At 49.5% G+C, this 71570-nt stretch overlaps 2 protein-coding genes across 2 annotated transcripts; one reads left to right on the plus strand and one right to left on the minus strand.

The window, feature by feature from the left end:
- Positions 1-19234: 19234 nt before the first annotated feature.
- On the plus strand, positions 19235-31065 carry MVP (major vault protein; the record flags this gene model as incomplete). Its single annotated transcript, XM_082012016.1, has 16 exons — positions 19235-19353; positions 19882-20077; positions 20630-20753; positions 20826-20957; positions 21888-21982; positions 22735-22971; positions 23612-23737; positions 24217-24375; positions 25388-25638; positions 27891-28088; positions 28537-28675; positions 29048-29259; positions 29753-29869; positions 30095-30221; positions 30381-30569; positions 30912-31065. 16 exons carry the CDS (start codon positions 19235-19237, stop codon positions 31053-31055), a joined length of 2565 nt encoding a protein of 854 aa, XP_081868142.1. The 3' UTR covers positions 31056-31065.
- An 18078-nt stretch (positions 31066-49143) lies between these two features.
- LOC309414652 (medium-chain specific acyl-CoA dehydrogenase, mitochondrial-like) lies at positions 49144-55490 on the minus strand (the record flags this gene model as incomplete). Its single annotated transcript, XM_082012010.1, is given in 8 exon segments — positions 49144-49215; positions 52062-52310; positions 52995-53090; positions 53198-53338; positions 54213-54321; positions 54521-54651; positions 55435-55464; positions 55467-55490. Coding segments are annotated over 8 exon segments (852 nt in total).
- Positions 55491-71570: the final 16080 nt, after the last annotated feature.

A 71570-nucleotide genomic window follows, 5' to 3' on the forward strand; every position in this document is an offset into this window, starting at 1 on the left:
CAAAGAGGAAACAGTCTAGGAGGTTCCTGGAGTGTGTGGAAGATAACTTCCTGACGCAGCTCGTGAGTGAGCCCACCAGGGGAGGTGCCTTGCTGGACCTGCTGTTTACAAACAGAGAAGGACTGGTGAGAGATGTGGTGGTCGGAGGCCGTCTTGGGCTTAGCGACCACGACATGATAGAATTCTCAGTTGTGAGTGAAGTAAGGAGAGGGGTCAGCAAAACTGCTATCATGGACTTCCGGAGGGCAGACTTTTGCCTGTTCAAGTCACTGGTTGAGAGAGTCCCTTGGGAGACAGTCCTGAAGGACAAAAGGGTCCAGGAAGGCTGGACAGTCTTCAAGAAGGAAATCTTAAAGGCGCAGGAGCAGGCGGTCCCCATGTGCCATAAGAAGAGCTGGCGGGGAAGGCGACCGGCCTGGCTGAACAGGGAGATTTTGCTGGGACTCAGGGAAAAGAGGAGAGTTTATCATCTCTGGAAGAAGGGGCAGGCAACTCACGAAGAGTACAAGGATCTCATTAGGTCAAGCAGGGACAAAATTAGAAAGGCAAAAGCCCAGCTAGAGCTCAGTCTGGCCAGTCGTAAAGGATAATAAAAAATGTTTTTACAAATATATTAACAACAAAGAGAGAGGCAAGGAGAATCTCCATCCCCTACTGGATATGGCGGGGAACATTGTCTCCAAGGATGAGGACAAGGCTGAGGTACTTAATGCCTTCTTTGCCTCAGTCTTTAATAGCCAGTCCAGGTATCCACAGGGTATTCAGCCCCCTGAGCTGGAAGACGGGGATGGAGAGCACAATGTACTCCTCATAATCCAGGAGGAAGCAGTCAAGGACATGCTAAACCACCTGGACACCCACAAGTCTATGGGGCCTGATGGGATCCACCCGAGAGTACTGAGAGAGCTGGCGGAGGAGCTTGCCAAGCCACTCTCCATCATTTATCAGCAATCCTGGTTAAAAGGGGAGGTCCCAGAAGACTGGAGACTTGCCAATGTGACGCCCATCTACAAGAAAGGCTGGAAGGAGGATCCTGGGAACTACAGGCCTGTCAGCCTGACCTCTGTACCGGGGAAGATTATGGAGCGGTTGGTCTTGAGAGTGCTCACCGGGCACCTGCAGGACAACCAAGGGATCAGGCCCAGCCAGCATGGGTTCATGAAAGGCAGGTCCTGCTTGACCAACCTGATCTCCTTCTATGACCAGGTGACCCGCCTGGTGGATGAGGGAAAGACTGTGGACGTTGTCTACCTGGACTTTAGTAAAGCCTTTGACAGCGTCTCCCACAGCATTCTCCTGGAGAAACTGGCGGCTCGTGGCTTAGACGGGTTTACTCTTCGCTGAGTGAGGAACTGGCTGGATGGCCGAGCCCAGAGAGTTGTGGTGAATGGCATTAAATCCAGCTGGCGGCCGGTCACAAGCGGTGTTCCCCAGGGCTCGGTTCTGGGGCCAGTCTTGTTCAATATCTTTATTGACGATCTGGATGGGGGGATCGAGTGCTCCCTCAGTAAGTTTGCAGATGACACCAAGTTGGGTGGGAGTGTTGATCTGCTGGAGGGTAAGAGGGCTCTGCAGAGGGATCTGGACAGGCTGGATCAATGGGCAGAGGCCAACTATATGAGGTTTAATAAGGCCAAGTGCAGGGCCCTGCACTTTGGCCACAACAACCCCATGCAACGCTACAGGCTTGGGGAGGAGTGGCTGGAGAGTTGCCTGGCGGCAAGGGACCTGGGGGTGCTGGTTGACAGCCAGCTGAACATGAGCCGGCAGTGTGCCCAGGTGGCCAAGAAGGCCAACAGCGTCCTGGCCTGTATCAGGAATAGTGTGGCCAGCAGGAGTAGGGAAGTGATTCTGCCCCTGTACTCAACACTGGTGAGGCTGCACCTTGAATACTGTGCTCACTGTTGGGCCCCTCACTACAAGAAGGATGTTGAGGTGCTGGAGCGTGTCCAGAGAAGGGCAACGAAGCTGGTGAGGGGTCTGGAGCACAAGTCTGACGAGGAGCGGCTGAGGGAACTGGGGTTGTTTAGTCTGGAGAAGAGGAGGCTGAGAGGAGACCTTATTGCTCTCTACAACTACCTGAAAGGGGGTTGTGGCGATGAGGGTGTTGGTCTCTTCTCCCAAGTAACCAGTGATAGGACGAGAGGAAATGGCCTCAAGTTGCGCCAGGGGAGGTTTAGATTGGATATTAGGAAAAATTTCTTCACTGAGAGAGTGGTCAGGCATTGGAACAGGCTGCCCAGGGAGGTGGTGGAGTCGCCATCTCTGGAAGTGTTCAAAAAACGTGTGGATGTGGCGCTTCAAGACATGGTTTAGGCAACATGGTGGCGCTGGACTAATAGTTGGACTTGATGATCTTGAAGGTCCTTTCCAACCTAGTGATTCTGTGATTCTGTGAACCAGTGTGTGTAAATCAATGGCTGCTGACCGCAGAAAAGGTCGTCCACCTGGAAGATTTGGTAAAAGAACAACTAGAAAAAGGCCATATTGTGCCAACCACTAGTCCTTGGAACACACCTGTTTTTGTGATTCCAAAGAAAAGTGGAAAATGGAGATTATTACATGACTTGTGAGAAGTCAATAAGGTTATAGTGGACATGGGAGCCTTGCAACCAGGGCTACCATCTCCCTGTATGATACCAAAGTGTTGGAAGCTTTTGATTATAGGTCTCAAAGATTGCTTTTTTACAATCCCTCTGCATGAAGACGATGCCAAACATTTTGCATTCTCAGTCCCAACTACAAACAAGGCGCAACCCATGCGAAGGTATCATTGGACATGTGAAATATGTTTATCTGATTCGTGTGATGAAGTGTAATCTTCTGTACTTTCATGGATTTCTCCTGCACCATAAAAAGGGGTATTTTACAGGAGAAAGTTAAACTACTTTGCTGGTATATCAGCTCAAACCAGTTTGACCACTGACCGCATAGTATTGTGTAAAGAAAGTGCATGCATAAGGTTTGGGGTCATCCTGGGGGCACACCGAGGAAGATTCGAGAAGACTCTAGCAGGAGAAGAGGGCATGCGCTGAAGAAGACACACCTGTTCATTAATATGTATTAGAAGACACGCCTATTCATGAATATGTATTAGCGAACAGGATCACGCTGAGGAAGAGTCGAGAAGATTCTAGAAGGAGAAGAGGGCATGTGCCGAAGAAGACACGCCTATTCATGAATATGTATTAACGGACAGGATATAAACCAGGAACAGGAACTGAACCACGTGCGTCTTGGTGGAGCAGAGACTCCCGGCGCACCCAGCGCTGTTTGCTTGCCTCTATTCGCTTAATAAATTGTAAATTTGAACTGGAATCCTGTTTGGGACTAAATAATTTATAACAGACAGTATTGCCACAAGGTATGAAAAATTCGCCCACGATGTGTCAAATTTATATAAATTGGGCTTTACAGCCAATAAGAAAGAGGTGGCCCCAATATCTCATCTATCATTATATGGATGACATACTGTTGGCTGGTGATCAATTAAATCCGTAAGAAATGATTGGGGAGCTCATTGAGCTTTTAAGACAAAGTGGGCTGGAAGTAGCGCCGGAAAAGATACAAGCTGAAGCGCCTTGGAGGTACTTGGGCCACTGCACAAACAGGAGAAACTAGTAGGCATGTACAAAAGCATTTGCGAGCTGCATTCACAGCCCATGGTATACCCCTACAAATTAAAACCAATAATGGTCCTTGTTATGTAGCCCAGTCAACCCAACCATTTTTTGCTCAATGAGGAGTGACGCATGTTATTGGAATACCGCATTCCTCAGCTGGACAAGCTATTGTTGAACGAATGAATCATTCCCTGAAGCGTTTATTGCAAAAACAAAAAGGGGGAGAAGCTACCACACCACCCCAAGAACGTTTGAATAAAGCCTTGTATGTGTTAAATTATTTCCGTGTAGCAGAAGGAGAAACAGTGCCTCCCATAATAAAACATGTAAAAGTAATGACAGGAAGTCTGTTTGAGTTAACACAAAATGTGCAAGTAAAAGTTAAAAATTTGGAAAAGAATATGTGGGAAGGACCTTTTCAACTGCTAACCTGGGGATGAGGTTATGCTTGTGTCATTACAGATTCTGGAACTTGTTGGGTGCCCGCAAAATGGGTAAAACCATGGGTGGAATAGTCACCATCGTCATCGTCAGACACATCTTGACAGTGTTAGGTGTCATCGCAATCTGGATGCCACCTCAGCCAAAAGAAAATGTATGGGTAACATTAGCAAATCAAACAGGACAAGACACCTTCTGTCTGTTTCTTTCCTCCCCGGGCAATCCCTTTTCAATCTGCCAGAAGGGTCATGATGGCTGTGTGGAGATCAATGGGCTGGGAAACAGCTGCCTGGGAACTGGTCAGGGGACTGTACCATGGGCGTCCTAGTTCCTAATTTGCAAATAATTAATCACACTGAAATTAGCGGTATCATTAGAGGAACATGGGAAGCTTTTAGGGCAAACCGCTCTATAACTACAAATCCTTTGGTAAGATATAATACTGGCATTCATAGCTTTGTGCAGGCCCTTTTTCCATTGCTAGGAGTAGTACAGCTAGAATTGTTTGCCTTGTAACATTCTGGTATCGGTTTGAGCATGGTTGATATGTGACTGCTGGATTATGGTAAGATGCCGTGTGAACAAAGCCTACGAACCAATAGACGGGGTGGCTGTGGCGCGTGCAGCACGTCTGGCCAGCGGGCGCATACACCATAGGCTGCCTGTGTTAAAAGGTGACAACCGAGGTGTGTTCTGACACTCGCTGGCCACGTGTGTCGAAACTCGTTCCTCTGCAAATGTATAAATACCGGGATTTCCCGAAGGGCAGTGGGCCAGTGTATGGCAAGGCCACCGATGCCTCCGTGGGGACGCCCACGTAAAGCTGGCACCTACCGACTGCTGGGCTGAGTTCGCGGCACAGGACGATACAAGAATGTACAGATGGTCCATCTTCCTCACAGTCGTTGGGTTGCAAATGATCCATCAGGTTTTGTTTTTAGATAAACAAAAAGGGGGAGATGTTGGGATCAGGAGAAGGAGCTGTGGCATTGGGAAGCTGGTAAACAGCTGGATATCTGCACGGCTCGGCCTTGAGGAGAAGGAGCTGTGGTAAACAACTAAGAGGAAGCAAAGGAGTGCAGGAACACCTGCAGGCAGCGAATCCTGACTGTGTGAGAGGCGCGTGGGCAGCGCGTGGTATTTTGTATATAGCCATTGCAATAATGTGTGTAACAAGCTGTAACCAATCATGAGTGTGTGCGCAGTGGCTAAGCGAAAATTATGATATATATTGGAGTCAGGAAAGACAATAAACAGCTTCAGAGTATAACTCTCATAGAGTTGTGAAGTCCATCTTTCTCCCCCAGGGGTGGGGTGGGTGGGTGTTTGTTGTTTGGGGTTTTTTTAACTCTATTGTTAACATAATAAATCCTACTGGATCAAAAATAATTTGAATAACAATGTAGAAAAGGCACAGCTATTCACTTACAAGAAATCTTGTTTTGTATTTGGAAAGCTGTGAAATTATGCAGGTAAGTCTGATAATGTGATTGACAAATGAAGCACGTTCTAGTCCACTAGTAATGACAGATAGTAGACAGCATCTGCTAGGGATTCAACTTTTTAAACCAGTAGGTCTAGATAACTGCAGCATCTTGGGAACTGTGCTTTCAGGGACAATATTTCTTAAACAGGAATGGAACTCCTGTTTTCCTTCTCGGTTTGGAGAAGGACAGAAATCAAATGAGAACTCTCAAGATTACCTCGAATACTGAGTGCAGCCTGATCACCACACACTTTCCCAAAAAGAATTGGTTGAAAATGCATTTCTGTTTTTAAAATTGTGATATATCTCCTGAAATAGAAATGCTGGGGTAGTTCCAGAAAGCTGTTGAGCCTTTTTTCAGGAAAGGAAAGCAAGATGACCTCCTCCTGTAAACTTGTTAATCTGGCAGGCTTCTAGTAAAACACCAGAAATTAACAACATGATGGTGGGGGGAAATCCCAGCCCACGCTGATAAAGAAGCAAAGAATGTAAAATACACAATTTGTAAAATCTGTCTCGTGGTGTAAACTTACTTTCAGTATTTGACAGTGCAAGTTTGATGGATAAAGGTAGCTGAGTATATATAGTACAATTCCTTTCAACATTGTGATGGGAAAATAGCATTACTCATATCGCTTAAGCACAGGTGAAAATAATTAAGAGCTAGCTAGTTGAAAGATCTAAAAATTAGTTGTCACTGGAGGTGTTTTCCAGCAGAATCTTCAAGTGGTAAATAATAGATCTAACATTATTTAGCACTCCTTCAGCAGTTGAAAGTAAATACCTAATGATGTGATTATGATATCATTATCTTATGGAAGTAAATAAATAACAAAAACACTTCAAAATCACTTGTAAAACTTGGTGTAGAGCTAAATTATCAAGGTCATGGAAGCATTTAGACTGCTGGGTAAAGTGCCCCTAGAGAATAAAACAGTGTATTTTAATACAAAATTATACACATACATAGTAACAAATAATACAGGTAGTGCCTACATGAAGGGACAGGAGCAGAAAGAAGAGGCTACGTCCAGGAGACGTTTAATTAGGGACAAAGGGACACAGATGGGGATCAAAGAGATGGGCCAGCTTCCAGGCAGGAGACACTAACCACACTTGAGACCTCTGTCTTCAACAGAGATGCCTGAAGCCAACACAGAGATGACAGAAGTGTCTGAAGTGGTGAGCAGTGTCTGAAGGCATGGTGAGCAATCACCAGCTCTTATGCCAACAGGACTCAGAGGCGACAAAGACATTGCTGAATGCCCTGCCCTAGCATCCCAGGCAGGCCCAAGAAGCAATGAGGGCACTGAGGTCACCCTGTGCCTTCAACACAGAAAGACACTAAAGCACAGTGATGAAAGGCTAAACTGATCCTTTGTGTGACCCAGGACAGCTCTTCTTCACTTCTCCTGTGTGACCACAGCTGCTGAAGGTGAGGCAAGGTCTCTAACGACTGTTGACATTGCTGTAGATCATGTCCAGCCCCACATAACTTGCTTGGTCATGGCAGACCAGAAAAATTAGTTCTATCATCCTTTCATTTTCCCTTTGGAAACATGTCCTCTAATAATTGCCTTTGAAAACACAGACCCCTGTGGAAAGGAAAAGCTTACCCTCAACAGAGCTTTTCTAAGGTTCCCAGTCCTAACTACAGGTAGGAAAAAAATCTTGCAAAAGCTCTTCACTTCTTTCCTTGACACAGCAAGACTTTCCTGGGACTTGAAAACGAAGCCTGCAGCCTGTGCTGTGCTAGGAGGAAGAGAAAGAGCCCAGGGTGTCTGGGCAGAACCCTTCAGCAGTCTCCAGTGAATGCAGGTGGCCCAGGATGACTGGTTGCAGCTCAGCAACTCAACTTGCCTGTGGCCTAGAAAAGAGCAAATGTCCCCAAGCATTCAATCAGTGTAAAATCAAGTCTCTGCAGCTTCCAGGCCATCAGGCAGGACAGTGCTAACAGAGCTGTCTTGCTCAAGCCTCTGCAGCTCCTCTCGGTGCTGGTGTAGTTCCTCTGTGGAAGACGTTGAGAGCACCCTGCAAAGGGAGAAACCTTCTAGGAGTTTGGTCACAAATGTATCATCATGGGCACATCAGTGCCCCATCATGTAATGATTATATACAAGTAGTCAAGTAATCTCGGGAATTCTTATGGCTGGACCAGATCCTGCCAACTATGAAACTGTTAGGGGATGTCAGCAGTGGCTGCCTCCTCCAGCAGCCCCAGGGCAGGACCCTCCTGCCCAGCCAGCCCAACACCCAGGGACCCGGGGTCTCTGCCCAGGATGAAGGACGGGGCTGCCGCTTTCCCCTTTGCAGGTGCCACCAGCAGCAAAGCTGCGCTCGTGTCCCAGAGACACACACAGACGCAGCTGGTCACACAGACCTGCCACAGCCAAGACACTGCTACCGGCAGCACGCACGCACGGGAGCCCCTCACACACCAGCACCCACAGCCACGTCCCCTCCTCCTCTGGGGCTGGCACAGACAGTCACTTGTGCAGGCGCACACACACGCTCATGGGTCCCCTGAGCACCAGCATGGCCCCTCTGTCACCCGGGACCCCTGCGTGGCCCTCGGCCCTCTGACCCACCCCACGGGTCCCTGACTCACCAGCTCGGTGCTTGCAGCAATCACGCAGCACTCGCACACCCGTCCCACGGGCACCTCATGTGTGCCCCCCAGGTACCAGCACAGACCCCTGCCCACCTGATACCCCAGCCTGGACCCGAGCCCCCCCCTGCTGCCGGCTGGTCCACCCCCAGCAGCCGGCAGCAGGCACACGGGCTGTGACCCACTTCAGCCGCCAGCATGGAGCCCCTCACTCACCCTGCGAAGGGGAAACCCGAATCGCAACTGCCCAGCAATGGCACCTGGCGACCACAGGGCAATCTGGCTGGGAGGGCAGGAAGGGGTTAAGCTGGCAGGGAGCAGGAGCTGGGGACAGGGTGCTGCCAGGCCCGGAGCTGGCGCAGGTTCCCTGGCTGGTGAGATGGGGCCCTGCAATGGGGGTGCTCGGGGGCCTCCCCCAGCAGCAGAGCTGGGCTCTGGACCCACGGCCGGGCTGAGGCACCCTGGGCCGGCGCTCGCAGGGCGGGTGCTGGGCCCAGCGTGGGGCAGGAGCCAATTCCTGCCCCATCGGCGTGAACCATTACAGAAGCCCTTGCAGCGGTAGGACGCTGCCCACGTGTCACCCATCACATCTTTCTGTTCAACCACAAACGTGTGTTCAGTTCACCTGAAGGGTACAAGAAAAACTGCCCAACCCCAGTGCCCCCCGGTAGCTGGTTTTGGGGACACACATGGTTCCCTCCCCGCTGGCTGGAGGCCCAGACCCCCGCTGGTGCTGGTCTGACTGCTGCCGCTGGCCCCACACCCATTCATGCCAGTCTCAGCAACAGCTGGCATTTAATCCTTGCAACCCACATTTAATCCTTGCCCACCCACACCCCCAGCCTCCGGAACACCTCCTACGCCTGGGACCCGCTGCTTTCGCATCCTGATCAGTCGCCAAGCCCAGCTTTGCCTGTGGTCCCTTGACGGCCAGTCAGTGCCACTGCAAAGGTGTGGCCTCGAGGTGCGGTCTCCTTACTGCCTGCCTTATCGCTCGTCGGTCAGCTCAGTGTCTCTGCACCATAAACAAGAGTTTATGACTTCCTCCTTTTCTTACCGACATCTGCATCGAAAAAGGCCCCTGGTCAGACACCCTTAAAGGAACAGGTCCTCACTCCTTCCACATGCCCCTACATGCACCAGCAAGGAGGACAAACAGGAGAGCGACAGGAGGGTCTCTGCAGAGACCCTGAGCAGGGGTGACACCTACCCCTGAGGTGCAGGACAGGGGTAAAGCTAGAGACCACCCCAGGGGAGCGCTGGACCCAAGGCAAGCCACCCCACAGCAGGAGAGAATGGAAACCAGCGGTTTCTGGCACAGAAGGAAGTCTCCTTCTGCTCCTGAAGGTACCTGAGGAGGAGCCAGGCTCGTCAGGGAGACGTCGGAGGGCGAGCTGAGCCTGAACAGCCCAGGGCACAGGACAGGCTGTGGGCGACCGTGCTGCAGAAGCAGCTTTGCCGAAAACGACCTGGGGGACCTTGTGAACAACAGGCTGAACTGGGTCCATCAGTATGCCCTTGCAGCCCAGAACGGCACGAGCATCCTGGGCTGCATGAGCAGGAGTGTGGGCAGCAGGGCTGGGGAAAGGACGCTTCAGCTTTTCTGAGGCCACATCTGGACACTCTCTCTGCTGATGCTCTCTGGAGTGAGGGCAGCAGGGAGTCAGGAAAAGGACTAGGGAGCTGCAGTACAGGACACAGAAGAGGCTGTGCCCGTAGCCCTGGGAAGGCAGGAGGAGGAAGGCTGGGCCAGGTCAGAAGGAGACAGACTGCTCCACAGAGAGAGCGTGCAAGACTACTGCAGAAGCCGTGGGTTAAGCCAGGGATCTTCAGACCTTCAGCCTAATGCCCTCCCAGCAGCTCAGCTTTGACCTCACTCTGCAAGTTGTCCTTCAGGGGCAGTCACAGCAGGTCACACACAGGAGGTGTGCTCCTCGGGGAGCTTCCTGGGGGAAAAGCTGTCCCCAGCCCAGGCAGAGGCGAGGTGGCCTCTCCCTGCATGCGCCTGCCATGCTGGCCTTGCCATGAGCGCACCTCACCACCCCACCTCAGCTCACTCCTGGGAGGCTTCATGAAGCCCTCCAAGGGTGCTGCTGGAGCTGCCTCCCACTGAGGGGCTGCCTGGCAGCAGGAGGATTCAGCATCCCCAGAGCCTCAGCAGTGCTGGGAGCAGGGGAGGGAGCTGGGACATTGGGGTGAGCAGTACTGAGCTTCCAGCTTCTGCCCAGCCCACTGGCTCACAGACACGCTGGATGGAGCAGAAGGTCGGATCCGAAGCTGCAAGGGTTAAACAGCAAGGTTTGGCCGGCTGTGCCTACGAGTGAGTCATGCAGGAGCAATTGGCAGTAAAGAAGAATAAAGTGGCTTGCTCACCTCAGGGTAGAGAGATAGAGCAGGCAGGCACTCAGGAGCGCACACACCCACAGAGGCAAGCACAGCAAAGCAAGCAAGCCAGCCCAGCAGGCAAACAAGCAAACAGGCAAGAGCGCAAGCAAGCAGGCAGGCAGGCAGGCAAGAAAAGCAAAGTAAGCCAGTGAACTGGCATCAGGGACCCAGACCCCACTCGCCCCCAGACCGAAGGCATAACTGTCCTTTTGTGCAGACCAAGAAGCTGCTCTCTGTCCTCAGCCAGCCATCCGCACTGGGAATCCCCGCAGGCTGTAACTGGGAAATCCTCAAGACCCAGAGGGTTCCCTTACTGGGGGAGTCCTGGGGAGATAGACCTGTTGGGTGAAATCAAGCTGCCAAATTTGCAGAAGACTTACTGAAGGCAGGATTCTGTGCTGTAGTAGGAATTCTGTTTCAGCAGCAAGTATTTCTGAGGGACCCTAAAACAAAATGCGTGTGCTTCATGCTCCTACATTTTATTTTCTGTCAAATAAGGCTCCGAATTTATGAATATCACAACCTCTGTGTGTCTTGTTGGAACTTGGACCTTAGCTGCGTGCTCACTGCCTTTGGCCTTAGGGATCCCAAGCATGTGGGTGCCACTTGAACCGACTTCCCCAAACCACTTTCCTTTTTGCACTTTTTACTGCTTGCTTGATAGAGCAGGGTGTTTTTCTTTTTTTCTTTTTTTTTTCTTTTCCGTTGGTCTGAGCTTGTCCAGGGTTGGCCAGATTGCTGGGCACGTGTCTCAAGAAATATTTATGCAGGAAAAGTGACAATTACCTGGCTAGGTCTGTGGGTTTTGAGTATTTGCCTTAACCCTCCACCCTCTGGTGTCTTTGAGACCCACCCCACACTGCACTGGGTGGCATGTGGCAATGGGCTATCCCAGATCTGGGTCACTGGTTGTTTTTAGCGCCTGGACTGATTGCAGTAAATCTGTAGTGCGGACTCCCCTGCCCCCACACTGTACAGGAACCACGCTATGTGCAGTGTGTTGGCAGCCCTTGCTCCTCCATACAGACACTGTTTGACAAATTAACCAATCTTATTCTGCTGCCCCAAACCTGGGAGACAAGTCCTGCAGCAAAAGTGGAAGACTTGTGAGGGAGGGTGGTCACTGCAAGAACCAGAAGTGCATCTGAGTGTCAGGCTCTCTGTGGGCTCAGAAGCAATTGAATGCAGACAGAAAGGAAATCTGGAATTAGTTCTTACAAAAAAACACATTTAAAACTTTGAAGTTGGCCTGTTGGAGCAACAAAACTCTTGGTAGCGTGTCTTTGTGTAAAGTCAGTATGGGAAGTGCACAAGACAACAGAGAGTAGCAGCTCTCACTAACAAGATGCTAATAAACTCCCTGAGTGGGTGATTAAACAAGGGAAAAGACCTTGGAGGACTGGCTGTGGTAAAGGAGCAGATCCCATCTCTGCAGGCGGTGAGGCTTATGTCAGTCACTGCAAATGGGCAAAAGGGAATGGCGGTAAAAAGGCAGCTTGTGCCGTTTGGACCCTGTGTTATGTCTCACGGGAGTCACAGGGTCTGCTAACAGCAAAAGATGGGGAGGTTAAGAAATGGCAAAAAGAAATCCAGAGGCTAAAGGAGGAGGAAATTCCCAAATTAGCAGAACAAAACACCATATTAATCAGAAGGGAGGATGATCTTTGAGGCGCACAGACAGAGCCTCAATTTTATAAATTTAAAAATTACACAACTAGTGTAGTGGAAAAGTACAAGATTTAGAATGAAAATATTTTAGAAAGAGCTAGAGACAGCTAGCACAGCAGCTCAGCTTCTGGCAGAGCAACATAAAGCCACTAAAGCAAGTCAGGATCAAGGGAATGCAATCGTTGCAGATACAAGAGAAAAACTTCACCTGCGTGAAGGGTTAGGGACTGCTGTGAAAGCAGAAGAAATTCCCAGTGTTTTCGTAAACCCTGAACCTTCTCACACAAGAATTTGTTCTGAAACTTGCAAAGATTTACTCCCAGAAGAGTTCCTTTCCAACTTTAATTGGAGGGACACCCCATTACCCCAACAGTAACCTGAAAGGTTGAAAGGACAGGGAATAGAGGAGCAAGTGTTCAGGAACAGTGAGGGCAACGTTTGGTGGGAGCCCCGTGAGGCTGTGGCCATCGCAGACCAGTTACGTCCCTTAAATCGAAGTGTGGAAGTGGACTGGTGCTCTTGAGTGTGAAGCACACATCCACACTTCAGAGGAGTACACTTAACCCAGCTGGCTCACGCAAGTCCCTCTGATACAGATATGCATATATTTGGGGAAGATTTAAGAATTTTAGCCAATCCAGACATGAACTTTAACAGGTTGTGGCAAGATGTTTAAGCCTGTTTTTCCTGGGGAAGAATCTTAATGCTCTGTTTGCCAAATTAAAATCCTGAACCTTACATATCCAGAAAGAAGCTTTCAGGCATCCTCTCTGGTAAAGTTCCTCCCTGTGCTGGGACCCCTAATCATGATAGAAAAGAATTTATCGCTTCTGTCCACAGAGGACTGAGTTCCTTGATGAAACTAGGACTTTTCAACCCCACACAGAGCACACGGGAGGAATTTTCCATTGGTTTGCACAGAGTCGCTGTGCTGCTGTGGGACACTGGGACCAGGAGACCCAATCAGTTGCAAGGGGGAAATTCCTCTGAACCCATTCAAACTATAATTTATTCTGATCATGGCCCTCACTCCACTTCAGTACCAGGCCAGCTAACCTCACAAAACCCAAATTTCAATATTCCTTCAAGGAGTAAATCTGAGGTCTAGTCAGAGGACACCACTCCTTCATCAAAACCACTTTGTCAAAGAAAACCAAGACTATGCAAAGGTGCAACTTAACTCATGCTCTGCTCAGCATCCCTGTCCAAACTCTCCTCCATTTACACAAGGTCCATCCAGAAACCAACTCTAGAAGGAACTGGGTGATATTGCAGAAGATATGATAATCTGTCATAAGCAGTCTGACATCCAGGGTCTCTACTCTGCTGCTTTCCTTCCATGCTCCCCTGAACTCCACTACTTCATGTTGCCTGTGGTTAAGGCAGCCACTGAATGTCCTTGCCCCAAGTCTCCTGGTTATGAGAAGTCCCGTCCTTGCCATTGGCATCCACCTTTTTGTCTTGCCATTGGCATCCACCTTTTTGTCTTCACAATTCCAAAACCCCAGCACCAAAACCACCCCTGAGTGTAGAGGGTCACCTCCCATTATGCAGCTAGGACCAGACCCAAGAAGTAAGGCCCAGGCTCAACATCTTCTCTGCCTGGGAGGTCTAAACCAGCTCTTCCCTCCTCTCCCAAGAGGCCCCTAACGACAAGGGCACCTGTCGTGGCAAAGGCCTTGCATTGGAAGAGAGATGCCCTGGATGCAGGGACCAGCACCAAACCCTTGGCTGTAATCTTCAGGCCCCTCTAACATTCCCAGGCCACAAACGGCAGAGCACACATCATAAAGTGTGCTTTAAATCATAAAGCAGAGCACACATCATAAAGTGAAAGAGGCACATCAGCCCAGGAACTTGGTGTAACTCAACAGAAGACAGCTCTGTGTATGCCATTCCGGCTGGCAGTCACCTGTACCTCTCCTTCCAGCCTGTCAGATGTCTCTTCTCCCCATGGATAAGGAGTGAGAAGGAAGATGCAAAGTGTGAGGCACAGGGAGAAAGGCAGAGAAATACTGCAGACTATTTCAGGCCACATATGTTTGGATGTGCCTCCAACGGCCCTTCCATGCATGCCATGATGTGACATAGGCCCCTGTGTCCAGACAGGGTTCCATGGCAGCCTAAGACTGAGTCTGGTGGGACCAAGACTGGGGGCAGAGCCAGAACATACTGAGATGTTTGAAAACAACAACAAAGTCTTCTCTTTCTCAGCTGGGGGTAGGAATGAGAGTAACCAACCCAAGAGGTTGGGTTTCAGTACTTCACTGAACCTGCGTGGCAATTTGACATATTTTAGCCCTGCTTCCGAGCTCACTCAGGTGCTCTGAACATGCGGCATGTGGGCAGCCAGCACCTAAAGATGCTGCGCTGCCACCAGCCCCTTTGCTCTGGTGTGGCCTCAGGTACCACTGGCCAGCACGCTACAGCCCTAGCTGGAGAACCAGGAGAGCCACTTCAGCATAGCCCTCAGGGCACATCCCAGCCTTGCTGAGGTTCACAAAGGAGACATCACAAATGAGGGGAGAGACTATCCTCAAGCTTGACCCCCTTCTGAGCAACTCCTCCAACAGAAGAGCAAGTTGCAGTATGTGCCGGGGCACAGAGCATTTAGAAACACCAACTGCAGGTGGGAGCAGAAGTTTCAGTGTCTTCCTACCAGTAACCTGGTAAGAAGACATTCTTAGCCTACAATTGGTGAAGCCATGAACCTCTACAATATACTAGGAAAGATGAAATGTGGGTCTGCAGACAGTCAGAAAACCCTTCTTTCTATCACTCACTTGTTCTCTTACAACACTGAAGGTCCCAAGTGGAATTCTGACATCCTGACAATAGGAAAGCATGACTAGTCTGTTTGATGGACAAAAACTGATGACTTGTCAGAGCATGGGGATGTTGTTCTGGGTCCTGTCCACACCTGACCTATGAAGGGGAAACACAGAGCACTCTGGAGAAGCCACGGAGAAGCCTTGGAGAAGTCCTCTAGAAAAGCATTCCAGATATCTTTCTCCCCCTCTTCTTCACCCTCTCAAAAATGCATTTAAAACCAAAAGAATCGTCCCTCAAATACATAAGAACATAGGAAGGTTTCTCCAAGAACAAAGGTAACCTCAGAAAAACGCACCTGCTCTGTTTTTGATCTTTCCACTCTGACAGGTGGGACTAGAGAAGGCCCAGAAAGCATCTATCCGTGGTCCATAACCTCTCCAGACCCATTCAAATGCTGTGTTATCCTGCCCGACTTCTCTTCTTCACATCCAGTCTGAGGTGCACTGCTTTGATGACCATCATCTCTTATTCTCCACAAATCTTGTAAAGACTTCTATCCTTTTGCCTTTTGGAAAGTGAATGTGTAGCATCAACACTGGGTCAGGATCCCGTGTGTATGTGAAGTGTGTGTCTGTATTCGTGCTAAAGGAAGGATGCATAGTCTGGGGAGAGGTGTCTGTGTGCTGTGGTCACACGTGTGGGTGTGCTATGTGTGCCTGTGTTAGTATGTGCCCTGGCCATCCTGGTGGACACCCAGCTGACCATGAGGCAGCAGCGTGCCCTTGTGCAAAGGCGGCTGAGAATATCCTGGGCCACATTAGGAGTGTTGGCAGGGGAGGTGATCCTTCCCATCAGCACTGGTGATGCTCCACTTGGAGTGCTGTGTCCCGTGCTGGGCTCCCCAGTGCAAGAGAGACACGGACACACTAGAGTCCAACAAACACCTGCAAAGATGATGAAGGGACTGGAGCATCTCTCCTATGAGGAAAGGCTGAGAGAGCTGGGACTGTTTAGTCTGGAGCAGAGAAAGCTCAGAGGGATCTCATCAATGTATTTAAGTACCTAAAGGGAGGGTGCAGAGAGGACGGAGCCAGGCTCTTCTCAGTGGTCCAGAGGCCATGGGCACAAACTGGAACTCAGGAGGTTCCTTCTGAACATCAGGAAACAGTTTCTCACTGTGAGTGTGACCACAGGTTGCCCAGAAAGTTGAGGAGTCTCGAGCTATGGAGATAGTCAAACCCAACTAGACATGGTCATGGGCAACGAGGTCCAATTTATCCAGGTGACTGAGAGACCCAGCCACCTGGGCTCTACCTCCTGCATGACTCCCTCAGTCTCTGAGGGACCCAGGTGTCCACGTGCCCCCTGCCCTCCAAACCCCCTCAGCTTGTGTCTGGGGGACTTAGAAGTCCAGCGAATCCATCCTCCCAAGAGCCCTCTGCCCATGTCTGGAGGACCCAGGTCTCCAAGGGTCCTAGTTGCATGGGTGCCCTCAGGACGCAGATGCTCAGGAGGAACAGGAGAAGGTTGGTGCCACCAGTGACAGGTGGTCTTGGGCTGGGGGGGCCTTGAGGTGACAGCAGGGTCCCTAGGGTGCTGGGCAGGTTGGCCTGCAGAGAGGAGGGTGGCATTAGGTGGCATCTGTCATCTGGGAACACTCCAAACCTGGGGACATCCCCCACCTTGAGGGTGGTGGGGTGGGGATCTGTCACCTGGAGACCCCACACCCTGAAGACACAGGGACATCTGCTACCCCCCACACGTATTGGACCCCACCCAGGCTCCAGGGTGGCACTGGTGGCAGTGGTACCTGGGGGGGTGGGTGCCAGGGAGGGGCTCCCAAATACCCCCCTGATCCCAATCTCATCCCCCACTGTGTCCCCACATTATCCCCTGCTCCTGCCTCCCACTGTCCTCATACCATGTCCCCATGTTACCCTGCCTCTGTCCTCCACTGGTTCGATGTCCCCTCATGTCACCTCCCTTGTCCCCAGTGTCCCCACATCCTCTCCCCACTCCCCACTCTCCCCCACCTGTCTTCCCTAAACCACCCCCACATTCCCAGTGCCCCCACCTCTCCCTCAGTACCCAAATCACCCCCCCTTCTCCACATCTCCTGCTGTGCCCCACATCACCCCAGTGCCACTCACATCCCCATCCCCACCTGAACATCACCACCCCTCCCTCATCCCCTACTGGTCCCCACATCCCCGCTGCTGGTCTCCGTGTCCCCTCCCTTGTCCCAAGGGCTTCCCCCACCCACCCTCACGCATTGACAGATGTCCCCCACCGGCTACCCCTGGTCCCCAGTGCCCCTCCATCCCCAAGTGTGTCCCCCTCCCCATGCCCACCCGGAGATGTGGCAGCAGGGGCCGCATGAAAGATGAGCGGCAGTGTGGCTGGTCCCGGGTGCTGCTGAGGAGCTCCAGGCTTTGCCATCGAGGAGCTGGGCAGCACCTGCAGGCAAGAGGGGCGCAGGGATTACGGATCACCTGTGGGTGCCAGGCACACCCCCCCTGGGTGTCTTGTACCACCCCCCTGGGCTTATTCACCCCCTTGGATCCATCCCCAGGGGGCCTGTCCCCTCAGATCTCCCCCCCTTCCTTGTCCTGTCCCCTCAGACCTCCTACCCCCTCTCCTGGGCCTGTCCACCCTCCTGTCCTGTCCCAGCCCTCCCTGGGGCCTGCCCCCTCAGAGCTCACCACACAGCCTGGCCTTATCCCCTCAGGCCTCACAACTCTTCCCACAGACGTGTATCCTCCCCCAGGCCTGTCCCCTCAGACCTCACCCCCCAAGTCTGTCTCCCATCCCTTTTCCTGCCCTGCAAGCCTCACACCCCCACCCCAGGCTGGTCCCTTCAGACTTCGCACCCCCCCCGGGGCCTGTCCCCCGCCCCCCGCCGTTCCCTCACACCTCACCCCCTCCCTTGCTTGTTCTGGCGGCACCCCACAGCAATCTATAGCACCCCACGGCACCCAGCAATGCCTGGGGCAGCCCACAATGCCCCATAGCATCGCATGGCACCCTATGGCACCCTGCAATGCCTGGGGAAGCCCGCAGCACCCCATGGCACTCTGCTACACTCCACGGCACCCCGTGACACCCTGCAGTGCCCCACGGCACCCCACGCGCGGCAGGCAAGGTGGCGGCGCCGGTTGCTGAGCAACGGGGTCGGGACGGTGGGTCCTGACCTGTGCTCAGCGGGTCTGCCGCTCCCCGCGGGACCCAGGGCCGACCCAGACCCAGACCCCGACCCCGACCCCTCTGTCCCTTTCCGTCCCCGCTGGGGCGAGCCCGGCCGCGCCCTGGGGCCGCGCCCTGCTGGGAAAATCCCGGCCCTGGGCGGGGGTAAATTGTGCCCTGAGGGTCGGTAAATCCAGCCCGCAGGGGGTAAATGCAGTCCTGGGAGGGGCAGATTGTGCCCTTGGGGGGCAGATCCTGCCCTTGGGGGGGTAGATCCTGCCTGGGGAGGCCACGGGGTGTGAATCCAGGTCCGTGGGGCGGCCCCCGATGGGCTGGGCTCCGCCTGCCCGCGGCACTGGGCCTGGGCAAAGGCATTTCCGGGCTCTCCTGCCCCACAGCGAGGATTCCTGCCCGGCGGCAAGGTGCTCTGCCCCACGGTGAGATCTCCCCCCAGCCCCACGGCAAGCTTGCCTGCCTCATAGCGAACTTTCCTCCCCCAGCTTGCGGTGAGCTCTTCTGCCCCATGGTGAGCTCTTCTGCCCCTCCAGTGATCCCATCTGCCCCACGGCAAGCTTTTCCCACCCCACTCCAAAGCCTCCCACCCCACCATGAGCCCTATGGTGAGGTCTTCTGCCCCACTCCAGCAGCTTCATCTGCCCCACAGTGACCAAATCTGCAGCTTTTCCACCTTGTGGTAAAGTCTCCCACCCCATCATGAGCCCCGTGGTGAAGTTTTCTGCCTGTCCCCTGCCACTGTGATGACGTTCTCAGCAATCTCTTCTGAGCTACAGTGAATTCCACTGCCCCATGGCAAGTTTTTCCACCCTATGGCAAGGTTTCCCACCCCACCATGAGCCCCATGGCAATGTCTTCTGCCTGCTGCCTTCCCCCCCCCGCCGCGATGAGGTCATCCACCTTACAGCAGTTTCTTCTGCCCCACAGCAACCTTGTCAGCCCCACAGCAAGCTTTTCCACCCTGTGGCCAGGTCTCCCACCCCGCAGTGAGCCACAACAAGCTGTTCTGTCCCACAGCAAGCTCACCTACACCCCGGGAAGGTCTGCTGCCCCATGGAGGACCCTGTGATCCGCATACCCCCCTACCACTATGTCCATGTGTTGGACCTCAACAGCAACGTCACCCGTGTGGAGGTTGGGCCTCACACCTACATCCGGCAGGATCACGAGAGGTGGGTGCTATGGGGCAGGGGGGCACCGATGGGTTGAGGGGGTCCTGTTCCTACATCCGCCAGGACCAAAAAAGGTGGGTGCTATGGGACAGGAGGAGATCTGTAGGATGATGGGTCTCACCCCTATGTCTGGCAGGACTATAAAATGTGGGTGCTATGGGGCAGGGTTGTAGGGTCATCTAGATTTATATGTGTGTAGGGTCTCTGTAGGGCTGTTTGGGGTGTTTGAGGGACTCTGTAGGGCCATAAGGGGCTTGAGAGGATCTGTAGGACTGTTGGTGCTCTTTAGGGATGTGGGGGATGCTGGGGGGCTTTTTAGGTCTGTGGGCACTCTGGGCCCTGGGGAGCACTGGGGTTATGTAGTGCCATGGGGGTGTTTGGGAGCTCTGTAGGGCCATGGGGATTCCATAAGGCTGTAGAGGGCCATAGGAGGGCTGTGGGGCTCTATAGGACTGGGGGACTTGATGGGCTCTACAGGGCTCTAGGTGTTCTATAGGGCTGAGGGGAGCAATGTGGGGCCGCCCGCAGGGTGGTGTTTGCCCCCAGGCGCATGGTGATGGTGCCCCCCCGGCACTACTGCGTGGTGCTCAACCCTGTGGCCCGGGGCCCTACAGGGGCCGTGCTGGTCGATGGAGTGGGGCAGGCCCGACTGCGGCATGCTGACCTCGATATCCGCCTGGCCCAGGAGCCCTTCCCCCTATATCCTGGCGAGGAGATCCAGCAGGTACTTGTAGCCCCCTATAGCAGCCCCAGGGCTTCCTATAGCTCCTCTAGCCCCACCATGGTCCCCTATAGGCTCCATAACCCCTCTCTGTAACTCACCACAGTAGCCTTCCATGGCCACCCATAGCCCCTATACCTTCTCTAATCCCTCTGTCGTCTCTCACAGTTCCTATAGGCTGTATAGTTCCCTATGCCCCCCCATTGCTCCTATAGCCCCTGGCATGTCATCCCTGTCCCTGCTCTGAACCTGTGTACCTGTCCCCTGCAGTGTCCTCTGCTCCCCCATAGCGTCCTCCCATCCCCAGCCTGTTCCCCATATCCCCCACAGTGAAAACCTGTGACCCAGTTCCCCTGGTTTCACCCCCCATGAACCCTGCCATCACCCCCGATGGCCCCCATGTCTCCTGCCATGCCACCTGTGTCCCCAGAGTGTCCCCAGGGCATCACCTGAAGTCCCACACTGTGCCCCTTGTCCCCATGTCCTCCACACTTCTGCTGTGACACCCGTGTCCCCAGGGGATTCTCCCTCAGCCCTGTGTCCATGTGTCCCCAGGGCGTCACTCCACTGCAGGTGGTGCTGGCTGACACTGCCCTGCGCCTGCGGGCCCTGCTTGACTTCAAGGATGAGGATGGGAACAAGTTTGTGGCAGGAGACGAGTGGCTCTTTGAGGGTCCTGGTGAGCAGGGGGGCATCTCCTTCTGGGGACACTGTGGAGGACCCGTGGGCTGACAGTGCCACCTGCCCACAGGCACCTACATCCCCCGCAAGGAGGTGGAGGTGGCCGAGACACTGCAGGCCACTGTCATTGGGCACAACCAGGCCATCCACCTGCGAGCACGCAAGGAGTGCCTCGACCGCTATGGCACCCGCCGCGTCACAGGTAGCACCTGGTGACACCCTGGTGGCCTCCCAGGTTCAGCCCTCTCTCAGTGGCCTTGGTGTCAGCTGGCATGACATCACCCTGTACCATTGGTGCTACCCCTCAGCACCCAAGGGACACCTTTGATGTCAAAACACTCGAGGGACACCCTGTGCCACCCCACCCCATACCCCTGGGACCCTCTAGCACCCATGGGAGCTCAATCTCATCTGACAGCACCCCTGGGGCCTCCACCATGCCCACCCCATTCCCTGGGACTCCTGGCACCCTATTCTACCCTACAGCATTCCCAGGACCCCTGTCCCATCCCTCAGTGCCCCTGGGATCCATCTCACCCCCCATGAAGCCCCTCCTACCCCACAGCATCCCTGGGATCCCTCAGGTTCCCATCCCACACCCCTCCATATCCTCCCTCCCACCTCTCAGCACCCCCAGGATCCCTGTCTGATCATCCTCCCCGCTCCCCTGGGATCCCCAGCTACGCCATCCCAGCCTCCATAAACTCCCTCCCACTCCCTAGCACCCCTGGGATCCCCAACTTACCCATCCTACCCCCCATAAACCCCATCCCACCCTGCAGCACCCCTGGGACCCTTATCCCCCAGCACCCATAGGACTGTCAGAACCACCAGTACCTCCAGGACTCCCGTCCCAGCACCCTTAGGATCTTCCCATCCCACTCTTAGGACCTCCAACACCCTCAGGGCTGCCACCCACCCATAGGACCCCTTGTCCCCAGCACCCCTAGGATGCTTGAGATCCATAGGACCCTCAGCACCCCTAGGACCTCCGTGGCACCCCATACTGCATATTCCCCAGCACTCTTATGACCCATGTCCCACCCCAGCACCCCTGGGACTCCCGGTCCCTTCACCCCCACAAGCACCCCAGTGTCCTCAGCTCCTCCAGCACCCATCACCCTGCTCCCAGGTGAGGAGTGGCTGGTGAAGCAGGTGGGTGCCTACCTGCCCGGTGTCTACGAGGAGGTGGTGGATGTTGTGGATGCCTACATCCTCACAGACAAGGTACTGTGCATCCTAACCCTCACCTCCTTGGTGCCCATGGGTGATGAGGCTCTTCTTGAGTTGGGTTTGGGGGTCCTGTGTCCCTATTCCCCTGCACCCATGGGTGACTAGAACCCTCCAGGATGGGTGAAGGCCCCCATCTCCCCCTGATCCACCGCAACCCTGACCCCTTGCACACATAGGAGACAAGGACCTTCCAGAGGGGCCTGGGGATCCCTCCAAGCCACCATGTTCCCTTGCACTCATGAGTGACCAGGACTCTCCAGGAGGTCCCATTCCTTTCACCTGTGGTGTCCCTGTTCCCCCTGCCTCAGTGGATGATAAAACCCTTCCTGTTTCCCTGCAGCCCACCATGACCCCTTTCCTCCTGCACCCATGGGTGATGAGGACCCCCTGGGATAGGTTTGGGTGTCCTGTGCCTGCTGCACTCGTGGGGGATAAGGACACTCAGGATGAGTGTGTTAGTTCTCTTGCACTCATGGGTCACAAAGAGCCTTCGAGACTGGTTTGGGAGTCCCTTGTCCCCATTCCCCTGCACCCATGGGTGACGAGGACCCTCCAGGATGGATGTGGGGTACCATCACCCTCCAACACATCACATCCCTGTCCCACCTGTACCCACAGGTGATGAGGTCCCTCAGGGGTAGGTTCGGGGTTCCATCACTCTATCTCCTGTGATGTGACAAGGCCTGTTGGGGCCAGCTTGGCATGTCCCATCACCCACCATGTCCTCATGTGTACCCCCACTGCAGAAAGCCCTACACCTGCGGGCAACACGGACCTTTGAGGATGAGGAGGGCCAGGTGCGGCGCACGGGTGAGGAGTGGCTGGTGACCCAGGCACAGAGCGAGGCCTACATCCCGGAGGTGTTCGAGGAGGTGGTGGCCGAAGTGGCGGTGACGACGCTGGGCCCCCGGCAGTACTGTGTGGTGCTCGACCCTGTGGGGCCCAATGGGCAGCCCCAGCTGGGCCAACAGCGTGTTGTCAAGGTGGGCACCCAAGGGTGGCTCCAAGGGACCTAATGTAGCCTTAGCTTTCCCGTAGATATCAAAGGTGGTCCTGAGGGACCCTAAGATATGAGATGTACCGCAATTGTGTCATCGGCAGACCCTAAGGTGGCACCAAGGGAGCCTCATGTATGCATAGGTGTCCTCAAAAGTCTCAAAGGTGGCCCCAAGGGATGCCAATGTACCCTTGAGGTGTCCCCAAGGGTCCCTAAGGTGACCTGAGTGCCCCAGGAACCACAGGTGGCCCTGACATACCCAAATGCATCCCCAGAGGTTGCAAAGGTGGGTCAAGGGAACTCAAGACACCTACATTAGCCCTGATGTCTTGCTTCCATAGGGACCCATGGGTGGGCCACCAGGAACCAGAAGTTGACCCTGACATACCTGTAAATATCCCTGAAGGTCTTGAAGGTGGCTCACAGGGACCGTAAAACATCTTTGAGGGACCCTCATGCACCAGTGTCCCTGCCCTGTGTTCCACCATGTCCTGATGTCCTTCCCCCCAGTCCCACCATGTGCTCATGTCCCTACTTCATGTCCCACCATATCCCCATGCCCCTGCCCCATGTCCCTACTGCTTTGCCATATCCCTGTCCTGCTGATGACGTACCCATGTCCCCAGGGGGAGAAATCCTTCTTTCTGCAGCCGGGTGAGCGGCTCCAGGCTGGCATCCAAGATGTCTATGTGCTCTCTGAGGATGAGGGGCTGCTGCTCCAGGCGCTCCAGACCATCAAGGACACCAATGAGGTGGCCCTGGGCAGGTTCAGGATCCCCTGGGGGCATCTGGGAGAAACTGGAGCGGGTCCAGGGAGCCTGGGATGACTGAGGCAACCAAGAGTAGTTGGGGGACAAAGGGGATAACCGGAGGGGACGCAGGAGTGGTTGGGGGTCATGGGGGACAATCAGGGTACCTGGGGACAGTTGGGGTACATGAGGGACTCCTGGGGGATAATGGAGGCCTCAGGGGACACGTAGGGGGACTCCTGTCCTCATCCCTGTGTCCCCAAGCCAGGTGGGTAGCAGAGGGCCATGGAAGGAGTCCCTCCCGCACTGTCCCCCCTGAGTTCTGTGGGGAGGGTGTCCCTGTCTCCATGTCTTCAGGCCAACGGGTGGCAGAGGGCCGTGACGGAATGTCTGTGTCCCTGTATCCCCATGTTGCCATCCAGGGGGTCGTAGGTGTCCCTGTGTCCCCAGGCTGGTCGCTGATACCATCCCTGCATTCCCAGGAGGGGACGGAGGTGATGCGGCGCGCGGGTGACCGCTGGCTGGCCCGGGGCCCTCTTGAGTATGTGCCACCAGCTGAGGTGGCCGTGTTGGAGCGACGCCGGGCTGTGGCCCTTGCTGACAATGAGGGCATCTACGTGCGTGACATCCGCACTGGCAAGGTACCTGCCACAGCTGCCTATAGCTCCCCTGGAGCTCCTTGTAGCCCCCTGTAACTCCCTGTTGGCCCTTATAACTTCCCATAGCTCCTTTATAGCTTCCTCGGTGGCTCCCCATAGCCCCATTACTGCTCCCTGTAGCTCCCCCACAGTTCCCCATAGCTTCCTATAGACTTCTAGAGCTCCCCTACAGCCTTCTGTAGCTCTCTATAGACCACCGATAGCTCCTCATAGACCCCCTAAACCCCTACAGCTCACCCATAGAACTTTATAGCATCCTGCAAACCCCCTAAACCCCTGTAGCTCTCCCATAACCCCTATAGCTCCCCAAATCCCACTGTGGCCCCCTATAGCTTCCCATAATGTGAAACCTCCCCATGGTTCCCCATAATCCCTGTAGCCCAACTTAATTGTACAAGCCCCTATAGCCTCCCATACCCCTTCCCAGTGCCCCCAGTTCCCCTGCCAGTATTCCACAGTCCCCTAGTGCCCCCCATAACCCCTCCCAGTGCACCCAGTAACTGTATACTCCATCTCAGTATCCGCCCCACTGCCTCCCAGTGCTCCCAGTATTCCATGTATCTCATCCCAGTGCCCCCAAACACAGTCCCAGTCTCCCAGCCCCCCCCCTCAGTGCCCCCAGATACACCCCCACCTCATCCCAGTGCTCCCAGTGCACCATACACCTGCTCCCAGTGCCACCAAACCCCATCCCAGTTCCCCCAAACCCTCCCAGTATCCCCAGTACTCCTCCACCACATCCCAGCGCTCCTGGTATCCCTTATACCTCTCCCAGTGCCTCCACACACCCTCCATAACCCATCCTAGTGCTCCCAGTACCCCCCACCCTCCCAGTATCCCCCACACCCTTTCCCAGTGCTCCTGTACCCCATTCAAATGCTCCTATTGCCCCTCAAGCCCCCTCCCACTGTCCCCAGACACCCCCTTCCAGCACTCCCAAACCCCCCAGCAGACATCCCAGCCCAGCAGCACCCTGAGATGGCTCTGGGTGCAGGTGCGGGTGGTGACAGGTCAGACCTACATGCTGACGGAGGCCGAGGAGCTGTGGGAAAAGGAGCTGCCCCCAGGGGTGGAGGCGCTGCTGGCTGAAGCCCGTGGAGACACCTGCAGTGGGCACGCTGGGGTCTATTCCTCTTCCAGCCCAGATGTTGGGGTCCCTCAGCGTGATCGCACCTGCACTGTCACCTACCAGGTGCCCCACAATGCCGCCGTGCAGGTCTACGACTACCGGGAGCGGCGGGCACGGTGAGCACCTGTGGTTCTGGGCATGGGTGGAATGGAGGACAGAGTGGATGTGGGGGGTGCATAGAGAGAAAATATGGAGGGGATGGGGAGGGGCTGCTGGGCATTAGCATGCAGGTGATGTTGCTGTGACCCCTGTGCCATGGTGTGTTCCTTGGTGTGTCCTTGGTGTGTGACCAGTGTCCTTCGCATGTCTGTGGCCGGCTGATGCTGGGCCCAGTGCTGGTGGTGCTGGGCTCTGGGGAGCAGGTGATGGTGTGGGGACTGGTGGGTCCTTGGCATGTGACCCATGTCCTTAACATGCTTTTGGCACATCACAGAGTGGTGCTGGGTATAGAGTTGGTCATGTAGGGCCCTGGGGAGCAAGTGGCAGTGCAGGGACTTGTGTCACAGCATATCCTTGGCTTCAGTCTGTTCGAGTCACACTCAGGGACCCTGGGCTCCAGAGACCAGAGTGAAAGTCTGGAGCAAGGAATACACCCCCTTGGTAGAAGGTGTTCAGGTTAAAGAATACTTAAGCAAATTTATATGTCCATGAGCCCTAATGGGATGTAACTAAAAGTGCTGAAGGAGCTGGCTGATGTCATTGGGAGGCCACTCTTGATAATCTTTGATCAATCATGGTGACCGGGAGAAGTGTCCAAAGACTGGAAAGGTCAGCCTCATCTTGAGAAGGGCAAAGAGGAGGACCCAGGGAACTACAGGCCCCTCAGCTTCACCTTGATCCCTGTGAAGGTGGTGGAGCAGCTCATCCTGGAAACCATTTCCAGGAAGGTGAATGACAAGAAGATCATCAGGAGTAGTCAGCATGAATTCTCCTTGGTGAATTCACCAAGGGGAATTCATGCTTGACCAACCTGATAAATGTCTTTGATTAAATGACTGGGTTTGTAGATGAGAGGAGAGCAGTGGCTATTGTCTACCTGGACTTCAGGAAGGCCTTCAACACTACCCCACAGGATCCTTATAGAGAAGCTGATGAAGTCTGGGCTGGATGAGCAGTGAGGTGGACTGAAAACTGTCTGAATGGCCAGGCCCCAGAGAGTGGTGATTAGTAGTAAAAAGTATAGTTGGAGGACAATAACTAGTGATGTACCCCAGGGATCAGTACTGAGTCCAGTGCTGTTTAACATCTTCATTAGTGATCTGGACGATGTGGCAGAGTGCACCCTCAGCAAGTTTGCAGAGGACATCAGACTGGGAGGAGTGGCCCACGTGTCACTGCGCGTCTTTGGTCTGGCAGGGTGGCTCTGTGCCCTGCCAGAGCCACTCCCAGGTAACTGTGCTGGGACCAGCATGTGGTGGCTTGTCCTTGGTGTGCTCTGGGCCCCTCTGGTGCAGGGCGGTGCCAGAGGGTCATGCTGCCATCCCAGGGGACCTCAACAGGCTGGAGAAATGGTCTGACAGGAACCTCTTGAACATCAACAAGGGGAAGTGCAAATCCTGCACCTGTGGAGGAGCAACCTGTGTCCAGTGCTGGGCTTCCTAGTACAAAAGAGACATGGACATACTGGATTGAGTCCAACAAACACCTGCAAAGATGATGAAGGGACTGGAGCATCTCTCCTATGAGGAAAGACTGAGAGAGCTGGGACTGTTTAGTCTGGAGCAGAGAAGGCTCAGAGGGATCTCATCAATGTATATAAGTACCTAAAGGGAGGGTGCAGAGAGGATGGAGCCAGGCTCTTCTCAGTGGTGCCCAGTCCCAGGACCAGAGGCCATGGGCACAAACTGGAACGCAGGAGGTTCCCTCTGAACATCAGGAAACAGTTTCTCACTGTGAGTGTGACCGAGCACTGGCACAGGTTGCCCAGAAAGTTGAGGAGTCTCGAGCTATGGAGATAGTCAAGCCCAACTAGACATGGTCATGGGCAACCAGCTGTAGGTGAACCTGCTTGAACAGTGGGGGGTTGGACAAGATGGTCTTCAAGGGTCCCTCCACATCGCAGCCATGCTGTGATCCTGTCATCCTGTGTTCTCTGTTCTCTCCTTGGTGTGTCCTTGTCTTGTGACCTTTGTCATTGGCACATGACCGGTGTCCTTTGTACATCACAAGGTGGTGTTGGGCACTCACGTGTCACTGCGTGTCCTTGGTCTGGCAGGGTGGCTCTGTGCCCTGCCAGAGCCACTCCCAGGTGACGGTGCTGGGACCAGCATATGGTGGCTTGTCCTTGATGTGCTGTGGGTCCCTCCTGTGCAGGGCGGTGCCTCCGGCGTGTCTCCCGTGCCCTTGACGTGCTCTCGCGCTGTTGCAGGGTGGTGCTGGGCCCCGAGCTGGTGGTGCTGGGCCCTGGGGAGCAGCTGACAGTCCTGTCCCTCTCGGCGGGGCGCCCCAAGCGTCCCCACGCCCGCCGCAGCCTCTGCCTCCGCCTCGGCCCTGACTTCTGTGCCGACATCGTCACCATCGAGACGGCCGACCACGCCCGCCTCCAGCTCCAGCTGGCCTACAACTGGTGGGTGGGGCTTCGGGGGTGGGATGTGAGCCTTGCGGGCGGGGCTAGGGCTGGGGAAAAGGACAGCTTTGGGACTGGGGCCCAGGGGCAGGGCTTGGGCCATGGGGTCATGGTCAAGCTGGGGGTGGGGCCTGAGGCTTGGGGGTGGAATCTGGTGGTATGGTGGGGCTAGTTAAGGGTGTGAGGCATTGGTCTTGGGGGTGGGGTCAGGCAGTATGGGCAGGGCTAGGCAAGGGGGTGGGGCCTGGGTCTTCAGGGTGGGGAACTGTGGGCCAGGCTTCTAGTGAGAGGGTGTGGTCTACAGGAGGTGGGGTTTGGCAGCCAGGCGGAGCCTGATGGCCTCGGGGTGGGTGTGGCTCTGGGACACGGTGGGGTTATGGCTGTGGGAAGGACCAGGGTGGGGTCGGTCTGGGGTGGGCGAGGCCTGAGGGCAGAACCCCCTCGCCAGGCACTTTGAGGTGTCCGAGGACCCCAAGGGCCTGGGGCGCCTCTTCAGCGTCCCCGACTTCGTGGGCGATGCCTGCAAAGCCCTGGCCTCCCGTGTGCGCGGCGCAGTGGCAGCTGTCACCTTTGACGACTTCCACAAGGTCTCCTTGGTTGCCCAGTTGCTCCCTTGTCACCCCACCATGTCCCATCAGTCACACACGATTGTCCCCACTTTCACCCATCTCACCCACAATCCCCCACTAGTGCCGTGGGTCACCTTGCTCCCCCCTCCATGTCACCCTGTGTCTCCCTGGGTCCCTGATGTCTCTTTGAGTCCATGATGTCCCCAAGTGTCTTGCATATCCCTGCTGTCCCAATAACTCAGAGAGGCTGATCTGCTCAGGCATGTTTGGCTTTGATGAAGCCCCATGTGTTCCCCAATATCCCCCTGTGTCCCCAGTGCCCCAACGTCCTCAATGTCACCAGGTGACCCTAATGTCCCCAAGTGTCTCACATGTCTCTGCTGTGCCCAGAATTCCAATCGTCTCATCTGCTCGGCTGTGTTTGGCTTTGATGAGGGCGGGCGTCTGCGGGAGCAGCTCCGCTTTGCCCCCAATGGACTGGTAGTGACAAGTGTCGACATCCAAAGCGTGGAGCCTGTGGACCAGCGCACCCGTGATGCTCTGCAGCGCAGTGTCCAGTTGGCCATTGAGATCGCCACCAACTCCCAGGAGGCTGCCGCTAGGTCCTCATGTCCCCCTGTGTCACCTCGTGTCCCACCAGGTTCCTCCTGTGTCCCCCCGCGTCCCTCCAGTGCACCTTCCAGCTGAGATCAGTATCAGCCCCAAATCCCAAGAGGCCACTGCTGGGTCTCTGTGTCTGTTGCATCCCCAAAGGTCCCTCCATGTCCTCCGTGCCCTACCATGTTCCCCATATCCCTTAAGTCACCTCCATATTTTCCAATGTTTCCTTATGTGTCCTCATGTTGCCGTATTTCCCTATGTCCCTCCATGTCCCCTCCATATACCTCATGTCCCCAAATGTTCCCTACATCCCCTATGTCCCCCATACCAATCATGTGCCCCCACGCCCCCTACATCCCCTGTATCCTCAAAATTCCCAGTTTCACCCCCATGTCCCCAACATGCCCCACATCCCTCGTGTCTCCCCGCACCCCCAACATCCCTTGTGTCCCCCATGTCCCCTACACCTCCCCACCCATCAATCCCTGTCCCCAGGCACGAGGCAGAGCGGCTGGCGCAGGAGGCCCGGGGACGCCTGGAGCGGCAGCGCCTCCTGGACCAGGCGGAGGCCGAGCGGGCGCGCAGAGAGCTGCTGGAGCTCGAGGCCCTCAGGTTGGCCATCTTCCCAGCATGCACTGGGGTCCTCCACCTTCCCTGGGGGCACTGGGGGCTGGAGGGGGAAGCCCCTGCTTTTCCAGCATGCACTGGGGTCCTCCACTTTCCCAACATGCACCAGGGTCCTCCACCTTCCCAGGGGGCGTGGGCAGGGTGGGTGGGGTTCACAGTGGGTGGGGCCCGTGGTGGGCGGGGCATGTGACTGCTTCCTCCTCCTTGCAGCGCGGCTGTGGAGAGCGCGGGGGCAGCCCGGGCAGAGGCGCAGGCCCGGGCAGAGGCTGCCCGCATCGAGGGCGAAGCTGCCATCCTCCAGGCCAAGCTGAAGGCTGAGGCCATCGCCATAGAGATGGTGTGGGGGGCGGGGCCTGGCGGGAGGGGGCGGGGTTGGTGGAGAGGGAGTCATGCAGGGGGGCAGGGCCTGCCCTGAGGAGGTGGCCTGTGCTAGCCCTGCCTCTGGGAGGCGGAGCTGTGGGTGGGGGGCATGTCACAACATTGTCCCCGCCCCCAGGAGGCGGAGCTGTCACGGCTGGAGCGGGTGCAGGCCCAGGAGGTGCGGGCCCAGCGGGCACGGGGGGAGGCGGAGGCAGCGCGGGCCCAGGCACTGGCGGACGTGGAGGCCTCGAGGGTGCGGGAGGTGGCGGCTGCCCTGGGGCCCGACACTATTCGAGACATTGCCCGGGCTGGGCCTGAACTCCAGGTGAGAGGGGCGGGGCCTATGGGGGTGGGGCTGGGGGAGGGCTCTGTGTGGTGGGCAGGGGGTGGAACTAAACAGAGGGTGTGGTGCCTGAAGGAGGTGTGGTCACCTGGCAGGGGTGGAGCCTGTGGGTGCAGAGGCAGTGCCTTGGCTGGGGGTGGAGTCTCTGTGGAGTGGGTGGGGCTTTGCTGGGTGTGGTACCTCTGGGCTGCCAGCAAGAGGTGGAGTCTTCAGGGGTGGGGCATCCATGGGGTGTGGCTCAAGGGGGCAGGGGTGTTGGGGGTGGGGGTTACTGAGGGGGCGCGGCCTGCCCGGAGGAGTGGCTAGCACCATGCCTGCCCCCAGGTGAAGCTGCTGCAGGGCCTGGGGCTGCAGTCCACCCTCATCACCGACGGCACCGCCCCCCTCAACCTCTTCACCACTGCCCGGGGGCTGCTGGGGCTGGCCCCACCCCCAGAAAGTGCCACTCACCAGGACTCCGCCCTCTGAGGACCCAGGCATTCGGGCTCCCCTCCCTCCCCAGGACCCTGGCGTCCAGAGCAGCTAGAACCAGCCCAATAAAGGGAGCAGGTGGCAGGTGATGGTGTGATGTCATAGTGATGCAGGGCCTGGGACAGTGATGTCAGAGGTGGCGGCACTTGGAATTGTGGCTGCATAACTAGGAACTCTCCAGTGCTCATGTGGCAGGGTAGTGGGGTACTTGTCAGGTCACACAAATCAAAATACATATGGACTGTGCAAACCCAATTGCTAAATTTTAATGAGCACAGCTCCGGTGACTGCAGTGTCTGTCATTCCTCTCAGTTCCCTGCTCTGATCCATATTTCCTGATTCTGGTAAAGTTTTGCACTTCAAATTCAAACCCCACACCTCCCAATGCACTACCCAGTCTTGTACCTCCTCGCACTTCTTGACCCATAGCATACAGATGCAGCTATGGAAAGAAATGCAGATATGGCTATACATACACATATATCTATACCTCACATACCATTTTCATTGCAGAGTGCAGATGCTAATTTTACCATTTCTCTTGCCAAAAGTTGCCTGCAGCACATTAGTAGCTTTCACAGCAGATCATGAGCTGCCTGCAGTCTTGTGGCTGCTTGGGGACAGTGAATGCAGGCAGCGCTGCCTGCTGTTTCCTAACGTACCTCCTCCAGCGACTAACCGTGCTGCCTGCGTGCTGCAAGGAGCAGACAACGGGGCACCTGGCAGCTTGCCCCCAATCTCGGGGCAATTGGCCATAAGCAGAGTTGGGTCAAGCTTTGGCTGCCTGGGCAGTTTTGGCACAATTAAAGCAGGAGCATCAGGTGAGCTACAGCCCAGGTCTGAATGGGGCACAGCAATGGAAAGGGGTGTTTCAGGTGACGTGAGAGGTCCCTGTGCCTGCAGGGGTTGGGTGAGGGTGCCTGGGTGGGGTGTACCAGCCCTGTTGGTCAAGCTGGCCCCCACGCCCAGCCCCCAACTGGTAACGACCCTGTGCTTAATAGCAGATCCAGGGTCAGCCCCAGCCTGGCCTTAGCGCTGGGGACTGGCCTTGTGAAGAGACTGTAGATGTTGGAAAGGGCATGGGGGAGGCAGTTCAGCTGAGAGGACACGTTTCAGGCACTGACGTGAATTCTCTTTGCTGCACAAGAAGGGGAACAGTATGAGCTCCAGATGGGCAAAGATGCCTGTGGGAGACACCCAAGCAACAGCAGTTGCTGGAAGAAAGACCGGAGAAGCACAAGGGACTGAAAATAGGCAGGACATCCTCCCAAACACATGACCAGGAGACTGGCAAAACCTAAACAAAGGTTAGGTGTCAGGGGAGAGGAGCCTGCCAGCTGTTTTATGAAGGCAGGGGGACGACAATGTCAAAACATCAAGGATGGAAAAGATGGAGAAGAAAACCAGCCCACTTCAGTGTGGCCTTCTCTGGCCGAAGAGTTCTCTGGCCTTGTCACCTTGACCACTGCAGCTACGAGCCACCAAGGACCACAGCCATCGGTGTGAACCAAGGGGCACCAGCTCCATGGGAGTGTGTGCTTGCAGGAAAGTTAGACATGTTAATGGCTTGCACGTTGGCAAGCCCTTGGCAAGATGGGACACAGAGCAGCCTAAACCATGACACTGGGGGAATGGACTTTGCAGGCTGTGAGGTGACTCCACCCTAAGAAGCTGGAGCAATCGCAGTCCTGCCTGCAGCACCAGCAGAATGACTGCTGATACCTGGAGGAGGTGCTGGAGATGGAGAAGCATAGAATGGGATGGATCAGTAGGGACCTTCAGAGATCATCTAGTCCAACCACCTGGCAAAGGGCAGGGACATCTTCCATTAGATGAGTTTGCTCAAATCCTTGTCCAGCCTGACTTTGAACACTTCCAAGAATGGGGCATCCACAGCTGAGAAGCAGGTTGTGAGGCGCCTGTGCCAGTATCCCACCACCCTCATTGTAAAAAACTTCTTCCTTATATCTAATCTAAATCTATCCTCTTTCTGTTTAAAACTGTGCCCCCCTGTCCTGTCACTACAGGCCTTGGTAGAAAGTCTCTCTCTGTCCTTCTTATAAGCATCCTTTAAATATGGAGGTGTCACAATAAGGTCTCCCCGGAGCCTTCTCTTCTCCAGGCTGAAAAACCCCAACTTTCTCAGCCTGTCCTCATAGGAGAGGTGTTCCATCCCTCTGATCATTTTTGTGGCCTCCTCTGGACCCGCTCCAACAGGTCCATGTCCTTCCTGTGCTGAGGGCTCCAGAGCTGGATGCAGCACTGCAGGTGGGGTCTTGCCAGAGCAGAGTAGCTTCCCCCATGTCAGACAAAGCCAATGCCAGCCATCTCCAAGACAGACAGGCTTCTGGCCAAAGCTGAACCCATCAGCAACACTGGTAGTGCGTCTGTGATAACATTTAAGGAAGACTAAAACAACTGCTAAGCAATGACAGCTGGGAGAGAGGAGTGAGAATGTGTGAGAGAAACCACCCTGCAGACCCCAAGGTCAGGGCAGGAGGGGCAGGAGGGCTCCAGGCACCAGAGCAGAGGGACCCCGGCAGCCCCGGGGGAAGCCCACGGGGAGGCCGGCTGTGCCCCTGCGGCCATGGAGCTCCACGGGGGAGCAGATCCCCACCCACACCCGGGGAGGGTCCCATGCCGGAGCAGGGGGATGCCCGAAGGAGGCTGTGACCCCGTGGGCAGCTCACGCCAGGGCCAGCTCCTGGCAGGGCCTGTGGCCCCGTGGGGAGAGAGAGGAGCCCTGGCTGGAGCAGGTTTGCTGGCAGGACCTGAGATCCCACGAGGGCCAGGCTGGAGCAGCCTGTTCCTGAAGGACGGCACCCGTGGGGGACCGAGGCTGGAGCAGCCTGTTCCTGAAGGACGGCACCCGTGGGAGACCCAGGCTGGAGCAGTTTGTGAAGAACTGCAGCCCATGGGAAGGACTCACGTGGAGGACCGACTCCAATGGAGGGACCCCACACTGGAGCAGGGGAAGAGTGTGAGGAGGAAGGAGCATCAGAGATGACGTGTAGTAAATTGACTGCAACCCCCATTCCCCAGCCCACTGCACTGCTTGGAGGGGAGGAAGTAGAAGAGTCATGAGTGAAGCTGAGCCTGGAAAAAAGGGAAGAGTTAGGGGAAGGTGTTTTTACATTTGTTCTTATTTCTTACTATCCTACTGTTACAATTCATTGTAATAAATTAAAATGCCCCCCAAGTCTGTTTTGCCCATGACAGTAATTGCAAGTGGCAGCCAGCAAAGTTCAACCCACCACAATTTACTTCTACACGTGTTTTACAGTGCACGTATGACTGCTTTGTATATTAGCATATATTAACACCACTAAAACCCTTCCAGTTAAGAAACAAAACATTGTCTAGCTGAAATGTTTTGTCTCTTGAACTTAATGTGGGACTGTTAAAAGCCACTCCAAGCTGAAGCCAGCCTTTACTAGGACACATCATTTTGCGGACAGTTGTCATTTGACAGCTACTCAGCTTCACAACCGAAGTCCTACAGGGACTGCAATCAGTTGCAGCTCCTCAGCAGACACCTGAACCACGTTGCTCCCAGCCTTCTGGTTTCAGAGACATGTACTGTCACCATACTGAGCACCATCAGCCAGACACAGCTTTAAAAATTCAAGCGTCAGGAACTCCAGTCTCCCTGCAGAGCAGAGGGTGGAAGACAGAATTTCAAGTCATACATCAGCATTTCCATCTGCAGTCAAGACTCCTGAAGCTGGTGGTAGACCTTCTCTGGTTCTCAAGCAGAAATCCAAATGTCTCCCAAGAGAAGCAGAAACAGAAGAAACATCCTTTCCCTTTCCTCCTTCCTTTCTTACGGTCAGAAATCGTAAGTCTGACTTTACCACCTGGGCTGTCTCAACATAACTGCAAAGCGTATCCTTGGAATAAAGCACATACGTCTGGACTTGAGCATATTCTTAGAAGAGTTTGTACACATACTACTTCTCCTTTAACCCATAAATCTTGTAAGGAGACCTTTAAAAATCACAGCTGACTTAAGAAATTAACCAGACCTCCTCCAGAGAAAGACTCCAATATATTAATAGGTTTTCAACCTACCATGGTCTACATTGTCATGCAGTATCACCTACATTATAATTTCCAGTGTCCTAGTCTACACTAGGCCAGAGATTTTTGAAAGGATTTTTTTATGTCTACACAACATGGAAAAAATATGTCAAATTTCTATATACTGAGTGTGATTCCCTTGTCAAAAAGAAGTGGCACTTGCAAATGTAACCTGGAATTAGAAAAAAAAAATTAAGTTTCTCTAACTTTATGAATAAAGCACCTGACTCATTCCCTTGCACACAAAGCTTACCATGACTTTTTTTTTTTTAAAGCCTTGAAAACAAATTAATTCCAGGCTTTGAGCAGAGAACTCATCAGGCAACTGGACAGCGGAATCATCGTTTGACCTCATCTAAAAGCCTTTAGAGAAATAAAGGCTTAAAAATTTCTTAGAGGCATTTAAGCATTTAAATACACATTCTCATTGAATTTCCGTACAAGAGGTCTAGAAAAAGGTATTGCGCCCAGGTCTATCTCACCACTAACTTGAATAGGTTGGACAAAACTAACCTGCCTGTTTGGAACAACTTTAGACCTTCTTTAAGCATAAGTATACAGATTATTAAACACTTCTTCCCCTTTGCTGGAATACCACCCAGTCTCAACCACAGTCTGTGAGATGTGAAAGAGGCAATTTTAGGGCTCCTGTGAAGACAGAGAGGACTTCATCCTTCACAAAATGAGTGCTTTCCATGGCTGGTTTTATTCTTAATTGCCAACACTTGATTACTTGATTGTAATTATTGTCTTAAAAGCTATGACAGACAACAGGATTTCAAGCCGGCAAATACCGGATTGACACTATAACAAGTCACTGTCCTGTACAGACTTTCTCTAGAGTACTTAATGGTAGCATGTTTCACACATATATATACACTCAAGGTATGCTTTATTCAAAACATCAGTGAAATTTTGTCTAAGGGACTTCAGTAAATTTATATATAGTTAATGAAACCATAATTTTTGATTTCACTGGTATCAAGCACTATCAGAAGCAAAAGCTTGTGTCTCAGTATGTGAAACTGATGTCAAACATGAATGGGAAGAATACAAAAGTGTGTGGCATTAAGTGCATAGCTTAAGTGAGGCTTTTTTCATATTCTTTTGAAGTTTGGTGATATACTCAAAACTTGTTTGTACAAAGACAGATGATGGTTAAAATGGCTGATATCACAGGAATACAAAAATTAAGCCATTCACACTCTTCCTTTGACTTGAATATTCAGAAAAATATCCAAAGACCCATACATTTAGATACAGATTAGAAAGGTTTCTACACCTCTTTTACACAACCAAAGAACATGTTACACAGATCATTAAAACAAGTCTGTTCTGTACAATTTATGAGGTGACAAAGCCCATAGTAAAACTATTGCTTTACTAGAGTAATGTAAACACATGTCAAAGCAGAATACGCCAATGATTTCAGAGATGACTTTCTAGCAGTAAAACCAAAGCAACAGGGCATATCAACCTTTTTTTTTCTGCAAGACAGCTCAGTCTGTACATTTGTTCTTGAAGGACATCTTCTGGCATACAAAAGACAGGATTGACAACCTTCATTTGTTCTTCTCCTAATAAAGCTAGTCCAGCAATTCCAAATGAGGTGTGAAATGGAACCACCTGGGAGAAGAAAGAAAGTTTATGTTCATCTCCAAAAGTCATCCAGCTTTCATTTGTATGGGATGAAGCTTTTGTTTGTTAGCAAGAGAACTGCAAACCTCCACGGCTGAAGATGCTGCTGCAACTGAATAAACTTGTAATTTGGCTTGCTTGTCAACACGTATTGGAGCAACTTCCACGGCATGCATTTACAGCACTATGATTTACTCAGAGATGCTTGTATATCATTTGCTGCTATGACAATTTTCAACTCTGTGTTCAGCAGGAAGCACTCATGTGTCCCCAGTAACACGTAATGGCATTGGACAGCAGAAGCAGAGATAAAAAAGACTGAAAAGGTAAATTTGATCAGCTCGAAGTGCCTCTTCCATAAATTCTCCATTTGCTCTTCAGCAACAGTTTAATACTCTTTAATGGTCTCTGAATACAGAGCTTTGCTGTAAAAATCTTACAAGGGGAGCAGCAACCTACTGCGGTATAAAACTGAAAGGAAAAAAAATACACAGAAAAAAAATCCCAAAGAGAAAGCAGCAGTTATCTGGTATCCAAGTATTCCTTTGCTGCATGAACTTTCCCCAGAAGCATCTATTATCACACAACTGCAAGAGGCTATTTAAATTCTCATGATATGAGCATCCTGTCAGTAGAATTAATTAGTCATTCTTACAAAATCCTATCCAAAACTACCCATGAGGTCTGGTGCAGGGTACACCCTGTTTGTGTAAGTGGAACTTCTGGATCGTACCACAAAGGTTGTATATTTCAGCAAACTGAAGCTAATTACTCTGTTATAACCACACACAGGAGCTCCAACCATTGATCACAGCCTAGAAGGTTAAAGCTACACAAGAACAAATCCTGCTCCTCCGTGGTTTGGCAACCATTACAGGTATGGTCAAAGCAGAGAGATGTGTGTGTTTACTTGCTCCTTCTCAGAACAAATATGTGGCCATTAGGGGAGCGGTAAAATAAATACGTAACAAAATAATAATTAAAAAAAGCAGTACACTTTAGGAACCACAGACTTTCCTTGTACAGATGGGCACGCCCAGAAAGGGGAATGTTCTCCACTGGCAAGTGTGCAAATGAAGTTACTCATTGCAGACTCAGCCTCTTGATGAACAGTATGTATTTTCAGGGAAGCCTGAACACCTAGAAGATGTATTGACTTGCCATGTCATCCTCTGCTCCGTTCTGTACCTCTTCTTTAAAAGCAAATACAAAAGGAAAAAATGGCTAATAAGCACAACTGCTACATTAGGTGCTAAGCAACTACTTATTGATAACTTAAGAAAAAGACAAAAGAGAAATCTTTATAGTCAACTGGTTCAAAACCTGAAATATGATCAAAATGTCAAATCAAAAGACTACAATCTAAAACTAATTAAAAAAACCTAACAGGATCTGTTATGACTGAGTTTCTGCAGGAACAAAGCAAAGACCTGTAAGCAATGTTTTGATGGTTGTGCCTACTTCCACTATAGATATTATAGGAAAAAGTAATATGAAATGACTGCTAATATAACATGCAAAAAACACCAAAGGTGCCTGCATTAGGTGGAGACGAACTCTGCGCACTTGGCTTTCTGGCAAAACAGAAATAGCTCAAGTTTAATCCCAAGACCAGAAAAACATTACGACTTTAAATGTTAAGCTTTTCTTGGGACATTCTGAAGAAAAAAAGGTCTTTCTGTGAGCTCCTTAGAAATAAAAAAAAAAATTTCTATTTTAACACCCCCAAACCACTTTCCAAGTGACAGAGCAGAATAAAGACATCCCCTGCCCCACCAGTGCAATGAATTATCAGCTTACAGAGAAAAAAAGCTACATCAGTTGTTAAAACATGTGGAGAAAGGAAGACACATGGAAAGCTGTAATAAAAATAGCTACAATTTCCCCCTGACCTTTGACAAACAAGCAGCCAAGTGTTCTGCAGGAGTTGCACTGAGGTCTCGTAACACTTTTAATTTTATCTGACCAGCGCCCTTGAAAGATGTGACCTTAATTTACCACTTTACTTGGACAATCTCAATTATTTCCATTTGAAATTAGACAGAACAGACCAGCTGAATGAACTATAACACACTCTCAGCCACATCAAAAATCCGTACCACGAGTCTCTTCATAATGCTACCCCAAAATCATCTTCCTCCTTCATCTAGACAAATGCCAACAAGAAGATTTATTCAGCGGGTGGGCTGGCACAGAACAGACATTGGGGTGTAGGGATTCTTAATAGCAAGCAACTCTACCCTACTCTTTCCCCAAATGTTTACATCTGGGTCACAAGTTACACTCAGATGAGAAAAAAACCCACTTTTTCAGTTGAAGATTTCCATTAAGGAAACTTTATTTAGATAAGAATTATTTACCATGTCTCCTGGTCTGTCAGCAAATCCTCCAGTCTCCCATCCTGGCCAGCCATAATAAAGCAGCGCAATTTCTCTCCGTCAGTCCAAACCTGCCAATCACCTCCAGAGATGCTAGCACCTACCATGAATAACGTATATCAGGTAACTGGCAAACAGAGAAGCAGAACATTATCTAATTTTGTTTTAAACACGACATTCTAAATTTTAGCCATGATTCTGCAAACTACTAGCTGTGCTACTGTAATACTATCGCAGAGAAACAACACTTCAGAGTTTCTTCATAGTAAAAGAAAAGAAAGTTTGTGGGTGCAGTCTCTTTTTAGGTAACATCCTCCCTTCGAGAAGCAAAAATGCCAGAATGTGATTTTTGAGACAGCCTTCACCTTCTATGGGAGAGGCTCAGAAACCACAGCAACTTTTTAATGAGTAATTTTTCAATTTTTTTTTAAAGAAAAAAATCTGTTAGTTGATTATCTGTTCATCAGAGGAGTTTATTCCAGGTTACACAATTTCCTGCTGTTACATGAAATACTATTATACCATCCAGTAAAATGGTAATCTTTTCACAAATCCTAAAGAAGACATAAATCCCAATGACAAAAATATTCAGGCCCTGATTTAACAGGCTACTGGTTCAAGCGGTTAGCAAGACACACCAGTACTTTCCTGAAGTGAAGCCTCAAACTAAGAATAGCTAAGGACTGAGTGACAAGTGTTAGGGACAGAGTGAAGAAAAAAAACAAACGCCAGTTTACAAAGCATTTCATAAAAGTCATGATGTTTTCCAAGATTATTCAAATTTAATAAAAATAATCTCTATTGAGCTGTGAAAAAACAGATTTTTTTCCCAGCTCGGCAGCCCTTAGCACAGGAGAGACATGGACCTCTTGGAGCGGGGCCAGAGGAGGCCACAGCAATGTTCCGAGGGCTGGAACAGCTCTGCTGGGAGGACAGGCTGGGAGAGCTGGGGGGGTTCAGCGTGGAGCAGAGAAGGCTCCAGGGAGACCTTCCTGCAGCTGCCAGGGCTGAAAGGGGCTGATAAAAAAGATGGGGACAGACTTTTTAACAGGATCTGTTGAGACAGGACAAGGGGTAATGGTTTTAAACTAGAAGAGGGTAGATTTTGACTACATATAAGGAAGAAATTTTTCACAATGAGGGTGGTGAAACACTGGCACAGGTTGCCCAGAGAGTAGTAGACACCCTTTCCCTGGTGTCCTGGTTTCAGCCAGGATAGAGCTGGTTTTCTTCACAGAAGCCAGTGTGAGACTGTGTTTTGGATTTGGGATGAGGAACTGTTGATAATGTGCTGATGTTTTGGGTTGTTGCTGAGCAGTCAAGGACAGTCCAGCTTCTTATGCTGGCCTGCCAGCGAGCAGGCTGGGGGTGCACGGGGAGCTGGGAGGGGACACAGCCGGGACAGCTGACCCAGACTGGCCAAAGAGATATTCCCTACCATCCGACGTCATGCCCAGTACATAAACTGGAGTTGGCCAGGGGGGCGGAAATCGCTGCTTGGGGACGGGCTGTCGATCACGGGGTGGGTGAGCGATTTCTGTGTTGGGCCTCACTTGTTCTTGTGCGTTCCTTTGTTGGTATTATCATTGTTGTTCCCTTCTTTCTTTCTGTCCTATTGGGCCGTGTTTGTCTCAACCCACGAGGTTTTTCCTGGTTCTCTCCCCCATCCCACTGGGGGAGGGAGAGTGAGCGAGCGGCTGCGTGGTGCTTGGTTGCCAGCTGGGGCTAAACCACGACACCTGGAAACACAACCCATCAGGTTGGACGGGGCTCTGAGCAACCTGATCTAGTTGATGATGTCCCTGCTCTTTGCAGCAGGGTTGGAATAGATGACCTTAAAGGTCTCTTCCAACTCAAAGATTCTATGATCCTATGAAAAGCAACCATATAATACATTCTCTGGTCACCCACTGAGTCCTTCAGAAGGTACCTAATGTTCACAAAGCCACTAACCCAGCAAGTCAACATTTATTTGATGCAACCGGTCTGTTGCAGCCAGTAATCCTGTGACACAATACATCCAAAATTACAGAAATAGGTTGATATTGAAAAACCAAGCATAGTTGAGCAGAGTAAATACAGAAAATTCTCAAAGCAGATATCCAATCCTGTACATGTGATGCAAAATAAGTATGCATCTCAAATGAGAGATTTGAGTTTATAATGTGTTCTACTTTCTCATTAGATTAACGTTGCCTTTGTGTAACTCGGAAACAAAGGTCTGAGACAAAGAAGAAAGTTTTAATATGTAAAATCAATCAAATGTGAGTTTTGTAAATTTCCTTTTGTGTGCCAGGATTGTGTACGAGAAACTACTGTGGAGAACTTCTTTAATCTTAATCAAGTAACTGGCAGGAACTGATAAGAACCAGTACAATGTTAAGATACAAGCTAAGCAAGTAGGTTAGAAAAGAGTTTCTCTGGAGGACAGACAAGTTAATGGGACCAAGTACTGCAAAAACCCACCAGAGGACCACCAACTCATTTAACAGCGCATGCATCAGGGATATTTGAGCATGTTAAACATTTCTCAGAAACGTCATGAATATGCTAAACAATTGCAATGAATATGAATGTATGTACTCTATACGATGCTAGTAACACTAGGTATGCATGTTAGGAGAGATATCTCCCATGCATACGGCGCTGTAATAAAGATGTCTGCTTAATAACACTTTGTTGTTATTAAGTTTGAATTTCTTAAATTTGAATTTCTTTGAATCAACTCAAAGGTCACAGCTGGAAAAAAGAGGAGTTTCCTGGGTCTCAGAGTAATTCTAGAGCTATAGTGGTGATATACATCAACATTAGATCAGATAATACATGCCAACACTCATCACTGACCCAAGACATGCTTTAAGTCTGGCAGTGCCTCCTCTTCACCTCTAAACAGGGCAGTGATCTGCCAACTTCCCAAATAACAGATTTGCAATATTCACGTATCTTACAACATTGCTGTCCTACTATTTTGTACTTGTGATAACAGAAAAGTCTCATTATATTTTCTCAAATTAATCGCTATACGTCAGTCCCCTTCTGAACTTCCCAGCTGGATTTTGCTTGGTTGGTTTTTGTTGCCAGACCACCCCAAAACCCTGTTACTGGAACAAAATAGCAAAGGCATCAGTGCAACGCCAAGCACAAGCCTAAGCATGCAAGCTGAGCGTACGCTGCCACGACTCGCGCACCTATCGCCTGGTGTCACTCTGACACAAGGGACTCCACCTACTCTAGGGAAGTACCAAGATGTATCTGTAGCCAGAGGGAAAACTGATTGCACTTCTAACCTGCCAGGCGGGCGCGTACAAAGGTCAAAAAGGGACACAAGATCAAGTATGCCTCTAGTGATGAAAATCAGATGGATAGCGATAAACAGCCTATCTGGAAGGAACGCCAAGGTAGAGATGTATTCTTTTAAATTGGCTTGCTGAGGGGAAGACCTTCTTCTGGCATGAAAACCTGCCATCTGACTCGCTATGTCATGACTTTTAACAAGCAAGTAGCAAAATTACAGAGATGGGGAAATGCTTTAAGTCTGGCAGTGCCCCCTCTTCACCTCTAAACAGGGCAGTGACCTGCCAACTTCCCAAATGACAGGGACTTCTTTACAGGGGCTTTCCAGACCTTTCTAGGGTGGCGAGAAGGAAGGCTGCCTAACTGGGATTACTTAATACCCGTCTGGGTTGGGGGTTTTTTCCCAGCTCGTCCCCAAATTATAACCTCCCGAGTCTCTACCGGGCTTCTCAGATCTGTCTACCTATTTGTTCCTTTACTTTAACTACGGGACGGGCACTTGGCAAACAAGGGAGGTACATCAACAGGCACTACTGAGGGATCTGTGACCAGTACCCCGTGCAACACAGGGGACGCCTTGCACCACGACAGCGCCGGAAGGGGGAACACCCTCACCATCGGCTAAAGCACTGTGACACCACCTCCGCTGCTCCTCCTCCTCCCAGGACCGAGCTAGGGACTCGTGGACTTTTTAAAGTCAGAGTCTGTGTTATGATCGCGCACTAACTATTAAGCATTTGACCAGATCTGCAGAGGAGCCACGTGACTGAAATGCCTCAGGAACAGAAAATTTAGGCAGTAGGAAAGCCATGCTCATTGCTAGGGAATTCTGTGTAGCAATAAAGCTACGCTGACTGATGAAGTCCACCTAGAATAATACAGCTCCAAGTATAACTACAAGCCGGTGGCCACTTCTCATTCTACCAAAGAGCCTTAACACCAAGAGCCTGGCTGTCCCCAGAGCACTGGGTAACGCTGCATGACACAGATGTTGGAAAGAAACTTCTGTAGGCAGTACATGATGCTGGCTAATTAAAACACTCCCACAAGAAGAAAGACTCACCCGTCCTGCACGCGACTCAGAACCAAATCCTCCATCCAAGCGCATACAGGAAAAAACAAACCCTACTGCCTTCCCCACATCAAGAGCATCCAGTTTTCCCTGCAAGGCAGAACACGAACTAATGCACTGTGCAGCCTAACCAAGCTCCCTACTGCAGAAGCTTCAGCACTGCTAATGACAAGAGTCGGTACTTGTGAAAGCGAGGATATGGGACTTACCAGAAGGGCCAGGACTGCTGCAGCGCAGGAGAACCTCGCAGCTGTTTCTCCTAGAATGCAGGGGGGGAGGGAAGAAATAAACATCATTTTTTCACAACAAGAAACATACATTCAAATCACCACTGAAAACAGGAACAAAATGCTAAAAACCCGGGTTTTACACTGAACAAAAAATACCCTAACTAAAAAGTGCCCCTGCAAAGTTTCCATTTCCTTCCCACGGATAATCTCCTCAACAGTCGACAAGTGCACATTACAACTCCAGTGATCTGTGTGTTTGCTGTGTATGAAAGAAAACAGCTTCCTTCCAGCTGGTGTATATATCCAGATCTATGTCCAAATAAACTCCAACAGTGCAACCTGCAAAGAGCTGTGAGACCTTAAACTTTACCTGTAGTGCCCTAAAGGATAAACGCAGCGGTGCGGACTCTCAGGAATACTGGGGCACAACTCTTGGCCTGCCCAAGTCACTCATGGTGCTCTCAGACATGTGAGCAGAAACACAAACCACTGTTGGTTTTAGAGCAAGACTGACTAGAGCTGCAAGTTTTCTCTGGCATACACACTCCTGGAAGCTAAAGCAAAAGAAGCCACACCTGCAGGTGAGCCGCTGCTGGGCATGTCCACACCAACAGACCTCTCCTAACACACTCCGAGCAGTTAATACCCCAAGGCAACATTCGAAGTTGAACCTGGCCACAAGTTCTATAACAATGTAATCTTGGGGTCAAACTGACGCAAGTCTTTTCTTAAGAAATCCAGAAAATGAAAGTCATAAAACACCCACCCTTTTCTGCTGCATCACGCTCCTTCACTTGAGCTTTTATTGCACTTCAGAAACAATACGATGAACCCCAGCAGAAAAGATCTATAACCGTAGCGCGCTCCCTAAAAAACAAATCTGAACACCTGACTGTTCACTGCGATCAAAGGAAGGTGTGACATGACCCTTCAGGCATTCTGAACGTGTAGGTGCGACTCAACGGTGGTGGCGAGCCAAGAACACGCATGCTCATGAAGACATGCATGTTAAGTTTACCACCAAACCTCTACATCAGGACTTGCTGACACTGTTCAGCTTCGGGTATCTACAGCTGCATTCAGTTAACGTGAAAGCATCTCCCAGTAACAGCCAGTATGAAGCCGGGAATGATACCTCTCTAACATGAAAATGGAAGAAAAAACTGTGCCCCCTTCTCCTTACACTGGGCTAAGGTTTGTGACAGTAATTTGATGCCACAGTTTGGAAAAAGCTCAAGGTCGCAGCCAAAAGAAACTGGAGTTTCCTGGGTCTCAGAGTAATTCTAGAGCTAAAGTGGTGATAGACATCAACTTTAGATCAGATAATACATGCCAACACTCATCACTGACCCAAGGCGGCAACCTCCACCTGCCCTACCCAAGGGTTTCAAATGGAACACGCTTTCTTCCTAACACAGGACACCACCTTATATATTTGTAACTCCATTAATGTATTTCTTCCATGAGAGGGGACTAGAGATACACTGAGTGTTATAGCTCTCAGAAAAAAAACCCTGCCTCTCAACAAGGGTGTGAGGGTTGTTGCTCTTAATGAAAGCACAGCTGTGCTGAAATAAGTCGATACTTACACAGCCACCTTCCCTTGTCCCATACGAGCTTATACAAGTAACGTGCTTGGGCACCAGGTTTTCGGATCGCATCCTGTCGCGGTGTCACCTTTAAAAAGCATCAACAAAACATCAGATGCGGTGTCAGCTCGGGGGTTGCCGTGCCAGGAGGTAATTCGGCCCTGTTCGGACACAGACCTTTCTCTGCCCACCCGACCGCGGGTGCATTCCCACCTCTCTCCCCGGGGAAAGGGTGCAGAGGAAACGTCCCGACGAGGCCGAGGCAAACCACTGATTCGCCAACCGACCGCCCCGACCAGGTTGAGGCCGAGACCCTGCAGCAGGCTCCGGGACCCCCCCCACGGGCGCGTCCCCAGGCCCTCCCGCCGCCAGGCGCGGCCCGGGCGGGGTCAGCCGCACCGCCGGGTCCCAGTGCTCTGCTGCAACCGGAGCGAAACCCCCGCACCGCCCGCGGGCCGCACACACCGGCCGCCCCAGGCCGGGCCCTCCCGCGCACGCGGTAGCAGCGTCCACCTCTATCGCCACCCGCGCCGGAAAGAACGTCCTGCTGCGGGGCGGGGCCAGAGGTACCTCCCCGCAGGACCCCTCTATAGTTGTCCATTCATTCGCCTGACCCGCGCTGGCCGACGGACGCAGTTCTGCGGCCGCGCGGGGTCCGGCGTCAGGCGGGACGCCGTGCGGCAGGGAGGACCCCGCGCCGAAGCGGGATCTGTGCCGTAGGGCCTCTGCGGAGGATCTGGGTCTAGAGCTGAGCTCCGGAGCAGGTGGGGGTAGCTGCGTTTCGCCTCCGAAATAAACCCTTTTTCTTCCTAACTAAAGCTGGTTAGTGTGATTGCGCTGTTAATTACCAACGTTGGAGTATGACAGCCGTTACCGTTGGCGGGCAGGAACACCATTTTGAGGCTATGCAAGAAAAAATATGTATAATGTTGGCTACTATAGAGCAATTGAAAATAAGCTTTTTTTTTTTTTTTTTTTCTTCCCGGTGTGGGTGTGTCTGGCTGAGGGTATGAGGGATTATGGCGGTGCTTTGGGTTTTTTGACGGATTTTGGTGGGAGTGGGTGGGTACTTTTTTAAATACAGCAAGTACTTGTCCAGCATGTCACAGTATTGATCTTCCCGCAGGTAAATAAGATGGCGGCTTATAGCCATTAAGGACAGGGGGTAGTGTTTTTAAACTAAAAGAGGGCAGATTCAGACTAGATCTAAGGAGAAAATTTTTCACACTGAGGGTGGTGAAACCCTGGCCCAGGTTGCCCAGAGAGGTAGTCGATGCCCCATCCCTGCGAACATTCCAGGTCAGGTTGGATGGGGCTCTGAGCAACCTGCTCTGGTTGAAGATGTCCCTGCTCATTGCATGGGGGTTGGACTAGATGGCCTTGAAAGGTCCCTTCCAACCCAAACCATTCTACGATTCTATGATTCATTAAGCAATGCAGACTTCATACCTGGGGATGGGATTCGCACCGCTACATTCAGTAGTGGGTGACAGGGACCGTAGTGAAGCAAAGGTGTTTTGGTGAGCAGCTGCAAATGAATTCACAGAAGGGTTCAGGTGGGAAGGGACCTCTGGAGCTCATCTAGTCCAGGCCCCCTTCTCCAGCAGGGCCACCCAGAGCCAGTGTCCTTGGAACGTGTGCAGTTGGGTTTTGACTGTCTCCAAGGATGGAGACTCCACAGCCTATCTGAGCAATCTGTGCCGGTGTTTAAAATTATGTTATCTTGTGTTCAGGTGGGATTTCATGTGTTTTAATTTGTGCCTATTGCCTCTTGCCCTGTTGGTGGGCAGTACTGAGGAGTGCCTGGCTCCTTCTGCTTCCCATCCCATGAGGTGTGCATGCACATTGAGAAGAACCCCCTGAGCCTTCAACAAGCTGAACAGTCCCAGCTGTCTCAGCCTCATGCTCCAGAGCGTTCGCCATCGTTGTGGCCCATCCCCGGACTCTCTCCAGTACGTCCATGCCTTGGACATGGGGATCCCAGCACTAGACACAGCACTCCAGTGCAGAGTGATTTCCCCAGGAAGTCTGGGGAAAGGTGCATTGTGCCAGTGCTGAAAGAAGAGCCTATCCAAGGTTAAAAAAAATCTCAAAAAATTCCTCCTCAGCTGTTCTTGCTGCAGGTACAGTTAAGTATATATACTGATGGAAAGGAATAATGGGTTTAAATATAGTGGATTTGAAAGAAATGTGATTCTGCAAGTCATTCTTAAGGAAAAGCTACACACTTTCACTTGAGTCATCCTAATTGAATATTTACTTGCCTAGGAAGTGGAGTAGTGAAAGAGGCCACGCTCGCTGAAGCTGATTTTCTGTTACTACTGGATAGTATCTAAATGCTTAAGACAGACACACGTGCAGACAGCAGCAACACAGGCCTTGCCAACGCTGAGCTGGGAGGGCTGTTCAGCTGCTGGGAGCTGTGGCGTAGTGAGAACTGCAGCACAGCTGTAACCTACTTCAGACACTGGACAACTTACCTGAAATACAATTTAAATGACGTGACAAGCGAAGTAAATAAAAGCAACCACACCTCTCTGCTTATAAATAGCTTTTTATTAGACTGCAGCAATGACTCTCAGAAGTAACATTTTGATCATCCAATTTTACAGTGAAAAAACATTGTGTCGTGAGGTTCTCATTTCTTGCCCCTTACTGTATTTGTGCTTTTGGGGCAATATCCAAGTTTAGAACAGTGTTGAAAATAAGGCAATTTCCTACAGGTTCTTTCACATGGGATCGGTTAATATGAAAACACGTTTAAAATTAAATGACCATACTACTTTCTTCCCCATTATGATAAAAACACGTACCTGTATTTCTCAAGAGCTGTACTTAACATTCATTGATAAAGAAGTCTTGCTTAAGGTGCAAGAAAACAAGTAGTTTCTTCATAAATGTTATGGATTTCTTTGAGGCACAGAGATGAATGCAGTGAATGACAATGTCTGTCTCTGCTGGATTCAGGTGAATAAGATGGTTAAGTCACTGAAAAGAAGCCCTATGAAACGAAACCTAGTTTTTGTTCATACTGAGTCATGGATGCATGTAAAATATATATAATCTGCAAGTAGTAATCCAGCCACTGTTTGAGAAGAATAACAGCTGTGTTGTAATTGATGCAACTGTGTTTCTGAAAGATCCAGAAGTCAGTATGTATTCACTTTCAAATTTTTTTAAAAGATGCAAGTTTCTAAAGGCCGCGAAACCACAGTGTTAGCATATTGGCAAGTGGTCATCTAGAGACTATGTACTGCAACATGGTATTCCTGAGGAAGCAGAATAGCTTTTTTAAATTTCCCTGAGATTTATTAATTTGATATCCACCCAAACTCCAGTGATAAAACAGCGGGAGCAAATCTGTATCGTTGTAATCAATACAGAAACACTTAAAATCCAATTCCTTGTTACATACTGAATGCCTTCACAGACAAAAAAGAAAAACAAACCCTGAATTTTGTTCACTTTTTTGACCATATAAATTTTACAGGCAAGGTGTTTACCTCTTCTCCCACCAAAAGCCAAAGATTTGAGTGAAAGAGAGTGAGTGGGAAAGATAACAAACAATCACTTTGGGATTCAGAAATGTTTAGAAAACACAAAGTTTGTTAGTCAGAAGGAATGAAGTGAGAGGATGGATGGGGAGTACATAGGCAGTGCTTAATCATGTATGCAATTAAAAGATTTTGAAGTAAAAGGGTTTTTTTTCCACACCTATCTAACTGTATTAAGAAATGCACTAAAATCCTCTTCCATGAGAACACAGAACACCACAGCAGTGCCAGATGTGCTTGATACATTTCTTTAAGCCTTGTATTTGCCAACATGTTCACGAGCTATGATCATCCTTTGAATCTGAGCAGTTCCCTCATAAATCTGAAAAGAAGAATTAAAATAATGTTAGCTGATTGCTTGTAAACCTTCACAACACTAATCCAATGTGGATTAGGATGTGCAGAAAGACAGAGAAAACTGAAAAAATTCCAGTGTGACTTGAGTAACTGGAGTGGGCTAAACGCAGTAAATCCCATACAAGATATTGAGAAACCGTCATGTTCTTTCAGATGCTCTTATCAAAACTCAACAAGGTTGTCATGAAATTAACAGACATAGTGGGTGAAGAAGGATGGGGAAAATATCTTATCTGGGGAAGAAAACACATAATTTAGGTTTTACAAAGTAGGTTTTAAAACAGTGGGTGGAAGGGAGGAGGTGACCTGTGTGCTTTGACTAGCCTTTTGTTCCTTTTCATCCATTTATTTCCACCACTCCCTCTTAGCTAGTAGTCTCTTCAACACGGTATTTAATTTTTCTTCTTTTTTTTTAACCATGTATTCTTACATTTCCCCCTAGAAACATTCTGCATCCTCCCTCTGTTCTATTTGTCTTACTGTCAGCAAAGTCAGAGATACACAAGAAAACGCATATGTAGGTGTAATGCAGAAAGGCGGCCATGTACTGCACAGGTACAGTGCAACGGGATTCGAGGGCAACATAGTTTAGGGGTTTAAGTGTTTCAGCTCCCCGTTCTGGCAAAACTTACTTTAGCAAATTGCTCAAAGGCATGCAAATTCACTTTCTCTGTAGTCATAAAATAGGGATAATCTTCCCAAGAACTTTGTAAAGCTTTTAAAAAATAAAAGCATTAGTGTTTTGGTTCAGAGGAAATTGTTCATTCTCAAAGTGAATTCTCTGACTGCTGCTAGCCCCATACCGGCCCAGTTCACCGAGCAGATTTTGCTTTGTGAATACTCAGTGCCCTCTGGAGTAAACTGAATTGGAAGCTCTCCTCTCCGCATGCACCAGTACCCTCCAAACCCTAACGAAGACATGATGGTCCAAGCCTGTAGCTGGACCCTTACAACGACATGCGTAGTGGGGACGTGCAGTCCAAACAGGCCTGCTGTGAACTCGGCCTCCCCACACGGCGTACAGTAGGTGCAGGGGCCTCAGCAGCTCTTCCTGCCATCTCCTGATCTGCTCCTGCTGCACTAAACTACTTGCTGATGAAGGCAGACGTGAAACTGAAGAATAAAGACATCAAAATCAACAGTCGTCTTAAGTAACGACGAGAAAGGTTTTGGTTTGTAAGTCAATGGGAGCAGTTTCAAGAATCATTGACAATTAAAGGGAAGTTTTCTGCATTTGAGAAACTTAAGTTAGGAGTGTCTATCACAGTGGTCTAGGTTTGTAGCCAGACAGAAACACAGAGCAAAGCGTGGACATGTAAGAATGTCACCAGTAAACACAGTAGCAGAATTGTGTCATATTGAGAAATATCAAAAATGTGGAAGAAAAGAACAGGTGGAAAACAAAGTTTCTGTACATGAAACATATGGCCAAAAGCATGCCATCTGGAATTGGGCAGTAATATAGATGAGTGTAATCAAGAGACTTGGATGAAGTAACCATAAAGAGAAAAGCCTTTCCTGTATTCTTTTGGGGATGAAAGGGAGCAGAAAAACACAAAAAAATGTTATACTAAATCTGATTAATTTGAACAGTTTAAAAAATAATAGGCTAGCCATGCATTCGTGATGCATCAGCATAACGGAAAATCTAAATAACTGCGATCCTGTAAAATCAGTCTCAATTTTCAAATGAACTTCTAACACTCCCACTCTCTTTCTCTAGAAACACATGGAACCTGACAGGAAAAAAGCCCAATCATAACAAAGTTCAATTCCTCATTCATTTCCTCACTTGCACAAGTGCAATTAGTACTAAGGACCTTCAGATCCTGAAGCCGCAGTTTTCTATCCTTAGAGAAAAAATCTTGGCTAGTGAGAATGCAGCTGACTTTAAAATGAAAAGTAAGAGAAATTTCAACCTAGAATCTTAAGAATGACAGCTGCTATAACTAGCCTTACAGATCATGGTCCACATGCACTTCTTGGTATCATCTATTTTGATATGTTTTATCTAGTCATTATTAATGTCAGAAAGAGGTGAAAAGATAAAGATTACTGGTTTTCCTACACATAATTAAATCATTCTTGCTGAATAAAGAACTGTAGCATAGTATATGCTAAGAGAAGAATTATGCCATGCAATTATTTCTTAGTAATAATACTGCAGAAAAAGATCTGGGGATTACGGGTCACTATAGGCTAAACATGAGTAAATATGAGCCAGGGGGATGGGCAGGGGTGGTGGTTAAAAAAGGCTAATCACTCCAGGTTGTGCCACACTTCTGTTAATACAACATACGCAAGATAATTAATCCATGATACTCGGTGCTGGTGATATCTTAACTGAAGTAATCTGTCCAGCTTATGATACCAAAGTTGCAGAGAGAAGGTTTAGAGCACAGCAAGAGGCGATGAAGAGGACAGCATTATACAGAAACCACCTCTACTTACAGAATATCAAAGCAAGCACTGGTATTTTGACCTGTGTTTTCTACAGTGTTTTTTTTTCTAAGAGTTCAAAAGCTTCAAAATGAAGAGTCCAGGAATTTCAGAGTTACCACATCAGAAAAACAAAACCACACCACTAAATTTATTTCTTTCGTGTAGGTTAAGTTGTTGATCTAATGCAATGAGTTTTGTATGCAAGAATTTGCCTGATTTGAATGCCCTTTCTTTAAATGGAAGGATTATTGCTCTTATCCTCAAAACTTTTTTCATATGTGTGCATCATGATTTCAAATAAGTAGCCATTAGTTTATTTTACATAAAAATATGAATTACTGTAAAGATCACATTCCCTCTTTTACTCACCTGGTAGATTTTAGCATCTCTCATTAGTTTTTCTACAGGATATTCAGTATTAAATCCATTTCCTCCAAAAATCTGCACTGCGTCCGTAGCTACTTGGTTTGCAACATCACCAGCGAACGCCTTTGCAATGGAAGCATAGTAGGTATTCCTGCGACCAGCATCGACTTCCCACGCAGCTCTCTGGTAAGCCATCCTAGCCAGTTCCACTTTCATTGCCATTTCAGCGAGCATGAAAGACACCGCTTGGTGCTACGAATGATGACATAAACTAGGTTAACATTGCCTGCTTACAATTCTGTGACAACCAAGAAGAATATAGTCGTCTTAATTTGTGAATTCAACACACTCAGGAAATTGTACTTGAGGAGTTCTACAGAATTTGGATCAGGCTTTCATAACTCAATGTCAAATTAGACTTTTGAGTTTTTAATTCTAAAATCCACTTAGTCACAGGAATTAAGTATTGAATTATGTTGTCATTTACTTTTTATGAGATCTGTATTTAGTTTGATGTTTATTGATATTCCTGTAAGCATGGTAAGCACTGTGATTGGCAATGTAGTCTATTAGTGTTAATACTGTGAGTCTTGTTTCACATACCTCAGGGAGATTTTTACCTTCCCTGGAAATACCTGCTCATTAGAATTGAAGAACTTAAGTATGTCCTGAGAGTACATGAATTTCAGGGGTTTGGGTGGAGTTTTCTTTGTGATTTTACTATTATCATCGATAAGTTATTGAAGAATCCCAGGAGTTACTGCATAGCTGGATTTACTTAGTGCTGACCTATATACTTGAAAACCCAAGCAATGGCAGAGATATAATAAATCATACCCCCTAAATATCAAGGAACAAACTTGAAAATTCAGTAGCAGTGTTTCTGGTATGAAAACATAGCTTTTTGATGTATTTATTTTTATATATTTAACTTACTTCAACAATTGGTTTCCCAAAGGTTTTTCTCTCCAAAGCATATTTAGTAGCTTCATCGAGTGCTCTTTTTGCTAACCCAACAGCACCAGCTGCTACCTGAATTAAATACACCACAGAATGAAAACCAGATATTTCTATTATATTTTTTAAGTAACTTGTTTCTGTTTTTTTATTTTATTTTAAGTATATTTTAAGTAACTTACAGGTGGTCTGGTCTTATCAAAAGCTCCCATTGCGATTTTAAAGCCAGCTCCCTCAGCTATTAATACATTTTCTTTTGGGACTCTCACATCTTCAAAGACAATACCTCTTGTATCAGAGCAGCGCTGACCCATATTCATTTCCTGAAAAGGGAAGTTTACAGAGGTGCAACTGAATTGGATTCTTCCAAAGTACAATATGTTTTCATTCTTTAGTTTACTCAAAGCATAAAGCTTACCCCCGCAACACTTCAGTTTTATCTAAAAATCAACATATACACAACAAATACTAATTCTGCATTTACAGACCGGCATGCCCTTAATGTGTCAAAGCTGGGCAGTTTACTTTCTCCATATGTGAAATTAATTCTGTAGCTCTAATCACTCATTTGTCTTCTTCTAGTTCAATTATATCCTTTGAGATGGGAGAGGAAGGAGTAAAGAACTTAAAATGCAGGCAGAAGTAAAACACACGTGTACTACAAACAAACAAACGAGATGTTCAAGTTTTCCAATTCCTTTCCCAATGTCAAATGTGCCTGCTACTACAAATAGTACTTTCTTTGTTTTCTTCCTTCTTCTGCTCCGCGCCCCCCAAAAGAGAACTAGCACCAGCATCTCCGAGGCCAGTTCCTGGCGCAGGAGTAGCTAACATTAAAGCACAGTGGGTGTTTGTGGCTAAAGTTGTCCACCTTGCTTCTTACACTTGCAAGGCATGCTACTTCATATTTATTGGCACTTATCAATTAAACGGTTCTCAAAGATTATTTTGCAGCTGTGCAAAGTCATCTTACTTTAGACCATTCCAAATAATTCCTTATGTGAATTAATAACATTATAATTACTATGTTTTATGAATAGTTTCTATATGCTGTGAAAATGAAAAGATCATTGTACAGGCATATGAAAATGTTCAGTTGCTTAACAGTCTTTTTTCTTTAACGGCAATTTGTTGCATTACTAGTTTAGAAGTGAATAGTAATGCCTGCCTTGTCACATCAAAGATAACACCGTTCACCTTTCTTCCAATTTGGATTCCAGGGCTATTTGCTTCCACAATGAATCCAGTAAAAGCTTTGCTTGCAGGAGCTTTTGGATCCGGATTGGTACGAGCTAACAAAAAATACCTAGTGTGAAACAAAGAAGAGGGGAGTCAGTTTATCCTCACAATTCACGATCAGATACTTCTTTAGGTAACGTTACATCTTTTTATGTGTGTTTGCACAATATAATAAATCTATCAATAAGTTAACAACCCTTTTTTCTTGTCCCTTCTAAAAATAAACTGGAAAGGAGTGACGGAGAAGAAGTCAAAAGTCAACACACCAGTTTGCTTTCCCACCATTTGTGATCCACATCTTCTGGCCATTAATAACATATTCATCTCCTTTCTTCTCAGCCTTTGTTTTTATACCAGCCACATCAGAGCCTGCTCCAGGCTCTGTTACGCAGTAAGCCTAAAAGAAAATAAAATGCAAAATCTTGATGAATAAAAGTTCTACCTTTAAGCAACCACAAATTATTGCAGAATTATGTGCACCAAACTGATCTATAAAAGTTTTATGTGAACTGCATGGAAACCCTCAAAATATTACATTAAACCCCCCCCCCAACAACTGTCTGAGCAAGAATCCAAACATGTAGGGTTAATTTTCCTTATAAATCCATAATAATACTTAAAGTTGTCTTTTAATGATAAACAGAACCATCCTGTAACTTTTAATTAATAGGTCATCACTTCCTTATGCTTCACAAACTCTGATATGAAAGCTGAGGATCTTTAAAATCTGAAAGTAGGACCACAGAGTAACTGTGGTCTTCATTTTATGAAGCTTAGTTTAGATTTTAATGCATTGCACATGAATCTTTACTTCTTTCTATGTATACAAGTACTACTCAGATAATATTTAAAATTCAGAAATGAAGTTTAATGCCCACCTGAGTTGTGTTTGTGCTCATATAAACCTTGCATTTTTTCTTAAACTCCTATGCCTTCTCTTGAAAGTGAATTAAAAGGTATTAAATTTTCAGTGAGTGACTCAGGATGGCTTTCCAGGTAATATCTTCTCTGCTTATTGAATACATCTACTTCAATATTCCTTGTCTTTCAGTAAATACCACTGTTTGTTTAAAAACCAAAACAGGCTAAGTTGTGAGTAGATATCAGTGTTTTAAACAAACAAACAAAACTGATTAATATGATTTAGGAACATTCTACAGTGTTCCTAAGCTATACTTACACACATCATTGGTTCCTCTGTCATTCTTCCTAAGTATTTTTTCTGCTGCTGCTCATTTCCTGCAATGATTACTGGCATTTGCTGCAAGAAAATGTTTAGACCATTAATCCATCTTTACAAAAGGCATAGACTCTAGTTTAAAGGAGGTAAAAAAAAAGACAGAACTTACCCCTAGGGAGTTTGCCTCAATGGCAGTTTGGACCCCCGTACATCCATAAGCTAGCTCTTCTGTAATAAGGCATGCTTCAAAACTGCCAAGGCCAAGACCACCTACATTTTAAAGTAAACTTTACAAGTTTAAACATTTTGTTGACTAAAATGAGTTTAAAGTGGAACATATTAGTGATTTACAAAAACTGATTATAAAAAAAGATTCCCCCGTGCACATTGGATTATGCACTGTGATTAGATGTTCCCACGCAAGCTTTTTAAATAAAGTTTTGGCAGATTAGTAACAGGTGACTTCAAACTGACATTTCTTGGTTCCAAGGTGATCATGTGCTTGATGTAGGCCAAGTTGCACAAAAAGGCAAGAATGTACCACCAGGATCTTTCAACTGCTTTACATCTGAGAATTTCCTTAGGAGCTCTTAGGAAGCAGAGAAAGGGCCACTGGGGCTCCTGAGCTACCACAGCACTTAGGAATAAAAAAAAAAAAAAAAAAAGTGTCCGTAGGAGCCAGAAAACCAACCCAGTAATCTGTTTCTGACAGAAGCTAACACTAAGTGCACAAAAATACAGTAACAATACAGCAATACTTCCTCAAAATATGTTCCCCAGCCTTCAGGTGACTTCCTCAGCCAAAAGTATCTTTGGTATCTTTGTTAGGTAACTCTTGACAGACATTTCTTGTCTGAATTTGCCCAGTCCCTTTTTGAACCTATGTACAATTTTAGCATCCAGATCATCCGGGTGCAATGAGTTTCACAAATTAACTACACACTGAGTGTGGAACCATCTCATTTATTCTGAACCTGCTGTCTGCGGACTTCACGTGATGCCTTCTAGTTGTACGGGAGGGGACAGTGAGCTATAAACCCCTCTCCACGACGCTGGCATGTTAAGTGTTTCTCATACAGCAGTTGTTCTATATCTTCTGTCATCTTTGTCATCGTTTTAGGAACCTCCTCCATTTCCAAAACAACCTTTTGAGGTGCAAGGATCAGACTACAAAATGAATTAGAAGAGGCAAGTGTGGTTTTGATTCAAGAAACAGCATAATTATGACTTCTGCTCTTTCATCATTCCCTTCTTGATTTCTGACCTTAAATTTATGGTTTTGACCACTTCTGGGCATTATGCTGACATCTTCAAAAAAACCCCCAAATCTCTTTTTTTTTTTCCCCCAGAGATTGTAACTTGTTCAGAAGACACCATTTTATCTGGGAAGTTTGGATTGCTTCTTCCCTTTCTTGTGGGCATAATTTTTCCTATTTTAAATTTCATCTGCCATTTTAACAGTCACCCAGTGTCATGACCTTCTCCTACAGCTGTTTGCACCAGCCTCATCTTTTCTGTACTGGATCACTTAGTATTATCAGTAAACTCTATGATCTCACAATTGACATCCTTTTCCAGATAATTTATAGATATCCCAAATAGCCTAAGTGCCAGCAAGACTGTGCTGATGATTTTTCCACTATGAAACCTAATGATTTTTCAAATTCATTTTGGACGTTCGAGCATTTTATACTAAGCAGGCATCCCTTGTTCACACACTTCTTAGCTACTTGAGAGAACTCCAATTACTTTTTGAGCCATGACTTCCTTTTACAAAAACCCTTCCTAGGACACCGGGTTTATGTGTGTCCACTCTATCTGTACTTCATCTTACTTGCTCTTAATTTACATTAAGGTTGGACGGGGCTCTGAGCACCTGATCTAGTTGAAGATGTCCCTGCTCACTGCAGGGGGGTTGGACAAGATGGCCTTTAAAGGTCCCTTCCAACCCAAACTATTCTATGATACACGGTATATCAGTCTTACTGGTATGTATTTTCGCAGCTCTCCCTTGGAGACCTTGTAAAGGAACGGTGTCCAATTTGTCACTTGTAAGTTTTAATTTAATAACCAAGTGATTACACATTGCAACAGTCCAGCTGTTTCAGCCTTGAGTTTCCCTAGAATATGTGGCTGAATAAATGTGATCCTCACAATTGCTTCTTTTGTCTCTGTTCCTTAACCTTGTTAATTAAATTTTTGATACAAGATATACTCTCTGGTGAGTCTTAAAAAAAATAAAATAGGGTCTGCTATGAACATTTCTCCAACTTCTTTTTCAGGTAATATAAATGCAAAAAAGAAAATCTAAAATGTAACATTTTTTCCACAGTTAGTCATATACCTAAGCACTGCCACAGCACTGCTGTACTGCATGTCATCTAAACTGGAACACTGTCTTTCTGGAACAAACTCTTCAATTGCTCCAGCCTGTATCAGAGACTAGATCAAAATATGACCTAACTTCTCTGCCTCATTAGCTGACACAGTGCACCAGGGGAACATTAGACAGTTGTAATCATGGTAGAAAATCTTGTCATAAATTACTACATCGTGATCTAATTTGTTGCCTGATAACATCCACCCCTAGTATCACCTGTATGTGTCAACCTGCCTACTGATTAAATTTAGAGTATTCAAATATGCAACTGTTCATTTTATACAGAATCCAAAATTACAAATAGAAATCTCCTCTAAGGCCTTTTCTTTGTTTTATTTTACAGGTTAAAAAGAATGGTTACTTACCGCAGCTTTCTGGTATGTGTGAATTTATAAGACCAAGTTCCCAAGCTCGTTTTATGAGCGGAAGAGGATACTGAAATAAACAGGGAGAATCACCTTCTGATTAACATTTTAGATTTTATGCAAGTTAAGGTAAAAATCTATTTTTTCACCTACTGCATGGTAGACTTACCTCTCCAGTTTTGTCATATTGTGCAGCAACAGGAATAATTTCCTCCACAGCAAATTTACGAGCAGTAGCTTGAAACTCCTTCTGTTCATCAGTAAGTTCTATTAAAAAAAGAAAGTAAAAAAAAAAAAAAAGTCACAAATTCTGTACTCTAATTTTGCCAGCTGTCAGACTATGAGAAAAGAAAAAAAAAAAGTCTCAGTTCCTTCCAGAACAATTCAAACCACCAGGACCCACTTTCCTGGGCCTCTCCAGAAACCAAAGCAGCTCAACTTCCTCTTTCTCTCTAGAAAAAAAAAACTCTGCTGATCTCTAATGAATGCCTACAATGTACTTACTTACTTCTGACAAAATTATCCACAAAATATTGAAAATGGAGTAGGAAGTACCATGTAACATAAAATGTATTACCAAAAGAAATGAGAAGCATGCTGGGCTAATTAAATGAATGAGGAGATGGAGGCAGGTGAATGTTCCTTATTTGACGATTCTGGTTACTCAGTTTCAAACATTTAGCTTCTGATCCACTAGATTTACTTTTACATATATAACATGCCAAGATGAGGATGAATTTCTTTATAATCAAGTTCAACTAAGAATACATACAGTTATTTTAAGATTTTAAAAACCAATGTGAGATAGTTATTCAAAGCTAAAGCAACTTTGGCAATAAAATAGCTCAAGACAGACATTAGTTAAAACAAAGAAGAAACTCTCAGAAATATCACACACCTACCTGGCTTTCCTGAGCTGGAGAAGAAAGTAATTTTGGTTTTCAAATATTTTTTAAAAAAGAATAGAAATCTATTCAGAATAAACACCTTCACTGTAAATTCATATTGACCTGTAATACAGTTGTTTTGGGGTTTTTTTTCCTAACTCTGCAATTTGTCCTTAACTGTTGTATTTCTTTCAAAAACTGAAATACTTACCAAAGCTAAAGCCAGCTCCAGGTTTGCTTATACGTACATTTTGAGCAGGTTTACTAGAACGTGATCTCCATCCATGCCCTGCAATGGTTCGGAGCATCTGCTAAAGAAAAAAAGAACATCAGGTGTAAGACCTCTGCAGCTCAAGTCTCATAAAGCTGCTAGCCTGTCTGCAGCATGGCTGCACAATGAAGGCAACAATAGGTATCAACACAGTGGAAAAAAAAGCATTTTCAGAGAATACTGAAAACGTCTATAAAGTTAAAAGGTGAATAAAGGCAGGAAGACCACTGCTAGGCATAGACGCACTGAATACTGAAGTGTTAAGTGAATGTATTAATAGTTCAGGATTGTATTTTCCAGTAGGCAATATATTACTTATCTGGAGTTTTCACAAGGCACAGCCATTGCAAAACGGTATGCTGCTGTCCTACATAAGTTTTACCTTCTTGCCTAAGCTTTCTTACCTAACTGCTACCACCATTATACAGAAAAACAAAACAATCAAACAATACCAACAAACATCTAGAGAGACTTCTATCCTCACAAACATTTTATACTTTATCTGGAAACAGCAAAGAAGATGAGGTTGAAAAAAAATCCAGGTAACTGTAATCACTTTTTTTTTTAAGGATGATACAGTCTATATATATAGCTTTGCCACCAAAAAGTTTTGTCTAGAGAAAGTCCTGAATTCAAAATAACGCTAAAGGTGATAGCTTCCATGAAAGAAGCTGTCAAATTCGTGCTAAAGAACTTAAGCCTATTGTGGTTTCATACCAGAGTGGTATGCAAGGACAACACTGAAGGTTACTCTCAAAAAGTCCAACACTCCCCCCAACAAATGGGAGAAATGGACAGGGAAGGTTCAGACCTGGAGGTGGCACGAAGGACCACGGTTCACAACATGTAAGGATCTGGGTGACCAGCTGCCTGCTTCGGCAACCCCCCTACTATCTGGCTCGGTGGATTCAGTGACAAGTCACTAGTAGCCACGCTCAAACCCAGCTCCTCATGCAGCTCCCTTGGAGGATTACGCCAGCTCTGCCGCTGTCGGAAATGCCACCGCGACAGCGGCGCGTCTCTTGGTGGGGGCTGAACTCCAACCACCGGTGTCCGAAGCGTCGCCTTTGCTCTGCGAGAGACCAGCTGCGTCGGGTGGAGCTGCCTTCGCTGACTGCCGCTGTCACAGCGACGCTTTGGGCAGGTGGCTGCATCCCGCCAGGGGACATTGCTGCTGCCCGAGGGACGCGGCTGCCCGGCCGCCCTGACCCAGTGCCCTTCACCTTTCCCCCAGTTCAGGAGCGACTCTGGTAACGGGGAGACCGTGAAAAGGGCCGGTGTAAACACGGTACTGCCTGCGCCGTGAACACTTTGTACCGCCTGGTGGGAAGTTGGGAGATTATTGGTGGTTCCATACCTTCTTCTTACATAAAGAATATTCTTAATTGCTAACAGGAAAGTCAGTACTTCAGAGAACAACTTTTATAGACCACGTCTTAAAAAATGCCTGTGGCAGCGCAGCCCGGTGCGCGTCAGGAGAGGCAACACCGAGGCCGTGCGGGGAAGCAGTCGCCGGGGGCCGCCCCCAGGCCTGGCGGCCGGCCCGACGTCGGGGCGAGAGCCCCCGCCCGGGCCCTGGCGCCGGCGACTGCGGCACGGCCCCCGCCCTCAAGCCGCCAGTTACGGCGGGCGGCAGCCGGGCTCGCCCCGAGGCCTCCAGCGCTCCCCGTCCCGCCCCAGGCACCCCCGGCCGCTCACCCGGCTGGCTCCGAACGCGGACATCTTGGGGAGTGCGGCCGCGGAGACTCCCGGCAGTGCGCGGCCGGGCGGCTCAGGTCGGGGCGGGCAGCGGGGGGCGGCGCCGGGGGAGGCCTGCGGGGCCCGGGCCTGCCCGCTCTGCCCGCCCCGGCGCGGCCGGGCTCTCCGCCCCCGGAGGCCAGGCCCGGCGGCGGCTGCCGGTCCCCGGCGGCTGGGGGGGCGTTAATCCCCTCGTTCCCTGCGGGCTCCGCAGCTTTTGGCCGGGCAGCTCTCCGGGGCTGCTTCCAGCCGCCCACGTCTCCTCCCTGTCAGCGGGAAAGCCCCTGACCCGGTCCCCCGTGTGCCCCCGCCAGGGCATCATAAACCCGGTTTTGGGGGTGTAGCGGCAACGGCGGCCGGGCCCAGATCGGCCCTGGTTTTGCCCATCACCGTTTTTTCCTTCTCTGCACAAAACACTTTCCGTTTCCCGGCACGGTGCGTGGCCGGAGCTTCTCTGGCTCTGGTAACGCCTGCGCTCATCACCCCTGAAGAACAAAACCGGCTGGCTTAGCTACGCGATCAAAATTCATTTTTAGTACAAACGTCAGCTGTAATGCCATTCTGCATCACATAGTGATGCGTCTGGAGTAGAGCGCGCTGTAAAATGCCCTCCTGAATGCTCCCGGTTCTGGCTGCGTGCTAAACCAACAGCGTCGATCTTGCAAGTTATCTGCAGTTCTGTGAAATACAGTTTTTTGAACATTATTTCTTCGGTGGATTAAAGCAGTGTTATTTCAGGCTATATTAAAACAACACTTTCAAGAGAAATAGCTACTTGCATATCTCTATGAGCAAACTTTTTCAGTATGAAATTTTTAACAGAATTACCAAAATATAAAGCCTTTTTCTGAAAGATGGATTTTCGATAGCACTTTATTTTGCATAACAGTTCCAAGTAAGGTGTGCCAAATATTTTTAGCACCCTTATTGCCTTGGCGTGTTTGATTCTTCATTGCTTGGTTTGTTGCTGACAGCTATGACTATTGATTTTCTACTTAATACAGCAGAAACACTTCAGTAGGAAGCTAGCTGTGTAAGAGTTACTTTTTGGCACACGTATCAGCAGATTAAAAGCAGCTGATTGTAATCTCGCATAGGCTTTGTACTGGCATGACTCCCGTTTACTGACTGTAACGACTGCTGATTTTTCACTCCAAGATCAGTGAAATTTTTTCTCCCTGTACTTTAAGGGTAGTTGAGTAAAACGTAATTTGTAACTTCATGCTATTCAAATATTTCATGAAGATTTTTGCATGTTCTTCCAATTTTAAGTTGAGTCTCAAGTATGCGGGATTACGTGGCTTTGGGGCTTTTCCGTATCAGCTCTCAAGCCTGTGTTCTGTGCGCCACTTTATATGGGGTTCTGCTCCATAGGTCATGTTTCTGACTATGGTGTGTAATTCCTGAGCAGCCCATTTTCTATTCATATATTATTTGTCTCTTATTTGTGTAGTTTCTGCATACCTTGTATCTCAGTATTCCTCAGCTGATTTGTCATCACAGCAGCCCTGTGATATAGAGAAATATATTCACCCCATTTTACTGATAAAGGTTTTAAGAACTTTGCGATTTTGGTGAGCAGCATGGCTTTTACTGTGAGTACACTAACTAGGATTACGCCAACAACACAATTCTAGAAGCAGGTAGGTGGGTTCAGTATCTGCATGGAAAGGTAATGACACAGGTAATATACACTCTCCTGGGTACCAAACAACTGCAGCTGGTTGAGTCAGGTGCCTGAACGAACACCTGTAGGGATGCCGTACACTAAGGAACTTTACTAGTTGCTGGAAGGTATTTAGATATAATGGGGATCAGAATTGAGACATTCTTTCTGAGTTTCTTCAAGCTTAGAATCCATAACCAGCTCCTCTAATTTGTGACTAAGGAATGACCTGGTACGAAGAGCAAGAAGCTCCAGCTGCAGAAGGGGTTAAACTGGCTGGAAGCGGGAAAGCCAGGGTGAAGTTTCCCTTGGTGATGTGATAAGAAGCAGCCTGGTCTTGCAGCCACCCTGGAACTCGAGGGAGCTTGGGCCACCTCTGGGCAGCAGAGCTGGGATGGGGATGGATCCCCATGTCAATGCTCACAAGGTGGGTGCTGGTCCCAGGGCATGTAAGGAATTGGCTCCTGCCCCATCTGTGCATACTCCTTGTAGAACCACTGATGGATGTAGGACTCTGCCCCTGGCATTGCTCGTTATTTTATTTTTTTATATATATGTGTAAGCATGAATGTGTTCAATTCACCTCAAGACGCACAATAAAATATCCCCAACGCTGCTAAGTATTTGTGAAAAGAGTGATATGAACAATAGCAAGGTTTCTGTTAGATGCATCTAGCATTTTTAGCATTTATAACAGATGTAAGAGGTCCTTCTAACATTTCAGTTATATGTATCTAGCATTTTTAACATTTCTAGCAGAAGGAAATACAGCATCTCTCCCTCCTTTTTGTCTTCTCAAACTATTTTGTAATAATTCCAGTACTCCTTACTTATTATTCTTCTATTTGCTTTTACTACAGTATAAATTATAAACTGTGCTGTCCCTTGCATTGTTAGACTAGAATCCTCTCTTTTATACTAACCACCAGAGTCATAGAATAGTTTGGGTTGGAAGGGACTTTTAAAGGCCATTTAATCCAACCCCCTGCAGTGAGCAGGGACATCTTCAACTAGGTCAGGTTGCTCAGAGCCCCGTCCAACCTGACCTGGAATGTTCCCAGGGATGGGGCATCTACCACCTCTCCAGGGCAACCTGGGCCAGGGTTTCACCACCTTCAGTGTGAAAAATGTCTTCCTTCTATCTAGTCTGAGACTGCCCTCTTTTAATTCAAAACCGTTACCCCTTGTCCTATTGCTACAGGCCCTGCTAAAAAGTCCGTCCCCATCTTTCTTGTAGGCCCCCTCTCAGCCCTGGCAGCTGCAGGAATGTCTCCCCGGATCCTCCTCTGCTCCAGGCTGAACCCCCCCAGCTCTCCCAGCCTGTCCTCCCAGCAGAGCTGTTCCAGCCCTCGGAGCATTGCTGGGGCCTCCTCTGGACTTTAAATTAGATTCAAAGGGGGAAGGGGATGAAACGAGGCTCACTAGAGATGAGCCTAGGCATGGCATACCAATGTTGGGGGAGAAATCCATAGCCCAGCTCAAGTGCATCTACACCAATGCACGCAGCTTGGGCACCAAACAGGAGGAGCTGGAAGCCATTGTGCAGCAGGACAGCCATGACTTAGTCGCCATCAAAGAAACATGGTGGGAGACTCCCATGACTGGAGTGCTGCAATGGATGGCTAGAAGGGATAGGCATGGAATGAGAGGTGGTGGGGTGGCTCTGTATGTTAGGGAGTGTTTTGATTGTATAGAAATCAACTTTTGTGATGAACAAGTCGAGTGCTTATGGGTAAGGATGAGCGGGAAGGCCAACGAGGCAGATATCTTGCTGGGAGTCTGTTATAGACCACCCAACCAGGATGAAGAGGCAGATGAAGCATTCTATAAGCAACTGGCAGAAGTCTCACAATCGCTAGCCCTTGTTCTTGTAGGGGACTTCAATCTACTGGACATCTGCTGGAAATATAACACAGCAGAGTGGAAACAGTGTAGGAGTTTCCTGGAGTGTGTGGAGGATAACTTCCTGACACAGCTGGTGAGTGAGCCCACCAGGGGAGGTGCCCTGCTTGAGATGCTGTTTACAAACAGAGAAGGACTGGTGGGAGATGTGGTGGTTGGAGGCCGTCTTGGGCTTAGCAACCACGACATGATAGAATTCTCGATTCTTGGTGAAGTAAGGAGAGGGGTCAGCAAAACCACTACCATGGACTTCCAGATGGCAGACTTTAGCCGGTTCAGGACACTGGTTGAGAGAGTCCCTTGGGAGGCAGTCCTGAAGGGCAAAGGGGTCCAGGAAGGCTGGACAGTCTTCAAGAAGGAAGACTTAAATGTGCAGGAGCAGGCAGCCCCCATGTGCCATGAGATGAGCTGGCTGGGAAGTCGACCATCCTGGCTGAACAGGAAGCTTTTTCTGGGACTCAGAGGAAAGAGGAGAGTTTATCACCTCTGGAAGAAGGGGAAGGCAACTGAAGAAGAGGACAAGGATCTTGTTAGGTCAAGCAGGGACAAAATTAGAAAGGCAAAAAAGCCCAGCTAGAACTCAATCTGGCCACGGTCGAAAAGGATAACAAAAAATGCTTTTACAAATATATTAACACCAAAAAGAGAGGCAAGGAGAATCTCCATCCCTTACTGGATATGGCGGGGAACATTGTCACCAAGGATGAGGATCAGGCTGAGGTACTTAATGCCTTTTTGCCTCAGTCTTTAATAGCCAGACCAGGTATCCTCAGGGTATTCAGCCCCCTGAGGTGGAAGACGGGGATGGAGAGCACAATAACCTGCCCATAATCCAGGAGGAAACAGTTAAGGACCTGTTAAGCCACCTGGACACCCACAAGTCTATGGGGCCTGATGGGATCCACCCAAGAGTACTGAGAGAGCTGGTGAAGGAGCTTGCCAAGCCACTCTCCATCATTTATCAGCAGTCCTGGTTAACAGGGGAGGTCCCAGAGGACTTGAGGCTTGCCAGTGTGACACCCATCTATAGGAAGGGCTGGAAGGAGGATCCAGGGAACTAACGGCCTGTCAGCTTGACTTTGTTACTGGGCAAGGTTATCACAGAATCACTAAGGTTGGAAAGGACCTTCAAGATCATCAAGTCCAACCATTAATCCAGCGCCACCATGTCCCCTAAATCATGTTCTGAAGCGCCACATCCACACGTTTTTTGAACACCTCCAGAGATGGCGACTCCACCACCTCCAATGATGGAGAGTGGCTTGGCAAGCTCCTCCACCAGCTCCCTCGGTACTCTTGGGTGGATCCCATCAGGCCCCGTAGACTTGTGGGTGTCCAGGTGGCTTAACAGGTCCTTAACTGCTTCCTCCTTGATTATGGGCAGGTTATTGTGCTCTCCATCCCCGTCTTCCACCTCAGGAGGCTGAATACCCTGCGGATACCTGGACTGGCTATTAAGGACTGAGGCAAAGAAGGCATTAAGTACCTCAACTTTGTCCTCGTCCTTGGAGACAATGTTCCCTGCCATATCCAGTAAGGGATGGAGATTCTCCTTGCCTCTCTTTTTGGTGTTAATATATTTGTAGAAGCACTTTTTATTATCCTTTGCACCTGTGGCCGGACAGAGCTCTAGCTGGGCTTTTGCCTTTCTAATTTTGTCCCTGCTTGACCTAACGAGATCCTTGTACTCTTCGTGAGTTGCCTGCCCCTTCTTCCAGAGGTGATAAACTCTCCTTTTTGTCCTGAGTCCCAACAAAATCTCCCTGTTCAGCCAGGCCGGTCGCCTTCCCCGCCAGCTCTTCTTATGGCACATGGGGGCTGCCTGCTCCTGCACATTTAAGTCTTCCTTCTTGAAGACTGTCCAGCCTTTTGGGACCCGTTTGCCCTTCAGGACCGCCTCCCAAGGGACTCTCTCAACCAGTGACCTGAAGAGGCCAAAGTCTGCCCTCCAGCAGTTTTGCTGACCCCTCTCCTTACTTCACTCACAACTGAGAATTCTATCATGTCGTGGTCGCTAAGCCCAAGACGGCCTCCGACCACCACATCTCTCACCAGTCCTTCTCTGTTTGTAAACAGCAGGTCCAGCAAGGCACCTCCCCTGGTGGGCTCACTCACCAGCTGATGGTGAAGTGAAGTCAGGAAGTTATCTTCCACACACTCCAGGAACCTCCCAGACTGTTTCCTCTCTGCCGTGTTATACTTCCAACAGATGTCAGGTAGGTTGAAGTCCCCCACAAGAACAAGGGCCAGCGAATGCAAGATTTCTGCCAGTCGTTTATAGAATGTCTCATCTGTCTCTTCGTCCTGGTTGGGTGGCCTATAACAGACTCCCAGCAAGGTATCTGCCTCATTGGCCTTCCCCCTCATCCTTACCCACAAGCACTCTACTTGGTCTTCACAATCATTGATTTCTATGCAATCAAAACACTTTCTAACATACAGAGCCACCCCACCACCTCTCCTTCCCTGCCTATCCCTTTGGAAGAGCTTATAGCCATCTATTGCAGCACTCCAGTCATGAGAAGCATCCCACCATGTTTCTGTGATGGCAACTACATCATAGCTGTCCTGCTGCACAATGGCTTCCAGCTCCTCCTGTTTGGTGCCCATGCTGCGTGCATTGGTGTAGATGCACTTGAGCTGGGCTATCGATTTCAACTCTGGCACGCCACCCCTAGGCTCATCTCTAGTAAGCCTGGTTTTATTCCCTTCCCCCTTCAAATCTAGTTTAAAGCCCTCTCGATGAGGCCTGCCAGCTCATAAGCAAGAATCCTTTTCCCCCTTGGCGTCAGTTGCACTCCATCTGCTGCGAGGAGGCTTGGTGCCGCGTAAACTGTCCCGTGGTCAAAAACCCCAAAATTCTGATGACGGCACCAGCCCCTGAGCCATGTGTTGATCAGATGTGCTTTCCTGTTCCTTTCAGCGTTCTTCCCTGTCACTGAAGGGATTGATGAAACACTACCTGTATTTTTCCTCTCCAAGTTTACCTTTGCACTTCCTGCACATCGCACCCAGAGTTTACTTCTTTGTTCTCTGTCCCCTCCACATGGGACCAAGGGCTTATAGTACAAGCACCTCAACCATCCCCAAACCCATAACCCAGCTGCCCACCAGCCTGCGCTGTCCGTCTCAGCTGTGGTCCGTTGCAGCCCCCTGTCCCTGCACAGCGGGAGAACATCCTGCTCATGCAGCTGTGAGCAGCTCCTTAGATCCTGCGGGTGAACATGGCTTTCCCACCAGGAGCTCGACCAGGATGGTGACCCAGGACTTCCCTCTCTCCCTTCAGGGCAAGGCAGATGCACAGACTGGCCAGAGTCCGACAGCCACATGCATGTCCCAGCCGCCGGCAGACCTGCTGTCCCATAGCTGACCCCCCAGGGAGGCACCACTGGAGAAAGTTTGGCTTTTGCTGTCACTGAGCACAAGCTCAAGGAGGGAGGAGAGGACAGGCATGTCTCTCCAAGCATGGTTATTGGCTTGCCAGCTTGAAAATGCTTGTCTGCAGAAATAGTGAATGCAAGGCTGCCACTGCTCCAAAAATCTCAGTTGATTTTGAGGAAGAAAGAGGAGAGTCACCAGTAAGGATGGTGGTGGTGCCCACATGCGTAGAGCAGAAGGGATGACTAGTCCATCCCCTCAGCCGCCATCACACTCCAGGAGATCACAGTCAACGTGGTCCAGCTTTGGCTCCTCCCAGCCCCTCTGCCAGGCAGGTGCTTGGCTGGGACAGATCAGACCATCAGCCAGCACAAGCCCCTGGCCGCAGTGCCTGAAGCACAGCCCCGTCCCAGGCGGCTGAACCACCCGGCTGAACCACCAAGCTTTCAGCTCTTGGCCGAGTGTGCTCGCCTGCTGCGCTGCAGAGCACATGGGTGGCGATGTCCTGAGGCACAGCGTGGGCATGGGGACAGTCCCCAGTGCTGCAGGAAGGGGAGGGTCCCTCAGCCAGCCCACATCACCAGCCCCCAGGAGAGGGGAAGCCATCCTTCACCCCATCCCAGGGATGCTATCAGGCAGAGGGGTGGCAGGGGGAGGCCCTGTGCCTGGTTGAGGGTTTGTGGCCACTCCAAGCCTAGAAGCCCCTCTCTCCCATCCCGCGTCACTGCCACCATCCCTCTGCCATTGGAGCCTGGGGCACCTCACCCAAGGGAGGGCACTTGCTTGGCCCCTTCCCTGCTCCCGCGGCTGCAGTTGGGGAGAGACGCGATACACACCGGAGTGTTGCACTGAGTGGCAGAGGTGGTGCAGGAGGAGGGATTTGCTCCTCTCTGTTGACCCACCCATGGTCATAGAGACACTGAAGGGGCAGGGCTCTGCGGCGCAGCCCTGTGCCAGGACCAGTCCCCAGCTGAGACACAATTCCAGCTTCCCCCATTGCAGCCTGTGGCCTCACAGGAGGCTTCAAATGGTGCTTTCTGAACGGTCTGCCTCCAGCATGTACTGGTGCACAAGGTTATACCTCCCCAGGTGCTGGACTTTGCACTTTGGGACTTTGGAAACATAAGAAAAAACTTTTTTTTTACCTCCTCCAAGCTGAACAACCATCAATCCTGATGAGCAGGAAAGAAGGCAAAGGTGGCAAGAGGCTTACATGGATGAACAAGGAGCCCTGACAAAGTTCAAACATGGAAAGGAAGCATAGAGGAGGTAGAAGAACAGGGAAGTGGCTTGGGAAGAATACAGAGATGCTGTTAGACTGTGCAGGGATCAAAAGCCAAAGTCAAACTGGAGCTGAATCTGGCGAGGGATGTGAAGGAAACAAAAAAGGCTTCTATCAACGGGCCGAGGCAAATTGTATGAGGTTCAACAAGGCTAAGTGCCGGGTCCTGCATTTGGGTCACAATAACCCCATGCAATGCTATGGGCTTGGGCAAGAGTGACTGGAAAGCTGCCTGGTAGAAAAAGACCTGGGGATATTTGTCAACAGCCGGCAGAATATGAGCTGGCAGTGTGCCCAGGTGGCCAAGAAGGCCAAGAGCATCTTGGCCTGTATCAGAAATAGTGTGGCCAGCAGGAGTAGGGAAGTGATCGTACCCCTGTACTCGGCACTGGTGAGGCTGCACCTTGAATCCCGTGTTCAGTTTTGAGCCCCTCACTACAAGAAGGACATTGAGGTGCTGGAGCATGTCCAAAGAAAGGCAACAAAGCTGCTGAAGGGTCTTGAGAAGTCTTATGAAGAGCAGCTGAGGGAACTGGGATTGTTTAGTCTAGAGAAGAGGAGGCTGAGGAGAGACCTTATCACCCTCTATAACTGCCTGAAAGGGGGTTGTAGTGAGGTGGGTGTTGGTCTTTTTTCCCAAGTAACAAGAATGAGATGAAACAGCCTCAAGTTGCACCAGGGGAGGTTTGGATTGGGTATTAGGAAAAATGTCTTCACCGAAAGGGTTATTAAGCATTGTATCAGGCTGCCCAGGGAAGTGGTTGAGTCACCATCGCTGGAGGTATTTAAAAGATGTGTACACCTGGTGCTTAGGGACATGGCTTAGTGGTGGACTTGGCAGTGTTAGGTTAATGGTTGGACTCGATAATCCTAAAGGTGTTTTCCAATCTACATGATCCTATGATTCTATGACCCACAGCAGAATGAACAATACAGAAGATGTGGGCCTGTTGCTGAATGTGAGTAAAGACGTGGTCACAAAGGACGTGCAGGAGGCCAAAGTACTGAATGCCTTCTTCACCTCAGTCTTCACTGGTAAGAATGGCCTTCAGCAATTCCAGGTCCCTGAGGCCAAAGGGAGAGTCCAGGGCAAGGCAGACTTATCCTTGGTGCAGATAATCAGGTTGGGGAATGTTTAAACAAGCAGGACATAGGTAAGTCCATGGACTTGATGGGATGCACCCACCAGAGCTGAGGGAGTTGACTGGTGTCACTGCAAGGCCATTCTTGATAATGTCTGAAAGGTCATGATGATCAGGGCAGGTTCCTGAGGTCTAGAAGAACGCAAATGTTGCCCCTATCTTCAAGAGAGACAAGAAAGAGGATCCAGGGAGCTATAGGCTGGTCAGTCATCTCCATCCCAGGAAAGGTGATGGAGCAAATAATCCCAGGAACCACTTCTGAGCACAGGAAGGACAGGAAGGTGGCTGGGAGTACTCTTCATGGATTTGCAAAAGACTGACCTGATAGCTGTCTTTGGTAAAAAGAGTGGCTTGGTGGATGAGGAAAGAACATTGTATATTATTTAGCTCAACGTCAGAAGGAATCTTGACACTGTCTTCTGCAACACCCACTTAGACAAACAGATGACTATTGGCTAGAAAAGCAGTGAGATGGATTTAAAACCAGCTGAATGGCTTGGCTCAATGGATTGTGGCACTGAGGCCACCTGGAGGCCAGTCACCAGTGGTGTACCCCAGGGGTCTACACTGGGGCTAATACGGTTGAACACCTTCATCAGACACTGGGACTGAGTGCACCCTCAGCAAGTTTGCAGTTGATATGAAAGTAGAGGAGTGGCTGACAGACCAGGTGAGCCTGCAGCCATTCAGAGAGATCTGGACAGGCTGGAGAAATGTCCTGACGGGAACCTCATGAAGTTCAACAGGGGGCAGTGCAAAGTCTTTCATATTGAGTTGAGTAACTCCATACACCAATAGAGGCTGATAGCTTACTGCCTGGAAAACTGCTTGGCAGAAAAGGACCTGGGGGTCCTGGTGGACATCAAGTGGACTATGAGCCAGCACTGTGTCCTTGCCGCAACAAAGGCTGAGGATATCCTGGGCTGCATTAGGAGGAGTGTTGCCAGCAGGTGGAGGGAGGTGATCCTTCCCCTTTACTCACCACTGGAGTGAGGCCACACCTGGAGTGCTGTGTCCAGTTTTGGGCTCCCCAGTGCAAGGGAGACATGTCCATACTGGAGAGATTGCAATGAAGGGCCACAAGGATGACGAAGGGACTGGAGCATCTGTCACAGGAGGAAAGTCT

Source organism: Phaethon aethereus (assembly GCF_964289735.1).
Source record: "Phaethon aethereus genome assembly, chromosome: 30".
NCBI lineage: Eukaryota > Metazoa > Chordata > Aves > Phaethontiformes > Phaethontidae > Phaethon > Phaethon aethereus.